Raw genomic sequence first — 67,328 nt, 5'->3', positions numbered from 1 at the left:
CCCCCCCTCACTGACTCCCTCATTCGTACTCTTGCTTCCCTTCTTCCTCTCTCCTTCTACCCTCTTCTCTCCTGGCCTGTGCCCCTGTCCAACCAAGGACACGTGAAGAAACAGAGAAAGAGGAAAAATCTGGCAAAACAAAATATTTGTAGCATTGAGTGAGCCATGAGGTCAAAACAGCAACTTTGTTTAAACTTTCCACTGTACTGTATGACAATCTATTCCTGGAAAGTTATGCAAACCCCCGGGCTCAGAGAAATTATCACAAAAAATAATATGCATATTACAACGATGAAGCAGAATTGTATGTTTTCAATTATCCATTTTTGGAAAAGCAAAAATACCCTCAATTGCATAATGACAAGTAAACTAAAGTTACAGTTATTAGTTTAAAGTTATTAAAACCAAGCATACAGTTCCCTTTCTAGTTCCCTATATATATATTTCCTTTCCGCAACAAGCACTGTTGATACGTTTTGGTATTTTTGGTAGATTTGCTATAAATTTTTAAGCATGGAGATTTCGGCTGCAGAAAGGGTGTGCCTCTGTGAGGAGAAGAACACAGGCAGAGAGAAAAAGGAGGGGGTGGAAGGAGGCGAAGGAGAGGAATCCACACCCAGACTGGTTGGTGGCTTCAGACGCGCATGGCTGTGTAACTTCTCCTTTTTAAACGTCGACATGCCTTGCAAGCCTTTGCCAATGCTGACATACAATGCAGGAAAACATCAAGTGATAAGATCAACGCATTCAATTTGACTCTTATCTTGACAGTCATTGCACTCAACTGTCATCAAGGGTGCGGAATACTCCAGTGCAACTTGAAAACCACAAATCCACGTGTTGAATTTGAACAGTTTTGAAATGTATCAAAGTTTTTGGTCAAACAAATCCCAATGCAATTACAACACAGTAACTATCACAGCGAGTTCAGCATTAATCCATGAAAAGTCTTTGACTCGCAAGCTGTTGCGCAGTTAAAGGAAAAGTGAAGTGCGCAATTCCACTCCGTTCCTGCTGGTACACACCCACTTTCGGAACCTGCTTCATTTTAACTTAAAAAGGGAATTATCATAAAAGTTTAACATCAACCCCACCTTTTAGAAAAGAAAAAAAACACTAAGAAACTTTCACTACTGATACACTCAACACTACTGCCATCTGAACTGTGACAGAAATGCTGGACTGCCAAGTTTTCCACTTTTTGTTAATTATTACAATGTTTTCCCCTATGATAATTACTTGAGACAAAGCTCAGATGACAGCAAGAATATGAAGTATGTATAGTACAAAACTGGATCCATACCTGTGCGCACACGTTGCGCCCGAGAAGCCTCACACAAGCTTGAGCATCCTTGAAAACGTTGTCGTCTTTCCCTTCTCCTCAGTCCAAGAAGAGCGCTTCTCAACTTTGTCTGATGAAATTCTATGACTTCTCCAACTTTTCGATCAAGCAAAGTTTCCAGGGCGTTTTCTTTCCCCCCACCCGCTCTTTTTTCCTCCCTCCTCTCTGCTGAGTTGATTTTAACTTCTTTTTTTCCCTGTGTAGCTGCTCCTCTGGGCTAAGGCAGAGTGCTCGGATAGGGTGCTGGGTTGGGTTGCTGGTTTCCAGAGGGGAGGGAACCAGTGCGAGGGAGTGGTTCTTCGCAGCCATGGGACAACCTACGAGGGAGCGGTCCTTCGTAGCCATGGGACAACTGACTTCTCCACATGGGGGACCTTAAAACTAAAAAAGAAAGCAAATGTCAACTGTAAGGTTATGACAAAAGAACTTTTCCTTTGGGAACATGTTACACTACCAGTACAGTAGTATAAAAATATACTATACACAACAAAAGTATAAAAGTACATAGCTACTATCACATATTGGACAGCATGTCTGACTCAGAGTTCAAGGTTCACATCTCGGCTCTGGCCATAGTGGGGTTTGCCTATGCTCAGGCTTGTTCCCACAATCTAAGAGACGCTAGAGTCATTGAAGACTTTGATTCAGGGGTCTCAAACTCAATTTATGTGAGGGGCCGCTGGAGAAAGAGTCTGGATGTGTCCGGACTGTATCCACCATACCATATCATAGCTCGGCTCATCGACCTGAATTATGATACGTAGTGAGTGATTAAAAAAAAAGCAATTAATCGTTGACTCATACGCACCAAACCCTTGTTATCAGTTATTTCTCGCGACACATTTACAAATGGGGCAATAAAACAATCAAGACTGCTCCAGCACATGGGCACAAGCACCCTGCATTAACAGACAAGCCTAAGGAGTTTTGGATAAGAAAAAATGTTTACCCCAAGATGGGGCCGCCTAATATCACACACTAATTCCAAAGCTACATTCAGCGAATATCTAATCATTAGTTTTTATTCATTTCTACGTCAATCAGTCAAAACATTTCCTTAATGTGCAGCTGGCCAGTGGCATAGAAAGGTTTGGAACAGCTGCAATAAAGGACCTACACTACAGAAAATGGCTGGATGAATCACATCTTACTTAAGTCATGTAATTTAGCCTGCAATGACTGATGTCAAACACGTGACATACACTTCTTCTTTTTTGATAAAGCAGCTTTGGTTCTAACAAATTTATGTCGGTGGCCTTATTATAGTAGCTACGATGAGGTGAATTCTAGAGGAATTTCTTGTGTCGTAAGTCCAGAGGAAATTGTTTTAAAATATTTTTGTTCACAGTTCCATAAGATGATAAAAGAAAATGGGGACCACACAGTGATATAAACATGTTAAAAAGGCATTTAAAAGACTTTAAATGACTCGAGTGCTTTGGTTGAAAATTGCATAAGTTAGTTTTTACTTTAGGTTCAAATGTTTTTGAAAGGCTAACTGACTCCTCTTTTACTCCAATCGTTTTTTTCACTCATACATGTTCTATTTCTGCTTTCATAAAAACAGCAATATCAGAAACTATAAGAAGGAAACATTACTGTACTTTCTTCCCTTCCAGCTTTTTTTTAGTAAAAGACAGTTACATATATTTAAACAGGTGCAAATTTGATGTGGCTCTTAAAAACCTGCTCATTGTAGAATGTTTCTCATTTTCTCTCACTATCAATGGACATCAATCCAAGACGCTGACTTTTTGGATGAGGCCCTGTGTCACACCCAGTCCACGCAAATGCAGCATGCTCAAACTCATCTTTAAACTAAAATGTTTTTTACTTTGCAGCTTGTGTGGAAACAAACAAAACCTATCTTGGGATATAAAAGCATATGCGGTTGACATGACAAACAAGTAGCAATGAAAAGAGAGTGGATTGTTTTAAATTCATGTTGGAATCATGGCCAGTAGTGTCATGCCAAATGAAGGCTTTTAAAAAAAAACCTGGATGAAACGAACACTTAAGTGTTTATGACTACAAAGTTTACAAGCATGCTTGTACAGAGTCCTTGAAACACCTCTGGTCCATTTGGCACACCCCTGATTTTCTTTTTTGTTGGGGGGGGCTGGAAGTGACTGCGTCTCTGCTGCAGCACAACAGGGAGTGGCACAATGACACGCACATTCATGTGCACTTGCCTTAATATTTGGTTGCACCACCAGCAATCACAAGAACGTAGATGTTGTTCTAGATCCAGTGTGAAGGACAGAAGCTACTGTGTGTGAATGCTGAGATAAAAGCTGCGGAGTGAGTTTAGATAAGCCACACTTCTAGTTTCTCTACTCCTTGAACTGCAGCTGTGTTGTAAATAAACATTGCAAATCTGCAGGACTTTGACCAACAGGAGGTTCTGTGAGTGAGCGAGTCAGTGAGAACATTGAATTAAGTGGGGAATCATACACCAACACAACTGGCAACTCTACAAAGTTACTAACACCAAAACAACTTTTTCACAGCATGTTCAGAAAACAACATATGGTATGAAGGACATGCTTTGCTCTATTTTGACGTACAAATACTTTCCCATGATTTCTAAGTGGTTACTGTTTCTGGTGTTAATATTTGAATGTATGAAGTGTATCAGAAAAGTTCCATAGTATGTCTCAGCAAATATTCAAACTACAAACAAGTTTTCCCCTTTGAAGTAGGCCCCCTGGAGTCACACTTTCTCAGAATTCTCTGCCTCTCTGCATTCCTGGAGGGATCCCTTCGCAGCTCCATCATCGTCATCAGACTCAACTATTTCACATTACATCGAGTTAATTTTTTCTGTATGTAGATTCCATGTTGCATTTGTGTTGCAGCACACAAGAAGCATGGTTTGTTGTCATGTGCCTCTCTCGTGTGTTCTACTAATGCACTTGTTTGCTCAGCTCCGCGCATGTTTTTCACTGATGAGGCGTGGCCTTTTGAAGAATTATTTCAGCTCAGAGCTATTGTGGCTTCCAGATGGACAACTTTTGTGAAACATGTTTTCTTTTGTGCAACATATCTGCAACCTTTAAGATTTCCATGCTCACAGAACTCATTGTGAGTAACCACTGTCTTACATCTTTGCTGCAAAGGGTGACGGGGTGTTTACTGTTTCAAAAGAATGTGTTTAAAATGATGAGTCAAATCTTTATTGATCCCCACCCATTGAAATCATTCAACAGTGGGACTTAGATGATCCTATCAGCAGATAAACACAGTCAAATAAATCCAAACTATTATGCAATCAGGGATTTTGTGTATTACAATTGAAGATGATTCCTTCACATTTTTCACACTGGCGACACATTTTAATCAACCTAATCCCGGCCTACCATTATTTCAAGGCAGGTCACTTGAGCTGAATACTAGGATATGTGCAAATGAGTGTTTTTCCGGCATGGTTGTAGGTGTGCCGGCCATCCTGATGGAGAGCAAATTAACTTGGCTCAGATGTGCTGTGAGTCACTCATGCTCATGGCTACAATGAAAACAGGATAGCTCAGAGAGCAAAGGAGAGAACATCAAGATCTCAGATCGGGGCGCGACTGTGTGCGCACACACCGGCTTGAGCATTTATCTGACAGAACCATAAAGATGAAGAGAAGTCCAAGCATTCCATTACAGAATGTGGACAGCGCACATCGAGCTGATAATTCAGTTGATAGCTGTTGTTAAACTGTTCAATCGAGCATGAAAGCCAGCAGTCATGTAGATTGCCAAGTTTGGACTCATATTGAACTCCAAATTGTGAATTTGAGCACAATCTTCCCTTTGTGCACTCAACTATTAAAGCATAATATCCGATGAATAATTTGTCATTGGTTTTGTTCTCGCCTCAAAGATTCAGCCGAATTCTGAAAGTATCAGTGATAAAGTGTTTCTTATCTTTCAAGGCTTGAGGTAAGCGTTTTTTTGCATGCAGTTTGCGAGTCAAAATTTGCTTTTTGTGCCTCATCAAAACACAAGCGACAAGCTTCAGCATGCTAACTAGTGCGATTCATCTTTGCAGTTTTGCTCCTAAGGCAATAATCACGGCCTCCATGGTGCCTGGCATAAACCTGCCAAAAAATGCTCCTCAGAATTGCGAAGATGCTACTTAAATGAAGTAATCGATTAACAAAACTACTCCTCAAAGAAAAAAAACCAAACTGAATTGAATTGAAATGTACCGGGAGCATAAAACAAACATCAGATTGTCAACATTACAACTATACTAAAACGATATAAAAGATTGTGAACTAGTAAAGAAGATGAAAAAATAAGATTCAGTGTTGTAAACATCTGACTGGGATGAACCACAGGATAACCCTTTAATGAAGAACAATGAGTCATGTGAACACTTAGGGTAAGTTACCAATGCTGTCAAATCACAGCGGACAGCTGAGGTGCACGAGGCAAAAAGCCTGGAGCATGAGCTTCAAGAGAGGGAGAAAAAGTAAACGCTTAACAATTTAATGGCCCACCCAATGTTTATGGGATATGGCCGAAATGAAAGAAGTTGGTAATTAATAAAACAATATTTTGTGTTTCTGCAATCATCAACATAGCAGTATGTGGTAGATTTTGAAAGGACAATCTTTTTTTGGAAATATAATCATCAAAGTTAGCTGTGAATTTTCAAATTTTCTATTTTCCCCAAAAAATGGATCACATTTTGTTCCTGAGATGCTAAATTGTAGTAATTTACATGCATTCCTGAACAGGTTTTCTGTAATGCTTGAATGTATTATAGAATCCAGTTTAAACTTAATTTACATTCCTGAATATTTTTTTCAAGTGTTTGAATGTACTGTATAAAAAAAAATGATATATTCCATAACTCCTATTCAAAGTAATAAAAGATCAAGAGCTTAATGAAACCGGGACGTTAAAGCCCTTATGCTGGACAAATAAGGGTGGGTGGTCCAACATACAATCAATTTGCTATCGTATTTGTCCTAATTTGCCCCCTGGATGAATGAGAATATTCACAAGCATTTGTCTTCATGAATTTTGCGGGGGAGCTGGTTAGTTGCCAGCCAAACACAGGGCTGGTCTAAAAACAATAATGATAGTATGAATTGTACATGACTTGTAATTTTGACTGGTTACATATAGTCGGCATTTGTCACAACACAAATGTTTACCTGATCAAATCATTGCAAAGTGAAAGCAGAATGCTCCCTGGCACTTCAACAAGGCAAGCTTGTGATTAACACAAACAACATTTCCATTGCAAACTCTCCTTATCTGCGTTGAAATGCAATTAAGTCTTGAAAGAATCGCTTTTGCACCCTAGAATACTTCGCAAAAGTGGTCATTCACTCTGCAAATTTAATCGAGTGCAACAACAACAGCGCAATGCACAATACAACATTGTCGGTGTGATGACAAAAGGACACCAACATAACCAGTGGTACGACTGTGGCCTGAATGAATCAACATCATGTATGTGCAATAAATGAAACAACACGTGAGATGTCGCAAAATGATTTTTCTTACAGTACTATACTACTATTACACCATGGCTTTTTTACAATGAAAACTTTTCAGCCTTATATGCATTATCTTCTCAAAAGTCCCGTAACAGTCCGGCTCACATAAATTGACCATAATGTACACTACCGTTCAAATGTTTGGGATCACTTAGAAATGTCCTTATTTTTAAAATAGAATAGCTATTTTTGTCAATGAGGATAACATTAAACTAATCATGAATACACTCTATACATTATTAATGTGGTAAATGACTATTCTAGTTGCAAACCTCTGGTTTTTAATGCAATACCTACATAGGTATATAATGGCCCATTTCTAGCAACCGGTGTTCTAATGGTCCAGTGTATTTGCTAATTGTTAGAAGGTTAATGGATGATTAGAAAAGCCTTGTGCAATTATGTTAGTTTTCATGGAAAACACTAAATTGTCTAGGTGATCTCAAACTTTTGAACAGTAGTGTACTTAATAATTGTAGCCCAAGTATGAAAACAGACCCACATTGTGTGTGTTTTTCACATTAATTGACCTAATTCAATCAGCACCAATAATTAGTTTCTCCTGATCTTTGCTAAATAGTAAAATAAAAGTGAAACAAAGGCATTGTATTCTCATGGCCATTCACCAAGACAGAAAACATGACTTCAATTTGTCTGAAAACAATCTTTGTTTTGTGGTATGTATTGTAAGATGTTTACACACTTGTGATTTTGTGCTACTTTGCCCCAAAGCGCAATGACTCAGCAGACGGAACAAACACATTGGCTCCCCTGAAAACCTCCAAAAAGCTAAGATCACAACCTACATGATTACAACTCGGCCCAAATTAGTTGTAGTTGATGGCAACAACGTGCAAAACTTGAATTGTAAATTGTTATAACTCCTTTTTTGGACTGGGACCGGTTATGTCAGGTACATCTCCATAGTAACGTATCACTGTTGTGTATCTGTCATGTATCTTCCTGGAAATCCCCGCACACAAACACACACGCACAGAGATGATTCACAAAGTTGGTCATTGGGCATTGAAAAGAATGCGAGGAAAAGGAGAAATACCGAATTGTGGTTTCAACATCCAGTTATGACTCACAAACACGAGGGAAGAACAGGGAGGGGTTGAAAAGAGTATTCTGGGATGGCTGCTATAGCAACAAAATAAGCAAGGGGGCAGGTACTAGCTGGGCCGTTTCCATAGCAATGGCCTTTGTGTGTATGGATAAATATCACATGCTACAAAACAGTTTGTAATAAGGAACTTTGGTTCCGCCTTGTACTTTTTTTTTCTTTGAAATGACACACTGACACACTCCTCCCTTTGCAAGTTGAGCCTTGCTTCTGCCACCACACCTTGACTATTCAGCGTTGAAACAGTCATGTATCTTCACAGATATGAAACGTTCACAACTGATTAACCCACACTGTGAGCCACTTCTACTACAATGCCTGAGCACTCACAACTTTGAAGTCCTGATTCCTGGCCGAGCGATTGGGAGAGTTTGCTTCACCGTGAGGAACACCTCCCATCTGTTGCAGACTCCTTCCCGGGCTGTGCATTCCACTCATAACTGTAAATGTTTCAACACCCCAATTATTTTTCCTCTGGGTGGGATGAAACCACCAGCAAGTCCAAACATGTGAAGTGAAGCGTTTATAGGACATGTGAGGATCGAAGTATGTACTGTACTATTTCCTCAAAAGCATACGTCTAGGCGTCAACGTGCCACTACAAAAGAACGCAGACACACTGCTGCCCATTCAATTTATTGTAGGTGGTATGCTTTATACTTCTGTTGAATGAGAATTGACAACCATACCTCGCTCTATTTGTCCTCATGAGGGTACCGGGTAAATAGAGCCTATACTGGCTGACTTTAGGAGAAAAGGCGGGGTCTGTACACAGGACTGATCATGAGTCAATCTCATGGCAGAGCTTATAACCAGCGGCCAAGTTGAAGACTGAACTTTCAGTACACGCCCAAGCCACAAAGTGTCTGGGAAGCTATTGTTTGCAGAGGCATATGTTCTCAGTGTTGTTCTACTACACCCTTAGTAGCAACACTTCATGATCATTGCCTAAATCAATACTTGGCAAAATTGTGGTCATCATAGAGTGCCTTCATTTTACTTTTCTGTGACAGTGGAAGTCATCATGCTCCACCTTCAGATTCGAGTAATATGAGCTGGAGGCGACTCTGGGGTTTCACATCCACGAAAGCAGGGGCGTCACATCCAGAATAGCAGGGGCTGCCTGTTTTCCCTCCACCGTACCTCTGCCTTTCTTCCCTCCCATCATGCACTCTCACACCGCAAGGCAACACAAACTGCTCAAGAAATAAACGCCTCGTTTTGTTACGTAACGGTGTCTGCTTTGGTAACGATACTGTGTCGTTTTGTATTTTGCTGCTCTCGCGGGGCTTTGTTTTTTTCACCCCTTGGCAGAATTCTCTCTGACCTCCCTCATTGCATTCCGGTACTGAATGGCAACACTGCGTTTAAGTGCCACGAAGAAATGTGTAACTGTGAGCACACAAAGGAGGAGAAAGGCCCCGCTAAACAATCTGGCGCTCACTTTTCTGCCTTGGATACTGTTACACATCCCCAGATATGCATTCCTATACAGTTTTTTTTTTCTAGTTGCCTTTGCTTTACCATTAAAATATCCGCGGGTCCACGTCAAGGAGTAAAGCCCTCAAATGCTGAGTAAGGATCCATTTTCCTGCCTTAATTGCCCCTGAAGTTGAGTGTGTTTGTGTGCTTAGCGGGATCTTTAAGCCCAACCCCAAACTCGAGTGTGAGGAAGCCTCTATAAAAACTCAGAGGGTGGCTCTGTGCATGTGTGGCAGTCAAGAGCTGTTTTTGTCCACTTGGAGACATTCCTACGCCAACTGACTTCTATGGGCCATAAAGGCTACAGCAGAGCCCTTAAACAAGTCAGAAGGGGAAGGCCTTGTCTATTTAAGGCCAGCAGCCATAGCTTCGTTTTTTTTTTTAAAGAAGTTGCGCATTCCTTGTCTAATTATATGTCTCTCATCTCTGAACAAAATAGAATGAAGCAAAAAAACAAAACAAAAAACCAGCTTCAATGCAGACAGCATCTGCAATGTAATGACATTCTGAAGCTGGTTTAGATTGTATCCACAGTAGGAGAAGAGATTCGAGTACTAAACCATAGAATTGTGAAGAAGTAGGCCATCTTACTGCCACTGTTTTTGTTGTTGTTTCTTTTTCATCTTTTATTTTTTTGTACTTTCAAGGTGTTAATCAAAACAGATTGGAAATGATGTGGCAACGAGCCAGCAAATGACCATTAGAGACAGAGTACAGGCGTCAAACTCAAGGCCCATAGACCAAGTCTGGACCCTCCACTGCAAGTGGTCCGTGACTATGAAAGCCTGCCACAATTTTTTGTTGCCTTCCATTCAAAACTAGTTATATACCATAAAAATCATAATAAGAATCAGGGGCAATCATCGCAATAATTAGAGTACTCTCGAAAAACTCATTAGGAGAACAAGCGGTATAATACCCTTGCACTCTTGCCACGTGTAGTCTGCAGTGCAGCTCAACTTCTCACTTGCAGATGTCATGTTGGAAAAACAACACTCAAATGTACAATGCAAATTTTAGCAGCATTTAAACAGACTCTCCCTGGTCATTCAGATACATAGAGCTAAAGCAAATAAATAAAAAAATAAAAATTAAGGGGGAGGGGGGTTCATCACAGTGGTGTTACAAGTGCGGCACTGGGGTAAAAAACATGTCCTGCTAACTCCTGCAGAAGCTTTGCTTTGCAGATGTTATCATTCACATCTTGTTTTAGATGTACTAAGTAAAATGGTTTAGTGCGATGCACGAGCTAATTCAATGAATGCTAATAATTGGGAAATAGGTTTCTAATTGCTTATGCTGTTGCTTACTTGACTCATATAGAGTGTGTTTTAGTTTAAATTATGTGCACTTTTAATGCCAAGTTAATGGGTGATGATAGGCAGATCATTTACAGTAACTTCAAATTTTGCATTTAAGGTGTCATTGACAGCTAATATATTACAGTTCTTGGTTTTTAAGATTTCTAGATGGATGTGGAAATGTATGTGACGGATTTCTTCGGCTGATGCGACAAGAGTCTAGCAATCAGAACCACTAGACTAAAAAACAGCTTTTATCCACACACTATTAGACTCATGAACAAATTAGATCACACTCTAGAGCTGTGAACCACATGCTAATAGTTTTTGTAATTTATGTTGTTACATTTTCATTTCAAAAGTCAATAAATCTGTTCCTATTTACACTAAGGATAAGCCATTAGTTCTGATTTCTTGCTCTCTTACTGTACTGAATGCGAATCAAAGCGACTTTATCAACAAGGCAAGTACATGGAGATTTATGGTGTGCAGGTACACTCTTAGCAAATATACATTCGTGGTTTCACTGATTTAACTGGCGCCCCTGAAGGCACCTTGAATGTCACTGACGTGAGCTGCAATGAAATTACAAAGTTTGACATCCCTGATAGAGGACTAAGAGACGATGGATTCAACTGCTTTGATCGTTTGCTAGTGCTACTATACAGTACATGTTGTTCCTTCTTTTCCCAAAGTGTTTTATAATTTTACATCCCAACGGGCCTCAGAGGTTAGAGGTCAGAGTTGGTAAAATGGTGACGCACTGGTTACCACGTCCGCCTCACAGTGCAGTGGGTGCGGATTTGATTCCACCGCCGGCCCTCCCTGTGTAGAGTTTGCATGTTCTCCTCGTGCCTGCGTGGGCTTTCTCCGGGCACTCCGGTTTCCTCCCACATCCCAAAACATGCTTAATAGGCCGATTGAGCACTGCAAATTGTCCCTAGTTGTGATTGCGAGTGCGACTGGTTGTTCGTCTCTGTGTGCCCTGCGATTGGCTGGAAACCGGTTCAAGGTGTCCCCCGCCTACTGCCCGATGACAGCTGGGATAGGCTCCAGCACGTCCGTGACCCCCGTGGGGAAGAGCGGTATAGAAAATGGATGGATGGGCCTCAGAGATCCTCTGCTGCAGTGGCACTCTGACCTGAATTAGTCTAAAAAGTCAGAACATGCCGTAGTTTAAAATGTTACGAGCATGCAAACACAGCAATCACGTTTGACTGTCATAAAAAGAAATCACAAATCAAATGAAAATCAGTAAATACAGTGTTAAGTGTGTCTCCTTGTGCTACGTGATGTAATTTTACACCTCTATGCAAATTAGTTTACTGCGCATTGTAACCACATTCATTCATTCATTCATTTTCTGAACCGCTTCGTCCCCACTTGGGTCGCGGGCGTGCTGGAGCTTATCCCAGCTGTCATCGGGCAGCAGGCGGGGGACACCCTGAACTGGTTGCCAGCCAATCGCAGGGCACACAGACGAACAACCATTTGCAGTCACACTCACACCTTTGGACAGTTTGGAGTGGTCAATCGGCCTACCATGCATGCCTTTGGAATGTGAGAGGAAACCGGAGTAGTACGCAGAGGAAACCCACGCAGGCACGGGGAGAAGTATGCACACACCACACATGAAGGCCGGAGCCGGAATCGAACCCAACCCACACTGTGAGGCGGACATACTAATCAGTCAACCACCGCGCCCATAACGAACCCTGGACAGATCATTTCTCATTAGGTACGATCAGAGCTTTAGACCTGGTGCGTTCAGAGTACTATATCCTGTAAAAGCAGATGCGCAGCAGATGACCATGTTCCCACGGGGGAGGAGGGTGACAGCCATCTCAGAACCTGAAATTGTGAGACAACTCAGCCTGTGTTTGTGCGCCTCCTTCCCCGAGAGCCCCACACTGCAATGAATTTAGGGAGGGAAAACACAGTCACTCATACAGACAAATGGGCATAGAGGAAGGAGGAAAAAACAATGGCCATAAAAAGTAAGGGGAAAAGGCTCGCAAAGATAGAAGGGAAAATGTTTCTATTGGCCCAAGACAAGTTTGTTCGTAGCTCACTTTCATTATGTTTGAAGTGACTAAACATGGGAACCAGGATATTGTGTGGAGCTATTTTGTTCTTGTGCAGAAAATCTGCCAAAACCCATAAAGACTGTTTACTTGTGTTGATTTCATATTTCCTAGCACGACGGAAAGGCGCTTGTAACAACACCCATTTGCCACCAGTATTGTTGTAGCCACTACAATGCTGTGGGCGAAGTTATTTGCTCAAGTTACAGCGGCCCTCCTCTCGTCCAATGTGATCCACAGGATGAGTGAGTCATGTGTTCACTGCTGTGGGAACATTTCCATTTTCTCTATTTCCATGAGCGTGCAGAGCAAACTAAAATGGCCTCCCTGGTGCATCACTGGAGTGGATTTGCACTTCGCTGCTTGGAAAGAATTACACATCTGAGTTATGTGTATCTCTTAAGATGTGTGTGCATGCGTGTGTTTAGGTTGGGGACCCAATCGGACGGATTTCATTAGTTGAATATAAAAAAAAAAAATCCTAAATTTGCTTTAATCATGATTTAGTCGTTTGTTTAGGCAAAGTATTTTAGTGCTGTTTCCAAGTTGTATGCAGTCTACTGATGTTGGGTGTGGTTCAAATTTGAGCTCAGCTTTGTTCCCGTCAATAGATCAAGTTACTGTCTAACCATGAGTTCTTATAATTAGTGGTAAAACCTCACAGAGACGTTGTTAGTTTAAATAAATCCTTCTAAACCCCTTATCCTGTTCAGGGTTGCAGGGAGCTTCGGTTCAAACCAGCTCTGTAAGTAAGGCTGCAAAGTATACCTTGGACAGATGACATTTATTATTTATTTATACACTATATAAATATAATTATATATATATATATATTTGTTATTTATTCATCGCTCTTATTTATTCATTGTTGGTGCCTTCTTGTTTTTACTTTTTGTGCTGTTTACTTGTATGTATAATGTGTAATGTTTTGTCACCGTGGGATAGTGGGAAACGTAATTTCCATCTCTTTGTCTTGACGTGAAGAAATTGACAATAAAGCGGACTTTGACTTTGTTCTTAGTGTTCAAGTGTAAACAGACTACAAAACCAGAGCAAACGGCTGTAGAACATTTCTGTTGTTTTATGCAAATTACAAAACTTGTTTTCGTCTTGATCACTAAGAGCCAGTCACGAGTTTTTATAAGTGAGTATTCGTTGCCCCCTACAGGAGGTGCAGTAAACAGCAAGCAAATACCAGGGATCCAAACTTAGGAACACAACAGCCTTTTTCTGTAATGTAAATTCTAGAAAGTAGCATATGAAAAAATATGTATTTTTAAGGACCTTAGCATTAATTGCAACAGGGTTGTTCTGGTTACTGTTTTGGTTGTCTGTGAAGATGCTTCACCTCTCATCCAACCAGGCTTCATAACTTCAATCAAATGAGCTAAGGACAAATAAATGCACTAGCTCAGGATGTCTAGTTTACAGTAAGACTGCAAATCAAAGTACAATAGCATTGTGGAAAACTTTATTTTGAAGATGACAACAAAACAAGGTTGGGACCACAGACAAATTCAAAACGCCATCAGTTTCAGTTGTGTTAGAACCTGGCAGCTCAAAGTCTGTATGGTGGGAAGCTTCGCAAGCACAAGCCCAAAGTGCTTTTGTTCAAACTGTGCCGCTGTTTACTCATTTAAAGATTTTGCCCTGGTTGAAGGTTTTGCCCACATGCTTGAATTCTCCCTCCCAGGAGAAGTATTCCTTCACCATGGTCTTGCACTCCTCACTGTTAGGATCCAGCTTGCGCCAGTCATATGATTCATAGTCGATTTGCCAGTCTGGAGATAGCTGGGGGGGGGGGAAAACAAAGCGATCTTTTGAATATCAGTGATCTAGTATAACAGCATAACTTTGCACTTTCCATTGCAAATAAGCCACTGGTTTAAACTTGAAAATTTGGTTCCATTTTCATCTTTTTGTGATCACAGCATGAACCAGCCTTTTTAACTCACTGAACCAGAGATGACTGGGATGAATATGATCAACTTACTTTACCCTTGACTGATTAAGACAACATGCCATGGCTGGGCACTGCCTTTACCCAATGACAAGGGATGACATTTGTAAAGTGCCAACAAAACTCACGCACCGAGTCGTCTTTTCCCCTCAGGGGTCGCCACAGCAAACCATCCGTTTCCATCTCACCCTATCCTGTGCATCCTTTTCTCTCACCCCAACTACATCTCCTCTTTGGTCTTCCTCTTGACCTCCTGCCTGGTGGTTGCATCCTCAGCATCCTTCTACCAATATATTCACTATCCCACCTCTGTACATGTCCGAACCATCCCAGTCTGGCCTCTCTGGCTTTATCTTCGAAACACCTAACATACCTTGTCCCTGATGCACTCGTTCGTTCCTGATCCTATCCAACCGCGTCACTTCGAGTCATAGGGAGTTAATCAATGAGGCAATTAAATGGGATTGAGGATTGAATGTACTGAAGGCCCTTTGATAAGTTGATTTCCCTATAGTTAATTCACTTTTGAATGTAATTCTGCAGTTCTAGAAGGCACTTACAGTGAAAGCTAGGTTTTGGCCTCTGAAGAGCCAGATTCCAGAGATGGAGCTGTTGTTGTTGGTACCAAACAAAAGAACACTAGCAAAAGCATTCTTTCTGAGTTTGTCAAGACGCTGGAACATCCCTGCGGAGGACAAAGGGAATATTTGATTATGTGGTAGGAACAAGTAAAATCTGCAAATACATGAAAACAATTTACACAAGAGTGATTCAGGTTGTCTGGTGGAAATCTGTTTTACACCATAACCACAGCGTAAGGTATACTCAGTCACTCAGAGATGGGATGATCATGGATAAAACTGTGTCTTCCCCTTTCAGATTAGGGCATTGTGTCATGAAAGAAGACAACCTGCCAAATGTTAGTAGACAACCCAAACGAAGGGGCAAATCACAAGGCATACATTTTGGATTACGATAAAAGTACATTTTAAATTACTTATATCAAATATGCATTATGTCATAGACAGAAACAATACTGATTGATGACATGAACTAATTTTAATTGTTTCTAAGTTAACAATATTATTTTGTTGATATAGTAAAGTGCAACAAAGCCAAAATAATTTTCTAGCTCACCCTCCTCCCCCAAAGAAGAACCTGAACTGTTCGTTGAGAAAATGTACAAATCGAGCAGAAAAAGAATACCTTTAAATATATTTCACTTAAGCTCACCTGAGATAAGGTTGCAGCTTTTGAAGGCCTCTGCAAGCTCTTCTGAATATTTGTACTCTGCATACCAGATTGAGTACCCCTCGGGATCAAAGTTTTCCCAGAAATGGGGAATGGCTACTGTTAAGGTGTCCTCATTGGAGTACTTTCTTTTGAACTCATCCATGACAAACGTGCTGGAACAAACAAATGATAGCTGTTTAGTTATGTTTAAATATATAGATTATTAAAAACATTTTCCCGTTGAAGTTGTGATTTCAAATATGACCACAGCATGAACCAGCCTTTAACTCACTGATCCAGAGATGACTGGGATGAATATGGACTAATGTTTTTTTTCCCCCCATCAGATTAAGATGATGTGTCACAACCAGACACCACCTTGCCCAATGACAGGGGACAACAACCTTTCCAACTATTAACACAGTTTACTACCATTTCAATGTTTGCTAAAGATCAAAGTTGTACTTTAATCTACCTCTTGGGTAGCTCTGCAAAGGGATCCTTGGTTTTGGGCTCTGCAGCCAAAGCAGCTTCACAGTCATCCATCTCTTCTGGTTCAGGCTTCTTCTCCTCCTTTTTCTTCTCCTTCTTCTCCTGAGGCTTGGCTGCCTCTTTTCCAGCCTTCTCTTTCTTGGGAGGTGCATCTTTTTTGGGCTGCATCTCAGCAAACCTTTTAGCTACAGGGGGGGAAAAAAAACAAGCGCTAACACTTCCTGTTTCTAAGACAAAACCATTGGAAAGTGCCAATGCAACTTCTTGGCTTAATTGGGAAGCCATGATGAAATTAAACTAAAACCTTAGAAAGGAAGTGTACAATCCTGCCACATAGGTGTTATCTGACCTGCCTGTCTGAGTGAATATCAGTCATACTTACATTTAACAACTAGAATAATTTGAACTTTGCACTTCCATGTAGGGGCCTTCATGGGTGAAGAAAACTGCAAAATTTAATGTGTATGTGTTTAATCGTGTTATGAGAATTCGAAGCATAGTAATTAAAATTATTCCTGACAGGCGTTAAATTCACAGTGTCAATCAATCACCTCTTAATGTCTGCATTTTAAAAAATGACATCTGGTCACATTTCATAATTTAGTGGTAAGCATCTTAGCATAATTGTTATCCATAAAGAATAATTACCACTAAATTAGTCTAAGGTAGAAAAATCATATATTTCTTTGCTAGTTTGACAAAATTTAGACACTTAAATGATTTAAATGACCGTGCATTTCTCCAGCTTTCAATTGAAATTAACATGTAGCTAAGCTACCAGAAAGTGACGCACCATCAAACTGAGCCATCTTTTCACACAGCTTGACCTCTCCGAGGACAGTCTTGAATTGGGGCTGGTTAACACATGTGACAAACCAACGAGTCACGTTGGGATAAGGCTGACGGAAAGATGGTTCAAGAACCTACACAGGGAGAAAAGGGAGCCTTAAATGAAAACTTGTACTTTCTGGGGAACATTCCATTGATGTAGATATTTGTCATACAAAATGTGATTTGCCAAATAATTCAACTATTTTCTCGTGAGGATAAGCAGTTCAGATAATGAATGGATTGAATACTCAAGCGGCTAACCTGTTTGTACAGCCACAGCATGGAGCAGGCCACAGTGATGTCAGCAAGGGTGACCCTCTCCCCAACCAGGAAGGTACGAGTATTCAGGTGTTGGTTGAGCACTCCAAGCAGCTTCTTCACATCCTCTTTTGCCTGCTCGGTGGCCTGGTTATAGCCAGAGGGAAGAAAAAGTATACATATAATATATCCATTTGCAATGATTACTAGAAACAGATGAATCAATTCAAATGATTGAGCAGAGATGAAGGTTGCCTTTAAGGACAGCGAGAACCATCAAATCAGTTGTGACCATAGCATGAACCAGCCTTTGTCTCACTGAATCAAGAGATGACTGGGATGAATATGGATCAATTATCTTACCCTATCAGATTAAGACTTTGTGCCATAGAAAGGACACAGCCTTGCCCATTGATAGGGGACTGCCTAAAATGGGGAGGCCAAGAGAGACTCAATTTACATTATTCTAAGTTTAAAATAGAATTTCACCACCCACCATAGGAAACACATGCTGACATTGATTTATCTGGGTCTCTAATTTTGGCAACTGGGAAGAATGCAGGAAAAACATTCTAATAACCCACACACAAAACACTACAAAAAGTCCAAACATGGTTATGTGGGCAGATTATGTAATAGTACTATTTGAATATGCTACACACCTGTTTGTTGAACTGCATAATTCCCAAGGTAGGGAACACCCATGTGCTGGCTGGAGGGACAATCTCGGAGTCAGCAAAGGTCACCCACTGGAGGACCTGAGCTGAAGTTTGGTGTGTGGCACCACGCAGGACATCATTGCCCACTGTATTTGAAGGGAACAATGTTACAGGGGGATGTTGAATATGGCTACATCACATCAGTCACAACCACTTATTTTTCTATTCTTTGTCCAATCTTAGTGTTCAAATGTGATCACAGCATGAACCAGCCTTTTTAACTCACTGAACCAGAGATGACTGGGATGAATATGATCAACTTACTTTACCCTTGACTGATTAAGACAACATGCCATGGCTGGGCACTGCCTTTACCCAATGACAAGGGATGACATTTGTAAAAAATATGTGTCAAATGGTAGATAACCCACGGTACAGTCCCTACCTTGGTAATTGCAGTGTGGTTTTTGGTAGACTTTTGTGCGAACAAAAAACACTTCTTTTTTTCCATCATAATAACATAGCTTTATTTTGCTTTTCAGCAATTTTTCCCCCCTCAAATCTGGGATTAATTTAATCAATGATAAACACTAAAAGGAAAATGCAACATTTGCAACCATACTGTAGCTAGTTAACTTGTAATGAGTATCTTTAAACCGTGTTAAAGCACAATTCAGTTTGTTATGATTCTCTTTACTACACAAGGTTTGAACTGAATTGAACACGCAAATGGAAAAGATAAACGATGAAAACGGAATCTTATTTAACAGGCGTGCCTTTTGTAGTCTGTTCAATTGGGAGCCTCCGCAGCATGAAGTCATCGCACGTCTTCCACTCTGCTCAAATTTTGAATATAGTATGTTTTGCATTTTTATTTCATAAAATCATAACTGTGACTGGTCTCAGAAACAATGACTTCTCCAAAAACAACAAACTTACTCAAGCCTACTATTAAAAAGTGATCGATAGGAATGACAGCTGTGTCAGGTTGTCAGCTTCACAATATGCAGTCTATTCCTCTATCTATAACTCTATTGCTATAGCGCTCCAATGCTGTATGCCAGTGCTGGAGCAGCCGCATAACATGACACCGTACAATGTGCTAATGGGATTTAGTTTTTAGTGTGTAATTGGTGCAGGTTTGGTGACATCCTCAAAAGACAGGAAAAACAATGATGGCGCACCTATAAAGAGCTCATACAAAGTTGTTCTAGGAGTATGAATATGGCAATGTTAATAGGAATACTGACAGAATGGCATTTTAAGGTCTTACTTTAGTAATTGCAGCCAATTTAAAATGTTAATGTGGACGAGTAGTTTTGCAGTTTTGAAGATAAAACTCTGCAGAAACATTTCATAGTAACTAAGCATGTGCAAATTGTGACAACATATAGGCTTCGGCTGTTAAGAGTGAAAGACAGGTCTATATCTCATGTCAAACCTTAAAATCACAAATTATTGAGGGCTTGTATCAACTAAAAGACTCCCGTGAGAACAATTGCTTTAATTGAAAGCTAAGAACACATCAAGATACTCACAGTAATGAGCAATGGCATTACTCTCAAACAGACAGAAACCATCATCTCCCTGGAAGGCAGGTACCTACAAGCAATTGGTTAAAAGCAAGTTTTTAGACAATATGACTAATTAAGTTACATGTGAATGGCCCAAACGAGTCATCAAACCAATTTTTGACCTACACCAATATCAGAGATTCCGAGGATGACAACCAACCTTGCCGTGGGGGAAGTTTTTGAGGAAGGCAGGAGTGCGGTTTGTCTGGCCGAAGGTAAAGGCAGGGGCACTGCTGGCCACTTTGAGGGCAGCGCCGCTGTACTGGGCAGCAATCTGAGCCTTGAAGGCCCTCCAGTTCTCTGGGTAAGTGTACAGAGTCTGGGAAGATGTGGCACAAGAGAAAGGCATCTCTCATTTGACCTTTTGCAAGTATTAAATTATGATGAACTATAACTCAACTGTACCTTTATCTTTAAGTTAACCGACCAACTGTGAACTAACCAATTTGTACATTTGTGCTTTGAGTTAAAATTGAATAAAGCATAAAACGTTCAGGTTGCATACACCACTATGTGCACACAAATTCCAATTGTACCATCACTTACACTAAGGCATTATCCGATCAAGTAGGTAACCAATTGTGTTAATAGATAAAAATGTGTATGAAAACAATCGTTTAAAAAAAGAACTCTTGAATAACGCATTCATTCTCGCGCATTCGGGTCCGATCGGTACTAGCTAGCAATCGCGTAAGAAATCGTATCACCAAACAACGCTACGCTCGAACATTGGACGGCGTATGAAATTTAATAGAGGAACCGACAAAACTATTTTCACGATAAATACAGCAAACGTGGCACAAGCCTGGGCCAGGAGATAGGCGTCATTAGCTGACTGCAACGTCATTGTAGCGCATCTGTACAGCGGTCACTAAATGAATTCTCCGTGGCAAATACAGCTTGATATCATGGCGTAAATCATCGAGAACTTAGTTGGCATCCCATAGTGAATTGTAACTACAATGATTACGAAGATTTAAGGCAGATTGTAAAGATGAAGTCAACATGAATAAAAACTGCAGACACTCCATCTTACTCACCCCTGCCGCCATCTTCAGGACGAGAGAAAGAAAGAACGACGGCGCACCCCTATGACGTATTTACGCTGCAACAAGACATACGTGTTAAAGTGACGCCTCACTTTCGAGAGCAAACGAAAAACACAATCAAATAATTAAAATAATAAAAAAACATTCATCTGGTATTTGAAATGTTTTCCCTATGCTGTACTAATTTTGGAGGGGAAAGTTTTGACTCCTTTTGCTTCATTCATGTTTCGTTTGAATAATTTCTGTTTTATGACACTTTACATGCACTGTTTTCTAAAAACAGTAGGCCCGTGTATACAGAACCTTGACTAAGTCTTTACAATATACTTAACACAATTCTTCATTTTAAAACATTTTGATTTACTATGCTGGAGAAAGGGAAGGGCCTTTTCCTCTTCTGTTATGCTGTGCCAGTCCCCAAACCATTGCCGGATTGATAATGTTGGTATGGAAGAATTTACACAGGGCAAGCCTGTCAAGAACATTTTAGCAAACCATAACAGAGATTAAGAGCCACTGAACACTCAAGTCCCATCACCCATGTCCTCTGGCCTCACAAATGCTGCTCTCGCACTACATAAATAAAAATTCTCAGACTTTTCAAATCGAGGTGGAAGCGCTCACAGCTAAAGAAAAATATAGTGCAACAACTACATCACCTTCCTTTTCTAATTTCTGTGAAATAACAAGCGAGGCAAAATATTTTTTCAAATAGAGCCATATGCTGGAAAACCTTCGGAACATGCAGTACTGCCCAGTCAAACTCGCCACAAAACTATATATAAAAAAAAAAAAAAAAAAAGTGCAACACACACACATATCATATTTACTCAACAAATATACTCAAAATAATTTTATGAAAAGAAGACTGACAGATATAACAACAAAATGTTTATTATGTTTCATGGTTCATTTTACAAACAATAAATCATATAATACACTGTTGAAAAAAAAATATACCTGAAAACAAAAAATAAAGTCACACATTGCAGTGATGACAGAAATAGTCGTTTTTGTAATTCAGTGACATGAGTAAACCTTTCCCGTTAAAATGAATACAAAGTAAGAACAAAAAATATTTTAACAAGTGGCTCACATTGCCACTTAAAATGAGACCTAAAAATCAAGTGACTACTCACAGCATTGATGGAAATAGAAGTGTATTACCAATAACACTATTAAACTATACGTATTACATTACAAAATATCTGGAAAAAAAAATAGGCTTAATCGGCCGTTACAAAGAGAGACTACACTAATAACGAATTTAATCTCCTCCGATGCAGATCAGCTCACAAGACCTACAAAAAAGAACCAAAACACTTGAAATCGTTATTTTTCAGGGATCCAGAATGAAAATTAAATAGTGCAATTTGAGAACCTGTAAGTGTAATTGTCATATGTTCCCACATTGTATTTACCGATTTATTGTTTTTAATAGATCCTATTCTTGAAAATGTTTTGCTGCTGACAAACCTAAGCTCCATATTTAAGCTCATATATCAGTAATGAAGTGAAAATGAAAGTGAATAATATTAGGGGGGTCCCAATCAAAAATTACTCAGACACCAGCCAAAAAATTAAAGCGCAACTAATTTTATCACAAAGCTCCCAATATTAGCACTTGTATACAAAATAGATTTTGTTTCATGAACCAATTATTGTATTTTTTGACTCCTCGAGATGCCATTCTCTCTTGAACATTCAGCTAAAAGTATGTATCTAGCATGCAGAGCCCGTGAAGGAGCTAACAGAGTAGAATATTCAAGTGCAGCATATTCTCGTGTGAGTATGATTTTATGTAAATAAATAATAAATGGGTCATACATATAGTTCCTGACTATTGTTCTTTATGTGAATAGAATCACTTGATCAAGTCTCTCCTAACAATTCATACAAAAGAATAAAAGCATTCCTGCTGATATCGCATTGGACAGTACCCTAGGCTACAACATTGGAATTATTGAAAGTGAAAAAGTTGTATTGGGACACCCCTAATGAGGATTTACTTCCAAAGTCAATTTACTGTGTGTGCCCCTAAATTTTGTGCACCTAAAATATCAGATTAGGGGCTATTGTGGTCAAGGGTAGTACAGACCTCTTGTGTGCACAATAGTAATTGAATTATACATAGCATACTTTATATATTTACTGCAATTCATGGTTTCTAATAAAATCAGACACTCCCCAGACAATGTGAAGTAAGACTCACCGAGATAGTCATCCATTAGCGATCCAATGGCAAACTGAAAAAAACCACACATTTTTCTCGTAAGATTTGTACAAATAAATCAAATAAGACATGGTGTACATTGCAATTTTTTGGAAAAGAATAATTACGTACGATGTCATTTTTGTCGACTCTTGTTCCTACAATCTTTAACCTGATTTCATCATCTTGCTGGATCACAATGTCCTGGAAAACGAACAAAATTGGATATAACATTGAGTAACTTGAAAACTTTTGACTGAGAGATATCAAATTGGAAATAGACATGGTATAGCTTGGCAGCACTTATACAGAAGACACAAGTGGTGGAATTTATAATTCCTTGACAAATAATAAATCCCCTGTGAAACTAGAACAAAAAATACACCTAAAAAACCTAAAAAAAATAATTCCTGTTTTTAATTGATCATTTTGATATAAACTTCATAAAGTAGCAAGCATTGTTTATATTTTTTAACCAAAGGCACAAACTGGAATTTACCTTTTAAAAAAATTGCATCATATCGTCTTACCAATCGCATAATAGTTCTGGTAAACAACCTAAACACACACCCATGCATGTGCCCCAAAAAAAAAGCTAAACAAATATTTTTCCCATATAATTTGTATTTTCACTTGATCACAAAATACACCGGATATATTTTACCTCATCAACAGTCTTATAACACGGTGGATTAGAGTTGGGATCAAACTCCATTTCTGAGGGGATGGACTGCAAAAAGATACATCTGTTAAGAGTGACAACGTTTGGGTTGAAAAAAGGCAGCAAATGAAAGTGAAAGCTGGCTCACGTGTCGAGAGATGAAACATGACATGGGTCCAATTTCTGTGAACAAACCAAGCTGCAAAAGCAGATAAAAACAGCACACATTACTAAGAGAAGCAAACTTGAGCATGTGAATGTGAACAAACACAAAACACCATTTCAACGTTTCTTTAACACTTCAGTAAACCGATTCATAAGGAAAAAAGAACATAAAACCCTAACCCTATACCCAACACATCCATTTTCTGACACGGCTCATAAAAGGATTGAACAGCACATATTAGGGGTTTCTGTTCCTCACACCCCAAAACAACCACAGTCCTTGCAGAGGAACCCGGTTATTCAACTTCTCCAAGTTCATAAAACACATGTCGATTGGTTGGACGAACTCCCATGCACCACTGAGGACCCTGCCGAGGCTGTAGGCCTGCTCCACTGTTCCACGGACAGGACGATGGAGACGGCAAATGCTACAATTGAATGGGCAATGGCATTGAACATTTGTACCCGTTGAATGTTCTCGCTTTCCCACTTCTTCTTGGCTGATGCTACAGGAGTCTAGCAATCAGAATGACTCGACTAAAAAAACAGCTTTTACAGTATTAGACTCATGAACAAATTAGATCACAATCTAGAGATGTGAACCACATGCCAATATTTTTTGTAATTTGGCTCACACTTGAATGTTTAAACTGTGCAATACCTGTAAGCCTTGAATAACTGAATTTTGGCATGTTACATGTCCCCCGCCTACTGCCTGAAGTCAACTGGGATAGGCTCCAGCACGCCCGCAACCCTCGTGAAGATGAAGCGTTTCAGAAAATGGATGGATTGCTCAGTGTTAAGGTTTCGTTTTTACTCTGAACATGACCGACCAAAAAAATAAAACCATCTTGAGTCTCACCTTGTTAACCTGTGTCACTACAGCATCCACAACTTCCCCTTTAAATGGCCGGAAGACAATTGCCTTGTATTTGACTGGATACAAAACAAACCCTCTGCCTGGCTGGATCACTCCTGCACCGATGTTGTCAATGGTAGTGACTGCGATGACAAAACCATACCTGAAAGAGAAGCATACTTTAAGTAAAGGGTCTTTTGCTAGTGTAATGAGACTTTCATGGAGGTGAGTTGATTGACACTCTATGTCCCATCTCCAACAATCCAGCGACTGACTGGGGACTAGTCAAAATAAAAAGAAAAAAAAACGTTGGGCAAGAGTTCAAATAGAAGGTGCTAAGTTATGTGTTTATGCTAACAAAATGCACATGCTGTTGGTAGATTGTCATGTGTGACTTTGTTTGAGGCACAGAAGTGGGCGTTACAAAACCCTAAATGTTGGAGTCGGTCAGTGGAAGAGAAAGTGAAAGTAAAAAGCAGTGACTGAAAGCCATGGAGGAGCCTGGAGAAAGAAGAGTTTACACAATTCCACACAGAGCGGACTGGAAATACAGACTGCTGTGCATCCCTGTATCTATATATGTATCTACATATTTGCTCTAGCAGCCTCAAGTCGGTAGAGAAATTAAATGGGCAGAAGAGAGAAATTAATGGGCAGCCATACACAATCTTGAGCTGCATTTTCAATACATGAACATTTTACAAATGTGTCATATGCACAGTAAAAACAATTGTACAGTAGCCAGTTAAAGCTGTGGCTTCTTTGACATCACAATTCTGGAAATACCCAAAGGTGAGAGGGCAGACGATACATTTTGAATTGTATTTAGGGATTAATACATTTTTAATAACATTTTTCCATTGTGAAAGGGTTCGAGAGGTCTCAAGAAAAACTTTTCAATCTTTGCTCCACAGCACATTCAGTACATCCAATAGCTGTTACACATTGGAGAGGCGTTACAGCTAACAAAATATGGCTTAAGCACAGTTTCTGGCACCCCCAAACTTACAATAGTGATTAATTGAACTACAAGGGAAATTTATAAAATCCCCGTTCTTAGTTAAAACCTATCGTTATCTGACTGCTTTGAGTTCAGCTACTAGACTTATTGAACTGCAGCCAAAACACCCTCTCAGAGACAATAACAATAGGTTTATTTGTGTTGCCGTAGTATTCCATAAAGTAGAACTATACTACTAGAAACTGAGACACCTTCTTATTTAGACGACCTAATACTGACTTACATGCGGGTTGAAGTTTGAGGGTGGCAAAGATTATTGTACCGTACACGCGCGTGACCCATATTAGACCCCAGCGGGTCAACGCGGGCCGTTCCTTTTTACATGTTTCTCTACAGAATGCAGGATAAATACTTACTTTCCAGTGCAAGTGCCCTCTACTTCTGTAAAAAGCTTCTGCTTCACGGTATTTAAAAGATTGGGACCAAAATACCTGGGGTGGAGTAAGATTTCATGCTCCAAAGATATCTGTGAACATAAAAGAGCATCACTAAATGAGGCAAGTGTGACTTTGGCTTGCTAGCAGAACATTTGGTTCCAAAGTTTGAAAATAATGCGGGTAAATATGGCGTTTAGTATTCAGAGCTATGAAGTACAAAAGGCACACGAGCCATTCAAAACTACCGATATAGTATGAAGAGAACAAGACCCACACTTACATGGTAAAACATCTCTTTTTTTGTGTTCAATCTGTTGTCGATGAAAATATGTTACATAGGTAACCTACATTGGATTTTGAATACCAGTTGGAAAATTGCACACTACTGCTCCCAGTCTTAACTACCACGTTGAAACGGTTTAGACGATTTCATCGCTGCCTCCTTTCCCCTGCATTTTGCCTTTCAGGTTTGTTTGGCATGAAACGTTTCAGAATAAACTGGTTTCATGTAACAACGGGTGAAATAGGCGGGGGACACCGATGATTTAGTAAGATCAACCGAAACAAAAAAAAAAGTATTTTTTTTTTCAGGCGATAATGTTTATTTGCAAGTGTAATGTGATAATTTGACGCTACCCCTTAAAAGATTGAAGTCAGATTGTACCCAGCAGTGAGAGTTTGAGTTGTGGCTGTACAGGCTAAGTGAGGAGTCAATTTTATACTACCTGTAACTGTTTATGAAAGTTATTAAAGCTTCAACCTAAAATATATGAACTGAGAGGGCATTCAGTTTCTACAGGAAGAAAATAAGAATTAATACGTCTAATGTCGACCACTACCGGTCGGAGGAGAATGCGACAACTGCATAAACCGGAAGAGCCTTCGGAAATGCTAACGTAATTTGGAATTATCTGTCGCAAAAGATCCAGGACGCGCTATCGGGTACCGTAAAGCCAAGGAGAACGTAAAGCAAAGGAGGAAGACGTAAATCAGACGCACGACAGAAGTTATTTTTTTATTTAATTTAAATCACAAATATACAAACGTGATCAAAATCAACAAGAGAACACAATATGTAAGGCACATAGAAACTATATATCACACAACACTAACAGGTAATAAAAAAAAGAAAAAATAAATAACAATAATGAAAAAGAAAAGCAATTTACAAGAGAAAAATCAAATAAAATTAAATACAAACAATAAATACAAAATAAAATAACCCTAAATTTGATAGGTTAGAGGACACCAAAAATATCAAACTCAGTGAATGCATTGAGTAAAGCTACTGCAAAAAAAATATACTCGATCAGTCTTATATAAATAAAGTAAATGAAATAATTATTATATTAGAATTACTAATATTATTCACAGGTATCCAACCAAACATTAGATTCTAAAGTTTAGGAAAGATATGCCAATGACTGTAGACCAACACGTTTTGGAAAGATGTATCCCGATTTATTATTGATTACGTGACTCTGAGTTCACTATTTACTTGAAAATGTCTGTTTGGTGTCTTCAATAACGATGATTAAAAAACTTGACAAGTTTTCATTATGAATGTAATAATTATTCTTGCAAAATTCCATATCCACAAATCCAAATTCAGTCACTCAAAACCACTTTTTTTTTTTTTTTAAACAGAAAGCAAACACTACATAAAAGCTTTTTTAGATTCTAAAAACAAGAAAGCGGCTAAGACTGTTGCTTTATGGTCTTTATTTGGTATTTTAGTTTTGAATCCCCCTGTCTCTTCTTTTCTTTATTTCATGTGTATTAAAAACTTTGGTGCTTATATTTGGAAATGTAACTAGACTTGTTCAACAAAGATTGTTTAAAAAAAAAAAGCGTACCATCAACACAGTAGTAGAGCAATTGGATTGGTTGAAATGTTAGGGACTGAAAGGGCTAATGCATCGATCGGCTCTTTCTATACACATTTTCAGCTAGCGACAGAGTGTAAGTTGCTCTTAAAACGTAGCTGCCTTTTGTATAAATCCAGGATCTAATGGCGAGTATCTTCGTCCAGAGGTTTTTTCTGGTGTCCACTAAACTTGTAAGTTATAGGTCAAACACTTATTCAACGGTTACTTTCCCTATGTCTCTTGTCACCTTGCTTTATTGCGTCTAGAAATCTCCGCTGTCGAGTTGTTTGCGTCTGCCCAAGCCAGTGAAGGAGACCGCCGCCGGGGCTAGACTTTTCTCCAGTGATCCTCCAGAGAGAATCGGCCGCTATCCAGTTCCTAATAAGAAAGAATTGCCTTATGATATCGTGGAACTTATGGAGGAAGTGGAGTTCAAGGTAGGAAAATCAGAGCGCCAAGATAGAGAACAAGATACTGGAAAACTGCTATGGGGAAACTTAGCCGTGTGATCGATTTGCGGGTGCTGCCTGCTGATGTGGACCGTGCCCGAAGTGCCTTCGAGATTGTGACTCCAAATCTCGAAATTGACTATTAAAACTAATCAACTTCATGGCTGTATTCAAAACAAATTGGTACAACTGTTAGTCAATGGTCTCTTTGCTATTACTGCTGTTTACAAATCAAATGTTATCCTGGTCAAACCTCTAGTTTATATAGGTATTACTGTATTCAAATCATATGTTATACTCTGTTTCGATTTGTTTTCAACTTTCTATTCAAACTTCCAGTTTATTTGTTACTGCTGTATTCAAATCATGTTGTACTGGTCAAATTAAAGTTTTTCTTTTGTTTCTCACTTTTCTCTTCATGGTATATGGTGGTAAATAGTTTGCACTATACTAATTTAGACTGTGTGTCTGGCAGTGAAACCTCGATTGTAATCAGGACGGGACTAGATAAGCGAAATTGCTTCCTCCCGCTTCACATTTCGACAAGTCATATCAAACAAATGTGAAATTAATCTGTTATAACCGTGTTGTTTATGTGCTTGCCAAAATAAACAAATCAAATCAAGGGTGACTGTAACAAACATGTTTGTTTACAGGGAGGATTCTTACCAAATGTCTTCAAAGTCCTCTCTCACAGACCTGCAGAATTTCGAGCCTTCTTCTCTTACTACAATGAACTCATGAGCAAGGAGACAGGTGTGTCTACCGCTCTTTCTTAAACAACATAGCATGTATTGTTAAAAGTGGACATAAGAAAATGTACTAATGTATACATATAGTATAACAAATTGTTACAAACGGTCGCGTTGAACCAAAAATTCACGCTGTCCGGAGAGAACTTCCATTTGCTCTTGATTGGGCTGCTTTAGGTTGCACAAGCCATATTCTATGTGATATTCTTTTGGCTTCCAGGTGGGCTTACCAAAGCAGATCGTGAGTTAATCGTGGTGGCCACCAGCATCCATAATAAGTGCCTTTACTGCGTGGTTTCCCACAGTGCACTTCATCGCATCTACTCAAAGAACCCTACCCTCGCAGACCAGGTAGCACTTGTGACAACCCGACTAATTGCTTTTTAAGTATTTAACTATTTTGCTATTTGACGTAAGTTGTTATGTCAGATTCATTTGTATATTAGAGTACACAAATCAACCTGGACAGATGGATATTGTACTGTACTTTATTATGTACAATAAGCAGCAGAGTCAAAGGCAGTTCTATACATAGTACATACAGTACTTCTCTTTACATCTACGTCCAAATTGTTTCTCTTCGGGTTTGTTTGATAAAATGGCTGTTTCATTGTTGAACCTATTTACCTGAAACTCCAATTTAAAGTGATGTTGTTTTACATTTTTCACTGTAAAATAACTTTTCAGCTAATATGTGGTGTCAAGAATATCCTCATGAGCTTCCTCTGACTCCTACTTAGGTGGTGGTCAACTATGAAAATGCAGAGCTGCAACCACGCGAACGCGCCATGTTGGACTTTGCGATGGCCGTGTGCCGCGCAGACACCATCACTGATGAGCACTTCAAGTCCTTAGAGGAAGTGGGCTTTGATAGAGAAGACGCTTGGGACATCGCTGCCATTGCGGCCTTCTTCGCCATGTCTAACCGGCTCGCCCACCTCACTGACATGCAGCCAAATAAGGAATTTTACAACATGGGCCGCATACCTCGAGACAAGAGTAAAGACAAGGAGGGCAAAGATTGCAAGTGACTTGCCTGACAAGTTTAATTTAGGTGAAAATATATAAATAATATTAATTTATAAATTATTATAATTAGGTAAATTAATTAAGTGTGCACTCTATACTTGGCATACAGTGGTGAAATGATCATTTTGGGCTGTCACTCTTTGGGATGAAAAGAAACATTAAACCTTAGATGGTCTATTTTCTTAGTTTTTTGTTCTTTTTTGGTATTTTGAGGCACATTAAATCAAAGTTCTGGATTCAGCCTTAAAAAAAGCATTCGAAATGAATATGTGGATTGTCGTTGTTAGACAGAAAACCCCAATGAACTAAATGCTCAAAATACAGACGCTTCCTTTTTGATTAACTTTTAGATTGGTGGTCAACACTAGATGGCACTAGAGCATCACATTGTTGGAGATAGAATCCCCACCTTTGTCAAAAACAAAATTTTCCTGCACTTTATGGAAAATAAATGCTTTCAAATAGGAGAAGTTGTTTATTTGTATAATGTAATTGGCCAATGTACAGTATACCAAGAAAAATATTACTTTGCTCTTTGCTAATGTATAAAATAATCTGGGAAAATGTGAAGACATGAAGTCGAAAGTCATTTCCTCAACACTGCTTACATCTGATGGAGAATGATCACATGAATACAAGATGAACGGCTTTCAGATGGAAGGATTCATCCGTTTCTTTCTGTAGCCTTGTACGTTGACGGATGAATCAATACAATTTTATCTTTGCTTTAAACTACAAGGGGATATTGCACATGCTTCTCCCGTGGCTCATTAGATCTAATATCAAAACAAGTTAAATTTGGGACTTGATTAGTTCAGGCTGTGGGTAAAAGGTGTGTGAACAAGTACACGTTCTTCTCTCTACACCAACGATTGCTCCTCAGGCGACTCTTCTGTGAACTCTCATCGGACTGATACCCGGGACGGTGACGAGACTGGGTAAAGACAGAAGGTGTCCACTGGTGCAGCCAAAACCACCTGAAGCTGAATCCGCTCAAGACCGTGGAGATGACAGTGAACTTCAGGAGAGACCCTTCTCCACTTCCACCCCTCACCATCCTCAGTAATGCTATTCCCACCACAGACACCTTCAAGTTCCTGGGATCCACAATCTCCCAGGACCTGAAATGGACTGGTCACATAGACTCTGTCCAGACGAAGGCCCAGCAGAGGTTTTACTTTCTGAGAAAGCTCAGGAAGTTCAATCTGCCACAGCCAACCAAAAGACGCAGCTTCTTCCCCCAGGCTGTCGCTCTGATGAACTCACATAACTCATAGAGTCTAAGAGACATCACTGGGCAATAACATCCTGCTCTTGCCACTTAAATGTTGTCACCTGAATGTTGTTAGTCACTTAAATGTTGTACAGAGGTTGAGATCAACCGGAGTCAAATTCCTTGTTTGGCATGGGCAAACTTGGCCAATAAAGCTGATTCTGATTTAGTCCTTAATATCGTGTTGGTGTTTAGTCACAAGTCCATTCTTAAATTTCACTAAAAATACCATCACAAATATTTTTATTTACAAGCTATGTAACTGTCAACAAATATATTCTATATATCGTACTGATAATAAGGGCACAATTACTTTAACAGTTTTTCTCAAGATGTTTTCCAGAAAGAGCAAATGATGACTTTGAGTCATGTTGGGTTACATTCCAATCAATATCTCGGATTCAAATATTGGGAATACTACACTCTCTGTACTCATGATGTCTATGGATTACTGCTGGATCTCTCCACAGAAATGCAGCAGCTCTTCCACAAACTCCTGTTTCAGATTAAAGGGTCCCAGATTGATAATCCAAATGCACATTCACTCAGATTACTACATCTCTGTGGATTACAGGTCATGTGCCTTCTCATATTTGCTCATAGAGAACGATTTAAGCCTTACTATTTTTGCTTTTGCATCCATGGATGTGTTCTATTTGTGTCTTGTTTTGCATGTTTGTTTTTTCCCTCTATGGTAGACTCTGGCCTGATTTTCAGTGTCCCTAAACACACTGGGGCGGATGGCATTGAATCTGTTGATTTTAGACAAGCAAGGTTGTGTTCACACCCTGATATTGTTTAGGATTTGGCATCATTGCACACAATCTTGACACATTCACAGCACATTAGTTTGATGTGAAGATTGAGTGGATGACTCAAAACAATGTCAGAAGTTTCCTCGCCCTTGAAGACTGGCAAGAACACTTTTTGGCAGACTCAGATGTTTTGCTCATTACGCTTGAGCATGCCATGAATATAAAAATCATTTCACTCTCTTGTGCTATACTTATTGTCTCTCTGAAATATACTTGTTCAGGTCCAGCATACATCTGAGGCTGCAAACCGATGACACATATTTGCACTACCTGGTACTTTCTTGTTACTTTTTTTCATTCCTCAGTCCCTGGATAAAGTTAGACTCCCTGTAAGTAAAACCTGATTCTTGTTGTCTTGGTTTGACTGAATCATTCACTGTTTGCTTTTAGCAGTGTGCCACTGTACTATTTACATTTGTGCAAAACGGATGCGCGCCGAGCTAAGCTGAGCTGAGCTGAGCTGAGCCAAAACAACAGTGTGCAGAGAAAAAGCGGCACAAGTCCAGCCACCTTCACTAGTGTCACATTAGCATTCAAGATGTCCGGCTATACTGGAAGACGAACCGTATTTTATGACAGCAATAAATATGCCATGATGGAATTAATCAATTAACAGCTCAATTTCGACACGGCGAAATATTTCAATGAACTGTGCTTGCTAAAGCTGATTTGTAAGTTTCTTCTTAAACAGTGGTCAATGGCAGTGTCGCAGAGTGAAGGGTCGCACCACTGATGGTGATTTAAGTGACCCGGGACTGACAGTGACCTAAATGTAATATGTAAATGTAATAAATGTAATTAAAATTAGTTTCAATTCAAAGTATTGGGGGCACAAAAACAAGTGTTTGTTAATACGCTCTCAATCAGCCGGTGAAACACCTAACTATGGTTAAGTCATGCAACCTGTGTTCAAAAAACAGTGATCTTGTTTTGATACGGTAACATCGTAAATTTAAGTGCCAACAGGAAAACGCAATCAGTAGAGTACAATCATAAATATAATATGGACTGAATTGGCCTCTAAAAGGGCATCAACAAAATGTGTCAAAAAGTATACGTAGCATAAAGGGAATGAGTGGCACAAGTGCAAAAATGCGAGGACTCCTAATTCCAAGGCTATTATGTACTTATCTATAATTCAAGTTAATGGCTCTTCAAAGCACATACTGTTCTTTAGGAGGGGTGCATGATATATGATAGTGCTAAATTTAATGACTTTCCATTTGTGTATCCCAGTCAAGCATAGCTGTGAAAGCCAACCTCATTGCAACAAAGTCTGGAAATCTTTAGAAAAAAATATTAATGATGACAACAAATGCAACCAACTGCATTCAAAGTTTAGCACGTAAATCATCCTATTAAAAAAAAAAAAAAAAAGTAGGGATAAATCAACACAAGATACGTGCAAGAGTAGTAGTAAGAACTATTTGACCTTGCTGACCTGACAGGTGTCTTAGGGTGCAGGGCAAGGAGAGGAGATCTGACAGTGCAGTTGGAGCTTGCAGCAGGATTGCTTTTTAACTATCCTCTTGAAGCGAGAGGAATGAGTGGAAGAATGGGAGGGTGGTGGAAAGTTGGAACAGTGGGAAACTTGCGATTTTATTTTTTATTTTTGCCATAGTCTAAAAGATTGAAGTGCTCATCAAGGGGCGCTGAGAAAATAAACCAGAGCAATAAAAGCATTGTGAGCTCTTGGTGGTAAGGAACTATGTTGAAGTGAGTTGAGGAGCTTCATTCAAAGCACTGCTTTGCCACCATCTCATGGCATGTGTTGGCAATTAAAACCTCTTACTTTTGTGATTTCACTATTTGTATATGGACATCAGAGTGGGTTTGTATGGGGAGGTAGTTTTTTTTAAATTTCTTTGCCCATTAGATTAAAGATTTCGCCATTGCTCTGTGGTCACTTGCAGGAGGTTTAACTGCAGTATTTTCTTGCATTTTCTTTGGCCAATTCATCAAAAGTATATCAAAGTATTTTTATACCAAGCACGTTTTTGCTGTTTATCATTCTTTCATAGAGCCTCCTAAGCTCCAGGAGAAAGGAAATCATGGTGTCGTACTGGTTTTAAAAAAATCTGAGTAAAATAGAAACACTTCTACTGTATGTTTCAAGAACTTAATAGTATTTGAACTGATAACACACAAATCACATGAGCAGTCAAGTGATTTAGATTTTTCCCCATTCAAACCACCGCTGGGTTTCCAATGCAAACAAACCAAAAAATTTATTCTCTCTTTTGTAGCCACTACATTAGGTACACAAAAGTGGTGACATGTGGTGACTCTAGAATTATAATGGAGTTTTGTTGTTCAACAATTATGATTGAAGCTCAATTGCTTCTGAAGTGTCTGCATTGTTTTGTTTTTACCCCACGAAGTTGACATCAGCTTCACACTGAGCTCAGCAGTCTGACCATTTGACACAATGTGAACGCACAATCTGTTATCACGCACATCCCCACTGCGCGCAGTCTGCACGAGGGAGTCTGCAGCCTCCCTTACTGCCCTTCCACCCTACTTTGTCGTCGTCCCACACAACGGCCTGTTTCACGACTGACACTCAAAACAAACAAGGACAAAAGTCAACAACATATGTTGTCGGCATATACGTCAGTCGATCGAAGGTGTAAGATCGACAGAGAAAACACATCCTCACCGGGTGTTTGCAATGTTGAGAAAGACCCATCTGTTACGATCCTTCCCTTATGACCATCATCTTACTGTCAAATAATGAAAGCCTGCAGGAGGGAAAAGTTCATCCCAAAACTTCTAATAGATGTTTCCGAGCTGCATCAATGATTACTGTGGTCCTCCCCAATTTTCTCAGGGCTGATTTCTAATCATGTCACATATACTGGGTCAGGAGGCTTCTATTTAATTCTCAGTTTTTGAGTAATTACAAGGTGATGAGATCACATTTCTTATGACTAATGTGTTCAGCTTCACAGAAATAACTGATTAAACTGCAGATCATAAGAAAGTATTCACGTACATACGTGTCTGAGTGTGTGTGATGGTTTGGCTTTAATTTCAGGTTCATTTTTTCATTTGCATATTTTTACAATTTTTGTTGTGATTTATCTTTCTAAAGAATACTATTGCACTTTCTAGCATTTGTTTTGTTAAAACGGCACAAAGCTAATGGTGTATGATGCCAATATCTAATGGCCCGACGACCGTTCAAATTGTTGGAAAAGGGAAATCAGCAGTTTACATTAAAAGGAGAGATAATGATGCATTTGCACCAGTTCAAAAGCATTACACACTAAATCTAATGAATATTTGATATGCTGCATAATGTGAACTGTACCAAGGTGATCCACAAATATATTCTTCAGTCAATGGGACACAGCAATTGTTGGAACAATCAGAACAAAACTTTAATACAAAGACTTTGAAATGTTCATCCTAAAGTCAAACTGCCCATGCAACTGTAAAATGGTCTAAAACTATTCTTAATATATTATTATTTCATTTAGGTCATAACTGTGACTGATCAGTCTGACTGTGTTTGAAGTAAGACATATACACTCCGCTTCTTTAAATAGAGAGCCATACGGTACTGAAGATGGCATATGAATGCATAATGCTGATACAGCGCCGGGCCAAATTATTAAAAGCTTTATCTAAAACAATAATTATTCTGGGAGAATGTCTGTTTTACCGACCCAAAATGAACCCAGATTGCTCTTAAAGAGAGGGCAGTCCGCCCCCAAGCCCAGTAGGCCAGAATTAAAGAAATGTTCATTCCCAGAAAATTAAAAATATTCCAGAATTACAGTCTAGCCCCTGCAGTGTATCAGCAGCTGTTGAAAAAGTAATTAAAATGGGTAGGGCCTAAACTTTGTAAATTGGGAGCCTGGCTTCTACTCTTCTGAGAAGACTTTCTGAAAGACTTTGTTGTGTGCCTATGAGGTTTGCTCATTTATACAGAAGAACATGAGTGAGGTCAAAGGTCACTGGTGTGAATGCCTCAATCTCTTTTCTAGCTAATCCCAGCATTTTCCATACCAAAACTTTCCAATTCATTTTTTCCCACACAGGACAAAAACATAAAATGCTCCGAAATGTCATGAAAAGATGATGACTTATGGTTGAAAGTGTAAAAACCCGGTGGGTTACTTTTGTCAATATAGGCTACAGACCTGAACTCACAGAACACAGTGTTCCAGAGCAGGACTGCGCAATGAGTACATTTATTCCCACTCTTATATTCCACATCTGTGTAGAAAACACACAGGGACATTAAATCAGGTGGAAACTCCCTCCAGTCGGCATTTGCTTCCGAGCTATCAGTGGAAATGTACGCCCCAGTTCCAGTGTTGTATCTATGTTGGGGGAGGGAGTTGACATGTTTATGGTCAATTAGGTGACCTCAGTCAAAAACATCTTATGGTGAGGTCGATGACAAAGTGCATTACGAAACATTGTAAACATTTACGCTGTGTTTATTTGTGATGTGATTAGTTGGATCCACTCACATCCGCAACCATTTACTATGAGTAAAAGTGACACCCCAACCAAAACTACTGTCTCCATGATGATTATTACTCTTAGACTCTAGCAAAACCTAAAGGGAGTCTAATATTCCTGGCCTCATGGTTGATCCTTGAATTTGATTGCATTCTTGTTTATACGAGAATTTAACATAGCAGGTATGCCATGTTGCAACTAATTAGGTGTATATTATCATTGTTTATGATTACTAATCTGTCATTTAACTGTGTTCTTTATTCATAGTTATTCATAGCTGCATTTATTGCAGTTTTTGTCAAATACCATCCCTATGTTCAATTAAGATGAATTTTTTATGGTAGTGACACTTTAGAGAAGAAGAAAAATCTGTCATAAATAATCATTTGAATTTAAGACACAGTGCCAGTATCCTTGTCTTAATAAGAATACAAAAGATGAGATATATTTTGGCTGGCCATCAGAAAACTGATTTTAATTCCAAAATTGGGATTAAAAACAAAAAAACCTGCTCCATATTTATTGTCTATTCTTTATGGCCTTTTTTGTTTAATCTGCTATTTATATTTTGGTCTCACATAATATGACACAATTTCAGATTAAAGGTTGTTTTAATACCACCTAAAACAAGCTAACTGTGTGGAAATTACCAGACACATCACTTTTTTTTCATGTGTCATGTTAAATTTGTTGTGAGGTTCTTTTTCCAAACATTCTAAAATGGCCAGTATTGCATGCATTGAAATATGCATATTTGTTTTCTGAATCTAGGAAGAATGGGGTGCCATTGTTGTTTTAGGATAGTGAGCTTGGTATTTGGGTAACCGCTAGACATTATCATATTTTGCTTTCAGGTCACTTGCAGAAATAAAGATGGGTTGAAGCAAAATGATACAATAGGCCTATTGATATATACTCGGTTCCACTTTCATTGATTCTCACCTCAAGGATTTAAAAAGAGACAGTTAGACATATAATTTGAACATTTAATTTGGCTAAGGGTGAAATTTTACACTTCAAAGAACACGTAAACGACAATCAGCACAACAAAGATGAAAACTAAATTCACCTGTTATGTACAGCAGGAGCCACTCGACTCTCTTCTATGAATATACATAGAACCTATATTGACACAGAGCGTCGATAAAGGTTCACTATTTTGCAGTGATGTAAAGTGATTTAGATATTTTTCTTAAATTCTCACACCTCTACTAATACTAATCTTTATTTGAGGGAGACACGTCATGAGACTTAGGGCCTTTAGTAATTATCTTTGAGGGAGACACATCATGAGACTTACGTTAGAATATTGTATGGAAGCCCAAGTACTTTATTCAATTAGAACTTGACTAATTTGCGGAAAAACAAGTATTGCAACTGCCTCTGTGAACTCTGTATTATCCATGTATATTACAAAGCAACACAGCCACAATCTTGCATGGCCAACATCCTATTGTTGTCCCTAATTTTTAAGCAGTTAGTGTTGTGAGGATAGGCTTAAGATTTATTAAATCCCGCCAAATATTCTATATTCTAGTGCATTACATTTCTTACAAACCCCACAAAATTATTGCGAGATACAGTAACAGACCGTTCAAGGTCACTATAGCAACTTTGAACTTTCTTTATAGTAGCTTACTGCTGGAGATTCCAAGCAAATAGCTAAGGACATAAACAAACTACAATAAAATACATTTGAATGACAACATTGAATCTGTATTATTGGTCCACTCCAACCAGTTGATATAAAGTATTTTTTTTTGCACTAAACACTAAAGTAACCCTAAGAGAGTTTAATACAGTACAGATGTAATCACTCAAAATAGAGAATCAGATTTCAAATGTGATTCTCACGGTGAGCATCTCTACATACTTACAAAAGCAAAGAGTGTCTGCTCACTTATACCAGCACATCATTTCAGTTGTTTGAAAAAGCACTGCCCCTACTTGTGCCCCCCCTCCCACTCAAATTGAGTTGTGCAAAATTATAGGTAACGTTAATGGTGGAAAAAGTTTTAAGATGATAATTCATCAAGATCGTAATTTGGCAAGTGAGCTCAAATGGACAACATGTATGTGTGTTTGCACATAGAGGTTAGCGGTAACTGAGACTTAAAACATCTATATTTACAATAAATACAATAACAATTATGGCCCACAAAGAGTGATAAATACATTTTTTTTCTGCATCCAGCTATGTGAAGTCCTTGGAGACAGCCTCTATGAAATTGGGTGCTGACATGAGGATGGTGAAGGTACAAATGATGGAGAAGAGCGAGAAGGCCACCAGGCACAGACGGTCCACCACTGCTGCTGCAAACTTCCACTCACCGCTAATGGCCTCAGCCTCATCCTGATTGCGGAAGCGCTGGGCTATGTAGGTCACCTCCTCCAAGATGCGCTGAATCTCTGGTGGCGGGATCCTGACTCCCATCCCCGCACCCATTCCCAGAACACTGGGGGGCTCAGCCTCTTCACCAGGGGAGCAGTGAGCGCGACCCCCCAGTGTTACACCAGAGTCGCTGGACGGTGGGCAGTGTGGAGTCTCCATTGGGTGGTAGCTGCCAAAGTAGAGGCTCATTGAACCGTTGGAGGTGCCTGAGGTGCACGGTGGGCAGGACGTTTGGGAGAGAGGAATGGAGAGACTTGGAACGGCGCCCATTTCGATAGAGTTGCTGCTGGAATGGTGCTGGGTAGTATGGCGGTGCTTGTAGCCAGGACGCCTGCGCTCATCGCCAGGTTGCTTCATCCGCAGAAACCAAGCACACCAGTTCAACAGGACCACCCGAACCTAAACATGTACAGGGCACTCGTGGAAAATTGTGTTTTTGAATTCATTCTATTTGGTTAAACAACAAAAATCAATTGCTCTCATCTCATCTTTAATGATCAAAGAATAGTCACAATTTGCAAACCTATCAATAAAAGTAATTTTTCACCAAGCAGGCTCCAATTGATGTGTGTAAAATTCATGCAGCTCAATAAAACTTAAATCTATTTGCCAAACTATTATTGAGACAGATTTTTATGTAAACTATCAATAGAACACTTTGCTGATGTCAGATTTATTTGGAAAACAAGCCTAGCGTAACAAGCTGAGCAAGAATAAAGCTTAATACAAGTCCACTTGAACATTCATCAAAAGATGATCTGAATTAATGGTCCTCTATATAATCGCGTTCTCTCTCTCTCTCTTACTTTCTCACTTCGGTCCATACTAAGTCTTAAGTCTGCTTGAGGTTTCTTCTCATGATTGAGTACATGTTGGTTTATCTGAGTTCCCCTACCCCTAATGCCTGGGATGGCAAATCCAAGACCAAAAAGTAAAATCCTTCCCACAGTTTGGCTTTAGCCATAGTAGGTTCTGGAGTTCGCCAGGTAAACAAGATCCCGAAGCTCGTATACCTGCAGCAGAAGCATCTGTGGCTAAAGCCAAACCGTGGCAGGGTTTTAACTTTTAGACCTGGACTTTCCATATCTGCCGAATGAGGTGAGCTCACAGGGAAAAAAAAAATCCATCACTTACCCACTTGGGCATCTTGCCTCCCTGAGGGTCATGGTGATGAAATTGCAGGACGATCACAGTCACCACCACCGACATTCCAACTATCATCATGGTGCTGGCAAAGTACTGAGCTAGAAGACACACAACAAACGTGAGCATACTTTCTGGGGATTCAAATCTCATGGTAAAAGACATATCTTACATTTCCGGCAGTGCTGTTAAGAATAGTTAATCGCCACATTCAATCATTTTAATTAGGAGGGCAGTTAGACTTCTCCTTCAGCCATTTAAAGCAAATATTATCTTTGGTTGGGTAGCTACTACTAAATGTCCAACACACCTAGTTGCTTCAACGGATATTCTGATGCAAATAGATTCAAGATTCAAGAAGAAGAATTTAAGATAGTCAAATGCATTTACCTTTCGTGTTATGGACTAACTTGCAATCAAGCATTACCATTAAGTCCAGTCATTCCCAGTGGAAGGCTTCCAACTTCTAAAGCAAACATTCTGCTAAGACTCATGTATTGACTTTTATTTGATTGTGCAGGTCTTCCTAAAACTGAGGTTGACGGGTGCCCCTGAATTACTCAATCTGGGTAGGAATCACAGAGATCACTTCGTCAGCTCAAGGTCTATTTTAATATGTCTGAGTTGTGTGTATGGATTTAAAATCAATTCATTTGATGTACTACTGCATTGCACTGTATAGGATGTGCTATAATTCGTTTAATGCACACATCAACATCAAAATGATTGTCTCCTCCCTCTTCTTTTTCATCTTCCATTTAGCCTTTATTTGTTCTTCTACCCTCTTGTTTTAAGTTTCTTGTCTTGGTGGTGCTGACAGTATATTCACTTGGGCCCCACAATTTTACCAAAGAACTTCTCTGGAGAGCCGTGGGAATGATGTTTGGACAGCCTCAGAGTCTGCCAACTGAACAATTCTTCTCCAGGTGACCATATCTAGAGGTCACTCAGCATTGAATAACACATTTATCACAGCGCATGTGTTAATGCTGCTGGCAGAAACGCTCCAAGGCTTGTGGTCAATAATGTGGAAGCGATGACTGAAATAATCAATAGTCACTTTGCTTTGATGGGCGGAGCCATATTGCAACAGCGTGTACGTGCATATAAATAGCTCAACAACATGATTCCACTGTGTCAGTTTTTTTTCCTATGGGTGATTCTGTGTATATGACATAAATAGAACCTACCGATGAGGGGAACTGAGTCAGAGGTGGCCGGCATGATCTCAGCTACCAGAAGCATGAAAACAGTTAGCGAAAGCAGCACGGTGATTCCTTGCAAAAAAAAAAAAAAAAAAAAAGGCATAAGGAACATACCATAAGGAAAATGATTAGTGTGTGGTAAACAACTGATGCGTGAAATTATTCTTGAAATTACCTATGGTCATAGTCAGTTATCTTCTCAAAACCACAGTAATATGTCAGGTGGAATGCTCAAGGAAGCTTAGGCCTCCAGAAATCTGTCAAATTCATGTTAACTGGTGACTGCTCATCCACATGTTGCAATCCATCAAAAACCGCGGATGGAAGTCCCTTCAGAAATTCAATTATTCCAAGCGGTTTCACATGCATGTATTCATGACACGATACATGATTTATGAAAATGTTTGCATACACATATGCACACATAGTATTGCATGCACACTTTGTACTTAAATGTAGGTTGGAAATATTCAATGCTGTCAAAATTTCTTCTTAAAAAAGGGCATTTTGACCCAACTTGTTCAGTTAAACGAATAACCAATATTTGGGTTGTCCCCCATATTATATTATTATTTTTACTCAACTATTTTTAGGTGAGGTCCTGATTGAGCATCCCCAAAAGACTTGTTCAAGGATGGAACGAGGTTCCTTCACAAGAAACTGACAAGCTTTCACATTCACCCTGTCACTGAGTAGGAAGGACTCCAGTCCTTGAGGGCTGGTGTACTGCCTACCCATGCACTACTCCATCAGGAACCCTGAATTATTTGACATTTTTTTGCATTATCAAATACAATTATTAAATCTAGGTTTGACTAGAAATATTTTCGAGACAACCCACACGATGGAACATCAATGTCACTCTCACTTGACAAAATGTGAACAGAAATTCCAAAAAGGCACAGTTCTAAATCTAGTCTTCCCCAAAACGACAAGGTTACATCTACAAAGCCATGGCCAACTCCCAAAATCTTAATTGTTCACATCAGTGCATCATCTCACCTAGAGAGATCTTTTCTCCTGAGTCAGCAGGCAGCAGGAAGACCAAAAGAGCCAAGCCAGAAATGAGCACGCAGGGAATGAGCAAATTGAGGCCGTAATAAAGCGTTCTGCGGCGCATGGTGACTGTGAAGGTCACATCAGGGTAGGGCTCCTTGCAACAGTCGTAGTATAGCTCATTGCGCTTGACTGGGACACCTGAGGGACACAGGGAGAACCAAGTGCAAAAAACATTAACACAATCATCCCATCTGTCCATCTGAACAGCCATATGGGTGAAAGAAGGATGAATGGAGAGATGGGTCATACAATTAAAGAAATGTATCACATTGCATGCAACAGCCTTGGTTTTGTAGATTATTAGCCACGGCACAAATAGTGAAATATTGGAATGCAGTGAAGCAAATTCCCATCATGGTAACATATTCATTGCTAAGGGATTTCTATTTCCTCTCACATACTACATGTCTGTCAAGTTCGCAAAATATAAAGCAACTTACCCACAAGATCCCACTCGCCATTGGGTATGTAGGTGGATGTGTCCACATCCAGCATCTGAAGATCCAGCAGCCAGCCATTGTGTGTCCAGGAGCCAAACTTCAAGTCACACTTCTGGACATCAAAGGGGAACCAGCGCACGTCAATGTAGCAAGTGCTCTTCAAGATGCCGGGTGGGATGTACTGGCAGTAACCCGAAGCGTTCACCAGAACATTGGTGTGGAAAGTGGCATCGAAGCGGTCATCCGCACTGGGAGGAGAGTAACAAGTGAGAATGGAGACTCCATGAATACATCAAAATAGGTGCTTTGTTTAATATATTGAGGTAAACCAGTGGTCCTCTAGTTGTTTTTACATCAAATACAGCCTAAAAACATTCTTAGTTCTCCAAGTATTAACAGTGAAATAAAATAGCATAGAAAGCTCAAGTGTTCATCAAATACGAGGCAAATTATAGGCCTATCTTTTGTGTACAAGTTATTGTGAGTAGACAGGATTCTGGGAGCCGATCAGCAAGTTTAAATAAATGGATCATCCATCAACGTTCCGATCACAAGATGTTTATGTTAGAATACAGGAGAACTTTATTTCTGGTAACATGGTAGTTGCTTTCAATAATGCATGACAAAAAATGACAACTACATATTTAACTTTATGATATGGGTAAGACATTTTTGTATTGGGTCCATACTGTATCTCAGTGAAAGAATTATGACCCACATAAATTGACATCACATGAAGTGACAATTGCATTTGCTGTATAATAAGTACCTTTATTAGATCCACAAAGATAATCTATACAATAAAACTGTATAATTGTGGGAAGATGGGTTAACAGAGTTAGTGTAAAATATGCATGGGGGAAAAAAATCTATTGCCATCCCAGTGGTCGATTTGCTTCCCGTAATGATTGTTTTACAGCGTAATGCCAAACTCAAGATTATCCTTGCGACTGTACACAGGCTTTGCCCAATATGAAGTAGTATTTCCAAGAAAAAAATAGACACAAATACCAATAACATGCGCCAACAAAGAAGATGAATCTTTGAATAACTTTAGCCTTGTCATCAAGTTGTCAATCACCACAATTAACAAGAGGACAGCAATAGAGCTATATTAAAATTTGAAAACGTTATTCAACAAATAAATTCAATCAAACAATTCCAAGGATTACAAAGTCTTCCAAATTTTTTCTAAATAACTAATTTTTTTAGGCCTATAAAATATGTGGTGGCCAAATAAAATCAGCAACAAGGAACTCTGGAGGAAAGGGAAGCAGGAGCCGGTGGAGAAACAAATATACCAAGAAGAAAGTGAGGTTGGATAGGGAACACCCTTAGGAAACCAGCAACTAGCATCACACGGCAAGCCTTGACCTGGAACCTACAGAGGAAGAGAAAGAGAGGACAGCCTGAAAACACCTGGAGGCGGGACTCTGAAGAAGCTAGGAACCAGCTGGGAAGAAGCAGAAAGGACAGCCCAAAACCGTGTTGGATGAAGAGTCATTGATGGCCTATGCTCCATTGGGAGCGATGGGCGTAAATGAGTAAGTGAGTAAAATAATAATATAGTAGCATAGGCAAGTTACCTGTGCAATAAATGCCTGAGTGATGCGTTTGTGCTTTCTTAGACATTTAACATTTCATACATTTTACAGCAATAGTAATATTTTTTGGAATGAGCCAGCTGTTTGGTGAATTGGGTCGTACTCATGTAAAGAGTTTTTAAATCATGTTTGATGTGAAGCAAACAAACAAACAAACAAACAAACAAACAAACAAACACACAAACAAACAAACAAACAAACGTGTTTTCTCAACATTTCCCCAGGTAACAATAGCTATACCTACTCACCAAAAACTAATCTTAAATAAATAAAACTGTTACGGGAAGAGATAGAGCAACCATGGGCAGCGCAGATCTTCATTGAGTTGGGGGGGTGGAGTGGAAAGCTGGATAATAGGGAGCAACACAGACAGGAAAACAGACTGGTCGGGGAACTAACGGGTAGCATACAGGTATCGAACAGCCAGCTTGCGAGACAGGTGAACCGACCCAAAGTGATGTGTTTGCAAGGTTTAAGTAAGAGGGTGAACAAGCTGGTAGCAGGTGTGGAAATGAGCAGCAGGAGCGGGCAATCAATGCTGATCACTGCATAACAGGATGGGAGGGGTAGCAGCAGAGAAAGAGAACTGTCCGAGGTTCTGATCAGTGCCAGAAGTGGCTGAGAACAATTGACGGAAGGAAAATCTCTGGTTGGATGGCAGATGGCAGGTGGCACAGGCACGGGCACGGTACAAAATCTGCCTTGTCTTGCCTTTGAATTGTATACATACACAGCAGACTCACTGTCAGCTCTAAATGTGAATTAAAAGCGCACGCCATGCATGCACACTCTAATCCCAAATTTGAGAGATAATTTGCTGGATTCGACTTGAGCTTCATTCACAAGCCCAGACAAAGGAAAGCACGAACTGCATCTCAGCGCAATACCTGTAAGGACCTCCTTTTATTTGATCCCGCCTCTGGTCAAAATGAGTCATATAATTGTGTTGTGATTTATTCTTCTTCCATGTGTTCCACTATCAGCTGGAGGTAGTAAAATGGGGCGAGAGAGGCAAAACCACGTCATGAATTATTCAAGCTTTTATTAATGAAAGATTTATTTAAACCGAAGGTGTTCACATCCTTGTAATCCAGGGAACGTGGCGTGTGTAGGAGAGCGCGTATACTTGTGGTGCGGACAACTTTAAAGATGTATGTTGTCTTCAGCCTAAAAATAGCAGCTATGAATTCTTTTGGATCGTACACATGAAAAAGGTGGGCGAATAAACCATCTGCTTTAACAATCAACTGTGGATTTGCTGTGAACACAGAAGAGACATTTTAAAGTCAGACATGCTCTTTTGTAAGTAACAAGCCTTGCCTTCCTGCACAGTCAGACAGAACACCGTAGACCCTACTTTTGTGTCCATTGCAAGAAGTTGGAGTGTTCTTTCTTTTGGGATTTTTGCAGACATGCAGTTAGAAAGGAGCGTCTGTGTCATTGTGGGAGCTAACAGAGTCAACTCATTTCCCAGCCAATAGAAGTGATCCCTCTCATTCCCTTTAAAATCAGCATGCCCGAGGCATTGACACAATATTGAAACAATATTGCAATGAAACATTATTACAATGTTTGCCTACTTCCTTCGATTAAGTACTGAGGCTGATATCAGAAAAAGCTGTCCGCCTGAAAATAATGGGCATCATAAATTGTGCTGAAAGTAATCCTAAAAAAACAATCAAAAACTGAGGTTTTCAGTGAGAAGATTTTTAGCGTTGACATAAAAAAAAAAGCATTTAAAAATAATAATCAAATTAACAAAAACTGCCATATGATTGGTTTTAATGTACGAGTGGTAGTAATGTACAATTGGTAGTAATCAATTTGCACAGTGAACTGACCCGCTACATATTTTTGATTTGGCATTTGCAAATTTGCCGCTGTTATTTGCTTAAAAAAAGCCACTGTCAACTATTCATTTTTCTTGTGCACTGGCCAATATAACCCTATTTTTTATTTGATGCAATCCGGTGCCATCTTTGTGTCAAGGATGCTGAGGTGAAGTGAAAAGTTTGAGTTGGCCATAAGTAGTGCTTTCCCACCATCTTGTGAGATCCATAGGCAATTACAAAGCTTTTGTCATTTTGTTGCCAAAGAATATTGTGTGAGCTTGTTGATCTACTTCTACATACAAAGAAAAATATTGATCGTATCCCCCTTTGACAACTAGCACATCTGTCTTACAGCAAAACCTCGACAACATGTAATTAAACTAAAGACCTTGAATTGCTGTTAGGCATGAAGGTGAGAGTGAGTTTAGTTAGTGCCTGGATACCACGTTGTATTAGTACCTTTGTTGATACCAATGTTTACTCCACTTTAGTGCTTGGCACTACTTTTTCTGAAATGACTGAACTGAGGGGAGTTTGCCCAAGTTCATGATTTCACAGTTGAGAAATAAAATCCTGACATCTGGGCTCAGCGGTTAATGAGATGCCAAGAAGCCCACAGGCAAATAGTAGGCGACAGTACAGTGATTCCCTACTTTCAAGTGTGACATATTTATTGTAAGAAGAGAGCATATACGGCAAATGAAGCGGGCTAAATAGATTAGATCACATCATCATCCTCAAATCATCCACTGTAAGAAATGTGGAAACATACAGCATGGGATCATTTTGCTGAGATAATGTTGCATTACACAACTGTTGCAGCATGTTGTTTATTGTGTATTAATATGCCAACCGATGTAATTTCACATGAGCTTTCATGTACTTTTTCATTTCTCCTAAGGAGGAAAGCAAATCAAAGGCTAAAGCAAAACAAAAAATTTCTCTCCACAGTCATGATGGTTATTGTCCTTGACAGAGTTAATAAGTTCATTTGCAAATAAAATTGGCTCATTGAGCAAACCTACTGTAAGATGATTACAACTATCTTAACTAAGGATAATAACTACCCAAAAAAATCATAAATTTACAAGCAGAAGAGTCAAAAAGTTGATAAATCTGCAAGAAAACAAAATGGGAGAAGCTTGTGAATATAGTAACTGCTTGACAAAATCAAAATCTGTGGAGGGTATGATATATAAACAATAGCTAGAAGAGCTCAGATGATAAAATAAAGAAGAAAATTGAATAGAGTGAATACTGGTAATGACAAAAAGATGAGTCATGAAAGAAAAATGGCAAATGCGAGGCGCGGTGCTGAAGAAAGATGGATGAATGAGAGAACGAGGCAGGAAAGGGAGGTTCCGGGTAAAGGGTTGAGATGGGGAAAGAGAACAATAGGATTGGGATGGGTAATCCGGCAGGTCTAAAAGCTGAGCTTTAAATATTTGGGTTAATACACCCAAACCTTTGTTCTGTCCTTGTGCTCCCTTTGACATATGTGAAATAGACCTGATACTTAAATACACAGTAACAATTTTCTTTAACTAAAATGAAATGATCTCATCCTGAAAGTACATGTGTGTTATTTAATCAGCATTTGAGGGTCATTAATGTTGAAGCACCACTTGTTCGAATGTTTGATATACACTCCCAGACATTTGAGTTGCTAATCATTTATTTTCTCTGCTGCGTAAGTAGTTTTTCTCACATGATCTCACACTCTCATCCGAGACAATTGGATTTTTAAAATATCAACCCTTTACTCTGCTTTTTCTCCAAAGAGAAAAAAAATCGGCACATTATTTTTTATTACTACCCTTATCCAGAGTGAGACCAATAATAATCATGCTGTTAATAAGAGATTATTTGGAAGCTATTTCTATTTCTATGTCGGGATTAAGAAGAGCAGATAGTAAAATAGTGCCGGATGAGAAGGATTAGACTGTAATTGAAAAAAAGTATTTTTAAAAACCCATTTTTATGACAGAGAAACCACAAGATACTCACATTCGCATTAATGTGTGTGTGTGTGTGTGTGTGTGTGTGTGGGGACTTAGAAAACACTTGGTAACGATAATAATTTGCATCAGCTATTTGTTTTGCTTCAATCCCCTTGATTTAAAACAAAATAAAGCTGGAGTGTGCGAGAACAAGGAAGAGCAATTGAAGACAATTTGAACAAGACATTAAGATAATTACAAAGTCAGCCTATTAGCGCGGAAAAAAATCTATTTAGGATTAGAGGTCTGAATGAATGTCTCAGAGGGATTTGGACAAACATGTCCTTACATTAATCTTCAGTACTGTGGTTGTGTCTAAGCAAAGATTCACGTCAGTTCCAGTCATCATTGCGCCCCCTCTCCTCCAAAAAAGCCCGTTTTATCACTTAGTTTTGTCAATATTTATCTTCTTCATGCTGCTGCTCATATTTCATTTGACATTTCTATGCAGGGGGTGGCTATCTACAATTATGCTTCTGCACGACTTATTTTCTCTATTTATTGCCATATCTTATAATGCTTTATAATCAATGGCGTTTGCAATATGATTATGTAATGTCCATGAAAAAAATCAGCAATGATGTACAGTTCCAATAAACCTTCGTTTGCCTTCCTGCACATGAACAAGTGCATACATGATGCAAGTGCATGTAAATGAGCCTGCTGGAAGAAGGAAGAAGTCTGACCTGTTGTAAAGAAGGATGTCAGGAGTCCAGATCTGGTCTGAAGGGAATCGAAGGTTCTGGACACCAGGGTAGTTTTCTGGGTTCCAGCTCAGGTAGATATCAGTCCAGTACTGAGAGACAGAGAGATATTCTACTTCTATATGACATTTATTTGCACGGTTGTAGTAATGCTTATATAAGCGAATGAGAAGGGTCATATCTTTCTAGGGGTATGTTTCCATGATCTTTCATTCTGGGAAAGATGCTGATGGTGCACAATCTTGTAAGGGCCAGTAAAAATTCAAAATACAATTTTCATGCGCGCATGCTTTTCTTTCAGAGGTGATTTTATGCTTGGCAGCTTTAATTTTATAGCCTGAAACTGTAACTTTCGGTATTGCAGGTTTTGACCAGCCAGACGGCGTATATTAGGGTTGAGCACTGTATAACTCACAAGGACTCATTTGTATTGGAAACAAGTGTTCACCATAGACAGCCAAGACCCTTGCAAATGTATGATGCTACACCATATGGACACAAATGGAAGTATCAGTGATGTTATTCTGGATGAATGGACATAATAAATCCCATAGACATTTTGTAGAAAATCTTTGCAATGACTCACCAGCTGCAGCCAGGCGTTCGTCATCAACACTTGGTTCTTTTCATCCTGACACCAGAGAGAGAACATCAAGAAAATACATTTTTTTTACACAAATACGATGCAACATCTTGAGGAATGTAATTCTTTCAAATTGTGTTTATTGTGCATTGTTTTATTGATGCTAAAAATACCAAATTTGAGCAGTTTGCTTAACTTGTAAGTTTTAATTGAATGCATTATTCTTAACATCCTTTTCATTTGGATCAGTTATCCACAGAGAAATATAACAGAATAATAATTCAATGTTTTAGTACCATTTTTTTTTTTACAGTTTACAGTTTTATTTGTCTTGCTTTATAGATGCTTTTATATTACACCAATGGGACAAAACCTTGGGATTTTTACTACATCCTAAGTGAGACTGTTTTCATTTGTAAATATATTAATTATACATTTGTGAACACTTTAAAGGCTTCAGTTAGTCTACAATGTAGATTTTTAGGACGGTGGAAGGTAGCGGTCGGAATTAAAAGAAATAGAACAAACATAGGAGAACATGTAAACTACGCTATGGAGAGCTTGAGCCGAGATAACTACTATATTACCGTTCTGCCCAAGAAGCAATGCGGTTTTGTATATTTTATGTACTGCAGGGAGTGAAATTGTCAATGTTTCGAACAATGCAAGGAGACATTTTCATGTTGCAACATTGAGAATCTGATCTGCATGCTCCGTAAGGAAAACACAAACGTTCGCTATGGATTTGAAGACAGAATTTCAGGAAATGAAATATTGTCTTGCTTTTTAATTTTTTTAAATATTTTGACCTTTTCCTTTCAGCTTGAAATGTGGCACACATGGCACACTCTCCATCATGTCAGACAGCAGACGATGCAGATGTTGGTGCAATGCTTAATGTCAGTCTCTTCAGAGATTTATAACTTGTCTGCTAAAGGATCTGCAATCCGTCTTGGAATTCAGCTTTTTAGAATGTGGATGTTGCAACTTCAAATAATGATGTCATTTATATCATCCTTCCTGAGATGAGCACACAGACCTTTGAAGCCCTAAATGACTGCCCCTCAGACATCTTCCTCATCCAATTAAGCCCTCTTGAAGACCCTGCACCATCTTGGTTCTCTGGGTCTTGCTTAGCTTGCCACTGTGTCCTGCATTTTGGTCTAATTTTCCACGTCTCTCGTTCTAATTGACTCTTTTCAGTCTAATAGCACATGGGTGACATGAACTACTTCTGCTCATTGGTCGAACGTATATGACATTTCTGTGACTAGAATTTTTGAAGATACAGTTTATGGATAGAAACCACAAAAATAAACGTGTTTATCCTAAACTATGCTGTTGCTATGCCTTAGTTTTGAACACTGCAGCATTGTCTTGCTGCCCTAAATCTTGTCTGAAAGCCACAGTTATTTCTCTATCTCCTTATTCTTGGCCATTGTTGTTGTTTCTTAGTGTGTCATGAATTGAATAATGTCTGCCTTTCACAATTCTTCTAGGTACTTTTTGTATTAAAAGCTGAACACTCCAAGCAAAGGGAAATAGAGCAGACTCATTCACATATGTGGTAGAAAAGCGGTATAGCTGTCAATTTAGCTTTTTTTGAGGAACAAATGCAAAAAAAAACCCAATAGTTTATCCACTTTGTTGAAGATAATACCGAGCCACGCAACCACTGTAATTTCCTTAGAGTGAAAGAAAAGAGGCCCTGCAGGAGGAAAAACACCACATTAGCACAAGGACTGCAGTTTTTGTCCATTTTGACAAAGAAGAAGAAACAGAACCACTTTTCTTCTTCTGTAAGAAAATCTGAATTGCAAATCAAAATTTAACCTCGCACAGTATATCAATGCACTGTTGGTCAAGGTCACTGTTGTGGCTACCCCAGATTGTTTCTGTGCTGTCCCATTGAGACGAGCAACTAATGGAGGTTAAGAGATTATTGCTATATGAACATATTTGTGTGTGTGGGGAGAGGGATTTCGAAAAAATGTCTTTCCCTGAGTCAAATCGCTCATATAACACGAGTTCATGATTATGTACATCGATGGCGTCGGACGGAATTCTTGTATCTCCAGAATCAACACTTTTCCGAAGACCCCAAAAATGGCAGTTTTACCCAAGCGTTAACACTGCATCGTGTACAAGAGCAAGCCATTTTCAACAATTTAGATTAGCCAATAATTTTTCAAGGTGTATATGGTGTTGATGCTTTATGGTCCACTCCATTTCAATTTGTTTTCCACATCATACAAGAGAGCAAAGCTTGATGTTGACAAAATGCAATACTGCATTTGATTTGATTGTTACAGACTTTCACTGTAAATAAGTAATTTAGAGGGAATTTACGAAGAGAATTTTATCATTCAATGCCACATCTTTCATGGCATATACCTGGCAAATAGGTTCTAACATGTACTGTTCATGCTCCTCACCACATCTATTATCTGCAGAAGAGTGAAGCCCAGCTCCACCAGGATGGCAGCTGAATCATTGACCACTGGTCTTTCCAGTCGGTTGTAGTTAGCAAGCAATTCTTTGTAAAGTCTCCTCTGGTACTCTCCTTGCAGAGATCCTGGGGACCAACAGGAGCAAAGTTACACAAGGTAGCTAATTTCCGTAATACAGCAAAGCTTTTTTTTATTTGTTTATTTTCATTTTAACAGCGCCACTTAGACAGCTGCACAAAACAGTTCAGCTCGGCTTTCCATGGAGGAATTCCTCCATTTGGCAACCATCCCAATTGCAATTATAGTCAGCTGGATGACAGAAAGAGCAAGTCAATCCTAGCTTTGAGAAGAGTAAAAGGGGCGTGCATGTCTTCAGCATGGCAGGGTGCTGATCGGGCCATTAATGCCCAAATGGGAAGCGTTAGGGCAAGTTAGCGTTTGAGGTCAGACAAAATAGAGCAAGCTACCAGAGTCTAGTCTGCACATAGTACAAATCAGCATTTCGAAAAATATCTTAAATTACATATCAAGGAAAAATATAGATTGAATGGGATTTTTTTTTTTTGTGCGGCACAAATGATTAGAAATTATATTTAAACTAGGGGTTATTAAATTGATGCAGAAAGACTTAAGAAATGATCAGTGCAAGAAAAGCCATAATTTTGTGTATTTTTGCACAATGTACTCAGAGACCAAATAATGAGCTTGTGTGTTTTGTCACAGTGTGAACTGAGGTTCATAGAAATATATTAAAAAAAAATTATTAAAGCAGTCATTAGTACGGGGTATTAGTGATCCTGCTGCTGCCTGACTCATGAAATCATGCTGGTGAGGAAGAAAACAATCTATAATATTCAATGCCCGAACAAACCATGTGTGGCTCACGCCAGACACAAAGAAAGGCACCCCAATGTATTTATTTTTATTAAATATCTCAGTAATGAAGCTACTTTTATAAAAAGCTGAGTCTCCTGGTCTCATCGTAGATATTCCCGTAGCAGAGGGTAAGCATACTGATTTAGTGTTATTTCAGCCCTCGTTCTGTTCAGCACTCAATTCCTGGAGTAGCGAACTTTTCTTTTGTCACGGTGCACTTTGATTCACCACAGACCATCTCTACCAGTGCATCTTTAATGAATGATGTTTTTTTTCCGTGGAGGGGGGGGCAGAAAACCTAAATTCAATAATGTTAGGAGATGTGTAAAATGCAACTTTGATTTGCAAATTGTTTCCAACCTATATTCAATTGAATACACAACAAAGATACAATAATTAATGCCTGAAACATGTTCAAAAAAGACTGGGACAATTAAGGAATGCTTAAAAACATTCCAGAGGTTAACAGGTTGATTGGAAACAAATGAGTGTCATGAATGGGTCTAAAAGGAGCATCCATGAATAGGTTCACAGATGCACCAACAGTGGGTAGAAGGCAGACTCCAACTGCCTCATCCTCATTGGCAGACTTCACATCATTTGCAAGTGGAGATATTTGCGTTCCTTGAAAATGTACTTTGCGCACACCAATCTCTTGCATCTTCATGCCATGCCGGCCTCACTCTGCACTGATTTTAAAGGGAATTAGTTGAGTCGCTTTATTGGATGCCAAACAAGTCAGCTATGTTCCTTCCTACATTGTACAACAGCACAAGCACCTTTTTACCTAGCCTTCTAGGAGAAAAAATACAACTCCACTGATTCAAAAAGTTTGACTGCACTCGTTATGCACTGGGCATGAATATAGGGCACTAAATGTCCATGACCTCTGATCCCTCAGGCAGCGCTGCATCAAAAAACCTGTAACATTGAGTAAAGGATTTTGCCACATAGGCTCAGGAACACTGAAAAAAGACAATTCCAGTGTGATGTAAATGACCCAGAATTGGACCCAGAAGCAGACAGGGTACAGAAGTGGCAAAGTAGAATGATTTATGTACAAACTCAAAATCAGGCAACAGGCAGTTAAAGGCACAAAGTAACAACAAAAAACAAGGCTGGACGTGTTACTGGCAGAGCGCACGACGAGTGGTTTGGGAGTAGACTTGTTCTGGCAACGTCTGACGGAGCAAGGCCCAACCTATCAAAAAATAAATGACCGAAACACAGTCATAGCAGCCGGTTAACACAGTTTGTCACTTAATGCAAGTTAATACTCAACCATTCTAAGCAAAAGTCATATATGAACCTTCTCAGATGGACAAAGTGGAGAAGTAGGCTGTACTTTTGTCTAGCAAGTCTACATCTCGAATTTGCTTTTTGAAATAAAAGATTTCATAACCTCCATGTAGAAGAGGAAAAAAGGACTATCCGGAATGTTTTCAAATTAAAAAGCCTCTTTGCATCTTAATGGGATATACGTATTTGTGCCCATGACACGTGTACTTTGCACCATTCATGCTGAAAGCTACATAAAGGTTTTTGGAACAATGTATGCTGAGATCCAAGCAGTGTCTTTTTAAGGGACATTTTCATCTTTCAGCAAGACAATGCCAAGTCACATTCTGCACGTGCTACAACAGCGTGGTTTCAAAGTAAAAGTACTGAACTGGCCTATTTGTAGTCCAGACCTGAAATGTGAAATGAAATGAAAATGTGTGGTGCATTATGAATTGCAAAATATGACCTTAGAGACCAAGGACTGTTGAGAAACAAAGAAGTCAACCTCTAGATCTTCAACAATTACTGTCCTCTGTTCTCAAGTCCTTAAAACGAAAAGTGATAAATGAACCCTTGTCCCAGCTTATTTGGAACATATTGCAGACATCTAATTTCAAAACCAATGAATATTTGCCCCCCCCCCCCAAAAGTCACATTTTTCATTACAACATTAAATAACATATCCTTGTCATGTATTCAGGCTGAAAAGGATTTTCAAATCATTGTATCGTTTTAATTTAAGTTTTACACAAGGTCATAATCTTGATTGAATTTGGATTTTTTTTTTCAAGTCAATCAGCAAAAAGGCTTCACTCATCCATAATGCATGATAGCGATGGGCTGTGGTGAAGATGGAATTTTATTGTATAATATCTAAAAATACCAATTTTGTGACAAACATACACTCACCGGCAGCCCCAACTTAAAGCAACCCAGCAAAGCTACACAATGTTTCATTAGAAATTAACACCTGAGGTTGTACAATTTTAATGTTCTAAAAAATATTTGTACCCAGTAAAGTCACTCAAAGCTTCAAATGATCTCTCAGCTTTTTGGTCAAAAATTGTTTTAAATCTACACAAAGCATCCTTTCAAAATTAGGATTTGTCGAGTAAGATGTGTACCACTGCCATTTTAGATCAGCTTCCCTAAATGATCGACTCAAAACAACTCTTGCTTAGTTTCAACAGAATGAGTGTCCATTTAAACAAATGGCCATCTTGTGAAATTAGAAAGGAAACAACAAAGTCTAAGTTGGAGATGCACCTTAATGGCAATGACACCGCACTCATTCATACGTTGCAATATGGGCCAAGTGTTTAGACATAGAATCCTAAAATAGTCTTTAATGTTCCATGCAGGTTGAGGAGTGTGTACTGGAATTGGATCAGAACACTGCGTGTAAAATTAGTTCTGATTTAATAAGCAGCGCTAGAGCACCTCTGGGCACTAAAGGAAGCCCCAGGGTATCAGCACCACAGCAGGGGCTGTGAGGCAGAGGCGCTTTTAGCTTTGTAGCGTCGTACAAAAATGCACATTTCTCATGCTCCTTCAGTACTTCTTCCTTCACTGACCTTGTTTCCTTGACATCAAAAACAATATTTGACTTCATGATGCAACCGATGACAAAGGCAATATGGAACAAATGAAATTGTGAGAATTTTAGTGAAACCTCGCTGGAACATCAGTTTTACATACAGACCTATTACATAAGTGCCAAACGTTCACAGTTGTTTTTATTTTTTAGATCGGTGCAGAAATTTACAGTGGCCTATAATGTACAATAATATAATTTTTTAATTCCTTCTGTTTTGCTAAACATTCATGGGGACAGCATGGCTCAATGTTTGGTTGGTCATCTCCCAGCCCAGAGGTTGAGGGTTCGACCACAAAGTGTCCTTAAGCAAGAAACTGAACACTCAGGTCGCTCCTGATGCCCTTAGGTGCTATCAGTAGGTACTGTAAATGCAAAGTTCATGTAAAGTGCTTCGAGTGCCTTACTATACAAGTCAAAGACTGATTATTGTTCTGTATTTTAACATTTGTCATTATGGTGGCATGTAGATTTTTTTTTTTTGCTACTTGCCGTAAAAAGTTTGAGAAGCTCTCGGCTGAATGACATGATTCCACATTTATTCAGAAAGAGTCCATATACACAGCGCTACGAGTAAATAGAATAATTCAAAACATTCAACATTCAAATCCAGTCTTCAAGTGCACTATGACTTTAAATTGTGTTTTATTTTGCTGCCTTGTTGTTTTAATGCAGCAGCATAGTGCACATTGTTGGAATCATAAGCGTTTTAAATGTCACATGAAAATTTAAAAAGGAAAAATCAGACGCTTGTTCTTATCTTCTCTAATCTCTACATCTGCTTTTGTCCCAACCCGATGCTTTATACATCCCCAGTGTTGCTCATGAAGCTCTAATTTATGCAACCTAATTTTTAGTATATTTTGTTTGAGCATCCTCTCGTTTGATCTCATTCTCTCCTCTCACAGTCTTTCTGGCTGCCCTGAATCCACTTGCTTTTTTTTTTGTGTAATAAATTAACACATTCCGTAGCCAATTGGGTTTTGGATTGAAATGAACAACGAGCCAAGAAAAACATGATTGGCACCATTTCCAATTGGTACGCATCACCTAAAAATGAATGCAAGAAATTTAGTAGGATCTCTTTTTATGCAGGCTGTGTTTCTCCTGCATGTTTGTTTGGGGGTTAATCAGGCCATAATTTTCTACTGCTGTCAAACAGCTCGGCGATAACGTCTGACTTTGAGACATGCTCATCCGAGCTGGTCTACCCAAAAACAGACCGCCACAGGGACCCATTGTCCCTTTCACAGGCTCACACACATATCTCATGAACACACACTCAAAGACAGAGACACAGGAATGTCTGATGTTTTTGTGTCTGCGCTTAGTGGCGCTAAACCTTCTCAGGCTTTAGCGTCTCACACACATTTATTTGCTGACTGTAAATTAGTGTATGTAAATTCCAAGCGTATTTTACAATAATTCAATGCAATACTGTGTGGAAAAAATATACTTGGAAATATGTTTTAAAAGTAACATTAATGGTCCAACACTGTTCTTGAAGTGCATTGTCTTTTTAGTAAAGACATAAGGGTCAAATTGAAATCTTTGCCTCTCTACCACTTACTTAGTCATTATCACACGTCTATTTCGTCCATTCAGACTTTGCTGCATCTGAATTTGCCTAGATCTGCATAAGTAAACCAAAGCTTGGAATTCATACGGGTCACATGAATCATGATGAGTAAACACAGTGGTAAACAATCGGCACAAAAAAGAGAAAAAGTCATCCAATTACGTTAAATCAACTTTGATTAAAGACACTGACACTTGGTTGCATAGGAGACATCCAAATACTAAACGGATTTGATCGGATCAACACAAAACATGAGACCGGATTTGAAAAACATAAAAGAGCATCGATCCTTTAGTGTTTTGGGCCAGCTTTCAAGACCTGCAGGGGGGACGGGTTCTGCACAAAGAAAGCGCTGTCAGCCCACCCCTCCGTCGGGGGCTGCTGGTGAGTCAACCAAATGACAACTCTGCACATCTCCAGCTACTTTGGTGCAAATATGTGTTGGCTTGTGTGCAAGTGTGTATAAAAAGTAATGCAAATATTTCAATCCTGTGCTAAAAGGGGCTGAAAAATAAATTCCCAAAGCAGCCTTTGTTGTTTAATTCAAATGGTGACACACTTTTGTTTGAGAAAGAAAAGAAACTGCACTTGAATACCTCGGCCAAATAATATAGAATACACTCACTGAGCCCTTTATTAAGAACACTGATGCAAAAATAAGGTCAAGATCGGAGGAGTTCTGCAATGAAGCTCTGAAGGTGTTCAGAATCTGCCATCTAAAACTCAGGTCATCTTGTTTGTTATCCAAGAGAAGAGGTGATAGTTGGGCACCAGTTGAATTAAAAACCATTTCAAAAGAAAATAGAGTTGAAGTGGGGTGAACATTTTTTGGCAGGTTATAGCACCTGAAAACAGCATCCTAAGAAGCTTCTGCCAGATTAAAACCTTCCAGAGTTGAAGTTGCCTACATTTAAATTTACAACTGCAACAGTGTATACAACAATTTCAAATGTAATGATTAAATGAGTCCTACTTAAAAAAAACAAAAACAATCATTCAAGGACTTCAGAGAGAACTTTGTGCATTAAAACGTGAAAAGAGCAGAATGTGACAAACAGAACATATGGACAAGTGTCTTAATAGCGCTCTCCAGATAGATCGCATCATATAGGGGAGTTTTATAATCTATGGCAAGGGATCACAGCCCTAAAACCACTTGATGTTTAATCCTAATCCGGAAGCAAAGACCTCCAATGTGTCTTCAACTTTCATGCTATAACGCGCTCTGTTAAAACTGATGCTAGTGCTAACCCAACATGATACTGTAGGTGTCCAGCTTCGTCCAGCAGTATTTCAGATCATTTATTAGGTGATTTAGAGACTCAATAAAAGCAGTGGAGCATTAACTTCACTAGTAAAATGTTTGACATTTCAGACTCTGGAAGATGAAGGTCACAAGAGGTTTCCATTGCTTTGAGGTTCAAGAACAAGATAATGTGTCAATTTAAGTGTCATCATTGACTGAAGAGTGTCACATAAACCACCATATGCCATGGGTATCAAACTGAACAAGGCATTAAATATGCTAAGCTATATGTAGGCCATTATTAAATACCAAAGAGGCTCGGGAAGAGTCACTTATTGCTGACTTGGGGAACATATTAGTCTGCAGTACAGAATAAAAAACAGTAAAAGAGACACCAAGAGAGAGAAGAGACGTTGAATGGAAATGATGCAGATAATTTTACAGTATCTGGGCCAGGCAGATTTGGGTTTACGAGTGTCTGCACCTTCATGAGGGTCAAGAATAAAAGATCAATCTAAAAAGTTGTTGGATGTGCCAGATACACAGCACAGGGCTGGTGGTCGTTTGAATCCTATTCCCAAACTGAATACGAATTTTGTTTTGATGAGTCTGACTTTGAAAGTTACTTCAACTTTTATGTACAACTTGTGTTCAAAGAGTAGCAAAACCTCAGCGGTGAATAAGGATAAGAATTGAAAAATCTCTCTCTGAGGGTTGCTTTGCTTGCCTGATGATTCCTCTTGTCAATTGAGTGATGGTGTCATAAGAAAGAAAAGGATTCTGCTTTGGAACTTTTCCAACATGGTGTGGAGGCAGAAGCACTCCAAAGCTTGCCTATATTTCATGTATAAAAGATAACACTTGGGCTATTTGGAACACTTGCAAAACATTAGTTTTATCAAATGTTACATGATTATAATGTACATTGTCCAGAAAAGATGAGTTTATATTGTTTGAGTCATGAGTGTGTGTGGGTCACTTTTCTATTAGCGTGCATTGATTGCTCATGCCTGGAGAGCTGGCACTGTAATGACGTGCTAAAGAGGCAACCAGTTATCTTTTCTTTGCCACTTGTGAGCTGAGTTCAATAAATGGCAGTTTGAGTATGAATGTGTGCAGTTTGCATGAATGTTTGGCATCAAATATACATTTACCAAATTGCCAGAGGAGCATAGATGTTAACAACAATGCACATTCCTTGAAAACTATAGTATTATCATTTAATATTTATATTTTACCAGTGAGTGGTGTTTTTCCTCAGAATATCTGCGTTTTATTCAATTTATATTTGTCTTGTATCAATTTAATTGCTGTTCTATACAAAATACAGTATGAGTTTTAGAAATATATTACCTAACCCTAACCCTAACACAATACCAGAGGAAATTGCTATTCATTTCATAGGATTCAAACATTAAAATTGGTACAGAATGCACAATTTCCAGACTATCCATCTATCCATCTTCTATTCCTTTTATGCTCTTTTGGGTTGAAGGTGAGCTGGAGCCTACTCTTTTTGGAGTTTGGTACACCCAGAACAGGTCACCCAAGGTCACTTGTAGAAAATATGAACAACCGTTCCAACTCACAAACACAGGGAAAACATTTAAACTCCATCCAGAAAGACAAGAGCGAATAGTCCACCATGCTTCCAGCATTCTGTCTGACTTTCAGTTTTAATTGTCATCTTAATGGAACGCCAACCACTTTCAGTCCAACAATAATCTTTCCTAAGGTAATGATGTGTCAACTACCAATTGTCATATCAGCCATGTACAAATACCTCCAAGATTTACAAAAACAGTGGTTGATCTGCACATGATATTGCTTTTAAAGCTCTATTTACTATTTACCACCTTTAGTATCAAGTGAAGATGGAGAAGAGCATTGAATACGTTCTTAAAGCCCCGTCGCCTAAAAATCATATATGAAGATAAATTGATTAGTTAATGCTGGATGGATGGATGGATGGATGGATGGATGGATGGATGGATGGATGGATGGATGGATGGATGGATGGATGGATGGATGGATGGATGGATGGATGGATGGATGGATGGATGGATGGACGGACGGACGGGCGGATGGATGGACGGATGGACGTGCAAGTGGGAAGTAGGCTATAGTATCATTGGTAGCGATAGTTGTACCGTTTAATTACAATGCACCCTGTATGTAGAGTGTATGAAAGTTAGATTTATGTATTGCACATCGAAAAACAACTGTAGATTGTAGATAAATTGTAGAATATACACCATATTATGTTAATATCCATATTGTTGATTGTACATATCTAGGTATAACATAATAGCATGTGTCCAGAATTGTTCATCAAATATTTGGTTAAACATTTGAATTTAAAAGGATCTTGCACTTCAAGTGCAGGGATCATTATTGCTCAACTTTCAAAACTTGAAGAATACTCCTGGATTCCATGAATAACCAACACAGGTGTCAAATCACGTTCAGCTTCAACCCCACACACTTGGTCCAACCTGTGCCCTTACTGGACAGACCTTGAGCGTGCACTGTAAATAATGTGTTTATGTCATACATACCTTTGAAGAGAAGGGCTGTCCACATGTAAAATCCAACCAAACACGCGGCCCAAAACTTACAGCACCGCATCCTGGCAGGTTGGCACCGGCCCTGGCTACGGGCTCTCTGCTGCTGATGCTCTTTGTCGTTTGGAGGGTGGCGGGAACAAGATGCAGGAGAGAGGCGGGGTAAAGGGAGAAGAGTGAGCGAGAGAGGAAGGGAGGGGGCACCGTGCCCGCTATTGACAATCCAGAACAAGTGAAGATTAGCGCGTTCATGAGACTTTACGATATTGCACAGTGGTGCACGCTTGTGGTGGTCAAGGAGCGATTTCAACTTATTTTGCCAGAAAACATCTGTTAGGACCCGTCCAAATAACATGATACAGCTTTTAATCATGTAGGTCAGAGATGAAGAAATAAAAAAAACTTGGATAAACTGAAATAATTATGATTTTTGTCACAAATGAGCCAACCTGCAAATTTACTTGGCGAGAAATCGGATCGTCTTTCAAAACCGAATCTAGAGATAAACAAAACTAGTATATTGCTCAACAACTGTGCACACCTCATAAATGGAATGTGGGTGTTTTCAAACTGAACCAATAACCTTTAAACTCGTGTTATTTGAAATTCAGCTAGCAATAGGGATGTGGAGAAATGGGGATATAGATGCCCTGACACATACCTCTTTTCACTTTAAAGTTTTTAAAAAGTAGTATTTTATTTTTGTTTACCATGTCCTTCTTTTGGAAAGTTTGTGACCTTGTGACTGCAGATCATATGTCCTCCGCATATTTGTTTCTTCATGTAGCTTTTTCATATAGCCAATCTCTATCAGCATTTCAAAGAATGTTTGAGACTTATAAAAATTAAATAAATAAATTATCCCCAGTGAATTTGAGTGGGTGTCAATCTTACGAAGATCTTGCTATTCGTAGGCCGAATAGTCATGGTCCCTCCATGTTGCAAAATAAAATATCCAATCTGGCCTTGCACCTAGAGACTCCAAGCATATCTCAGGACAGTGCCCCCCCCACTCTTGCTACTCCACCAGTGATAATACTGTACTATGAAAATGTTGATAGTTTTAGATAATTAGCCAATGTTACATTCTGCAGGTGTACTCATTGATATCAGTTAATTGTCACATAATATTTACTCATGTTCACACTTCCAACATTCTCTCCCAAATATTGGTTGTTTTTATCATTATTGTAGGCCAGTGTGGCTCAGAAGCAGATGAGCTCTGGAGACAATTCCCGGCAGAAATAGAATCCAAGAAGCAATGAGGTGGAAAAACTCTTTAAATGTTCTTATCGACTCTCTCTTTCACGCGGTTTTACTGTAGTTCATTCAAAAAGCAGTGCTGCCATTGCATTCATGTCTCAAGGCACTCTTTTGGAAGACTATCGTGTATTTAGATTTTATTTGCTTGAATGTGCTCGAACAGCCATAGAGGACACAGAGCTCATTACTGGACTAAAAGATAAGTTTTTACATTTTCCAAGACCAAATCTTTATCACGTGATATTAGTCCATTTTAAGCTGTTATCCTGACGGTAAAATTGATGTAGAAAGAGAGTGTACATTGAAATGTATTTTTAAAGACAAAAAACAGCTGGAAAATAAAAACGATTTGCCCACTTGCCTTATTACAGTATAAAAGTTCACTGTGATTGTATCTTTTTAATGCTAACAAATGCTTAAGTGACAGGTGATGAATGTAACGGGTGTATAATATAATTATTTGAATATCTGTAATTGGTGGAAATCGAAAGTCAATAATGTGCAATAGCTGCATGTCTATGTTTTTGCCTTGCCGAAACGCAAACTAACAACCAGTGACCGATGTATCGTTCGGGTTGCTTCTCAATCAATGACTGCAAAATTAGATGTTCTTGACTTTTTTCAGTTCAAATGACAGTTAGGTGGTAAGTAAACTAGAGGTGTAAAGGAAGTAGTGAGCTGATGATCTGATTTGCTGTTGAGAAGGAAGCAGACTTGAAAAACTGGGTCAAACTTACATAGTGACAAACTAACGGGTCTTGCTGCTTGATCTAATCTAAATTGTGCTGTTAAAAAATTGTCAGATTGATTTACTCCATGAAAGAGTTTGATTCCCAACTTCCATTGTCATCGCACAGGATTCACACTATAATTTTTTAATGAACATACATTTTGTTCACAAATTAAATACAATGCAATGGTAGCTGCATCTTCGTGACTAACAGGATTTGTATTTAAGAGAGTATTATGCTCCATATGAATTTGTCCTTCCCAAGTGTGAAAACAGTTTGCTTGCACTAAATATATTCACCCCCCCATCTTGTGCCCTGAGGGTTGCACACACACAAGCCTGCATTATGGAATAAACTCTCTCCCAAAAGCTCCCCAGTTTGAGCTCCAACAGTTGAGCCAGCAAGACCGGAAAATAAACAGCACCAATAAAGTCTTTAAAACTTCAAACATGCATGTCGATAGACAACAGAAAGATCATTGGTTCATCATGTTAATGTCAACCTGCATAATGGTGTGTTACTTTTACAATATAACAATAATCTTTCTGTGGGTGTGTGCCAGGAGAGAGACAGTAAAGAGGTAAGTGTAGAAAATAGTGCAAAGAGCGGAGGGAGATGTTAATTCTCTTATCTTTAATACATGAGCAGTGTTCCACTAATGGACTTAAATGTTGTGGCGTTGCTTTTTCACTCTTTTATCTTGGCTCTACATCTCCTTGTGTGTGTGCAATTTTCTTTTTTAGCTCTCTCTTTTGTTGGCTTCTTTTCTCATCTGTGGTCACAGCAAAGACCATGGTGGAGAATTGGAATGTTTGGACACAAATGGAATTCGGTCACAAAACTTTGCATTTTTTTTCCATGAATAGAAGTGGATCAGCTAATGATGTTTGGGTGTCTTGTAGTTTGTTGTATTTAAATTCATCCATCTGTTGTAATGCGGTCGGACCTAAACTCAATGACGAGCTGGATAAGGTACTCCAAGTATTAATCTCACGATGGTGCAGTGCAGCTCTACAGAAGTGGTTCATTAGTTAAAGGGCTGCTGGAGCCATTCATGAATGTAGTCAGAACCCCACCCAGTGGAGGAACCGTTATTGTTCTGATACACACAGACAAATGCACACACACTACAGAGAAAGTAGAAGTAGAGAATATATTCTTTAAAATAAATCTTTGTTTAACAACACAATTGAAATTGACGATATACTTACAGATCACATCCATAAATGCCAGGGTTCCTAAATAAAAATTAAGAAACATTGACAATATTGAAATGGGACCATAACTTGAAAGTTTTAACAACTTTGTTAGAAAATGGTAGTAAGAGAGTGTACACGATACAAGATAATGGGGCATGACTTACGCATCTATGAAAAAAAAGAAAGCTCAGAGATGTATTCTTGAAAGTATCACATTGTGTACTGCTTTTTCTGCATGGCTTCCTCTTAAATTTCAAATCATGCTCGGAATTATTCATGTTTCTTACATTTTAAGCGTAACCTCAAGAAAGTGAGCTCATTAAAATGTAGAATTGTTTGAAAGACTGTGTATGCATGTATTTTTTTTGTATAATGTTTTTCTTTCAAAGCAAGACTTTGCTTTTTCTTAATTGGTATTGTACATAAATTGTACATTGATGACTGCTTAATACAGTTGTTGTCTTTATTATAAATCTCAGAGCTTAACTTGTTCCCAAAGTGAAGCAGCAGTGTGTGTGTGTGATTGTGTGTGTTTTGGACAGTTACCTTCTAAGTCTTGTTTGTTTGACGTAACGCATTCCTCTCAGCTTCTTACTGAAAGAAACTCTTGTTCTCTTCCACATTCATTTGTGAGGTTCTCAGTTTGAAGCTGAGATCAGCACTCACTCTGCAGGTAAATTTGGAGCATTTTCTTCTCAGGATAAATAATGTACTGTATTTTATTTTACTCTCTAAATAGTTTTGTGTTGAAACTATGCACCTAAAATGCTATTTTCTTTTGATAGACATGAAGTTTGTAATGCTTTTTGCTCTTTTGACTGGTAAGTACAATGTTTATTATAATTATTATATCATCATCAAGTCATAGGTCACTCAAATATAAATGTGTATCTATTATATCTATTATTATTGTGCAGGTGAGCCTGATCTTGGTTTTAGTAATGTAAAAATGTGGTGAAGAAATTTACTCTGATTGGCTGTACAATATGCTTGTAGTATATTTAAACAATGAAGGGTAGTCTATTTACTATATTTTTTTCCCAACTCCATTAATTCATCATTCTTCAGCCCAGAAAGCGTTTTTTGTCGAGGGTCCTTTGCACTGTTCAAGCTATCTTCTGTCATCATTTCGTATTTAGGGGTTCTGGCGGCCCCATTTATGAGAGATGAAGAAGCAAAGCGCTTCATTCGGCTGAAAAGACAGTCAGGATACTGGGACCCCCACAATTCTCAGAACCAGTGGGGTTACACCATCCAGGAGCAGGTGACGTGGTCATCACTAGTTTTGGACATACGGCACATATTTGCTGAAAAACACACCTTTTCCCTTCATAAATTAATGTGTTGCTTTGGCACCCTTTGTGACTTCTCAGTTCTAAGGAACTTTGCTGAAGTGACTTGTAGAGCTTCAAGTAGTGTGCAATAGTCAAAAATATCTTTGATTTTGCAGGAATTTCCTTGACATCGATTTTGTCTCTCAGGCTAACGAGTACTGGACAGCCCTTCGAACAGATGCCCAGTTCTACATGGATATGGGTCACCTGATGTTTGACCGCTCTGTGGCGGAGTAAGTGTCAAAATATTCTAATGCAGAGCCCAATGCCATGGCAGAACAATGACAGTTAGGAAGAGAGCGATGACATTTACAGAACGCAAGCTTGGGATCCTGACTGAAGAGGTGCGAACGAGACTGTCAGAAAGCTGTTGTCAATCGTCACCAAAATTCACATGCACATGTCTACGCATGCCCACATGAACCTCTGACATTGTCAGAATGATTTCTGGAATATTTTGGAGTTTGTGGACATGACTGTTTCCCTCCTTAAGTCCCTACGGTGAGGAGGGCCTTAAAATGCCTATAAAATCCAAAATACAAAGACAATTGTTTGGATATTTTCTGAAGTTAAAGTGGGCATAAGTGGAGAGGTGCATGTTGAAATTTTACAATGATTGCTATTGTTTTCTGACATTTACCAACATTGAATATTTTTATGTTGTCTGGGCAAGAAAAAAGCAACTTCTAAGTATTCGCTCACGGTCACGCTTGGCATGACCATTTCCTTTCCGTGTACAATGGCTACGGTCATGATCAGGTTTCAGCTGAGGAGCGCCACGTTTACGCCAGCAGAATTGTTTTCAAACTGCAATTAGCATTGTTGTTTTTTGAATTGGACATTTTTGGACATTATTACATGGCCCATACATTCCGCCCATCAACAAGCAACTATATAAATGTGCAATGTTGATACGGACATGGTATGGTAAGGAGTACTGGCGTTAGTTCTTCTGCTTGCTTTCCTAGCTATTAAGTGGACGGTGTTGCACCGTTTTGTAACATATAAAAATACCGCTCAATGCATCATTTGTACTTTGATTTTATTGATATTTCATTTATTTACATCACCTGGGGCTGAGTTGACTTTATAATCAATAATGTCATTATAATAGTAGTCATAAACAACATGTTTCCATTGATGTTGCAGTGAGAATCACAGACTGTACATGGAGATGTTGCGCAATACGAGAGCTCACTTGGACAGCCAGACCGGAGGACGCAAATAGAGAAGACGAAGACAAATGATATCAGGGTTGACATGATAGACAATGCCAAGGGAAAGTTCCATGTTTGTTCTGTAAAACTGCTCTGTACCTATGTTTTCAATGCAAATAATAGATTAAAAAGTGGCAATTTAACGCATTTTGTTTATGGTAATAATTTGATCGCACTGTCTAC

The 67,328-nt window shown here is 39.0% G+C and overlaps 6 protein-coding genes across 6 annotated transcripts in view; 2 read left to right on the top strand and 4 right to left on the bottom strand.

Annotated features, from left to right (window-relative positions):
• Positions 1–1,577, bottom strand: part of ahnak (AHNAK nucleoprotein) — a 29,705-nt gene extending 28,128 nt beyond the window's left edge. Inside the window, exon 1 of the mRNA XM_085905665.1 lies at positions 1,304–1,577. The gene's annotated coding sequence lies outside the window, so the exon portion shown is untranslated. The remainder of the gene's footprint in view (positions 1–1,303) is intronic.
• A 12,713-nt stretch (positions 1,578–14,290) lies between these two features.
• On the bottom strand, positions 14,291–20,955 carry eef1g (eukaryotic translation elongation factor 1 gamma). Its single transcript, XM_085905501.1, has 10 exons — positions 20,884–20,955; positions 20,004–20,162; positions 19,808–19,871; positions 18,273–18,415; positions 17,614–17,757; positions 17,315–17,444; positions 16,505–16,706; positions 16,030–16,202; positions 15,357–15,481; positions 14,291–14,627 (listed from the first exon to the last, which is right to left on the bottom strand). The coding sequence occupies exons 1-10, from the start codon at positions 20,893–20,895 to the stop codon at positions 14,469–14,471; spliced, it is 1,311 nt and encodes a 436-aa protein (XP_085761627.1). The 5' UTR covers positions 20,896–20,955; the 3' UTR covers positions 14,291–14,468.
• A 1,080-nt stretch (positions 20,956–22,035) lies between these two features.
• Positions 22,036–27,059, bottom strand: polr2g (RNA polymerase II subunit G). Its single transcript, XM_085905861.1, has 8 exons — positions 26,468–27,059; positions 26,167–26,276; positions 24,793–24,952; positions 23,914–23,964; positions 23,769–23,834; positions 23,237–23,308; positions 23,105–23,138; positions 22,036–22,193 (listed from the first exon to the last, which is right to left on the bottom strand). Exons 1-8 carry the CDS (start codon positions 26,477–26,479, stop codon positions 22,180–22,182), a joined length of 519 nt encoding a protein of 172 aa, XP_085761987.1. The 5' UTR covers positions 26,480–27,059; the 3' UTR covers positions 22,036–22,179.
• An 869-nt stretch (positions 27,060–27,928) lies between these two features.
• Positions 27,929–30,787, top strand: LOC147061061 (uncharacterized). The gene is made up of 5 exons (XM_085905859.1): positions 27,929–28,246; positions 28,322–28,492; positions 29,161–29,260; positions 29,477–29,607; positions 29,997–30,787. Exons 1-5 carry the CDS (start codon positions 28,199–28,201, stop codon positions 30,285–30,287), a joined length of 741 nt encoding a protein of 246 aa, XP_085761985.1. The 5' UTR covers positions 27,929–28,198; the 3' UTR covers positions 30,288–30,787.
• Positions 30,788–38,955: 8,168 nt separating this feature from the next.
• Positions 38,956–53,375, bottom strand: LOC147061060 (neuronal acetylcholine receptor subunit alpha-7-like). The gene is made up of 9 exons (XM_085906693.1): positions 53,366–53,375; positions 52,247–52,386; positions 49,815–49,859; positions 49,211–49,320; positions 43,089–43,336; positions 42,592–42,786; positions 41,575–41,661; positions 40,376–40,485; positions 38,956–39,640 (listed from the first exon to the last, which is right to left on the bottom strand). The coding sequence occupies exons 1-9, from the start codon at positions 53,373–53,375 to the stop codon at positions 39,044–39,046; spliced, it is 1,542 nt and encodes a 513-aa protein (XP_085762819.1). The 3' UTR covers positions 38,956–39,043.
• A 9,722-nt stretch (positions 53,376–63,097) lies between these two features.
• LOC147061059 (uncharacterized protein C3orf85-like) lies at positions 63,098–67,156 on the top strand. Its single transcript, XM_085902955.1, has 5 exons — positions 63,098–63,107; positions 65,380–65,415; positions 65,734–65,858; positions 66,076–66,161; positions 67,078–67,156. The coding sequence occupies exons 2-5, from the start codon at positions 65,382–65,384 to the stop codon at positions 67,154–67,156; spliced, it is 324 nt and encodes a 107-aa protein (XP_085759081.1). The 5' UTR covers positions 63,098–63,107; positions 65,380–65,381.
• The last annotated feature ends 172 nt before the right edge of the window (positions 67,157–67,328 follow it).

This window comes from Syngnathus leptorhynchus, chromosome 2 (genome assembly GCF_054491065.1).
Source record: "Syngnathus leptorhynchus isolate UIUO chromosome 2, UIUO_Slep, whole genome shotgun sequence".
NCBI classification, from domain to species: Eukaryota; Metazoa; Chordata; class Actinopteri; order Syngnathiformes; family Syngnathidae; genus Syngnathus; species Syngnathus leptorhynchus.
Note: the sequence above shows the minus strand (reverse complement) of the source record. Positions and strands in the feature narration are given on the sequence as shown.

Bases quoted from the DNA above. Each gene is read 5' to 3' on its own strand.
- LOC147061059 (XM_085902955.1), top strand. From the start codon at position 65,382: ATGAAGTTTGTAATGCTTTTTGCTCTTTTGACTG. The intron at 65,416-65,733 runs GTAAGTACAATG...TTTCGTATTTAG, and splicing joins GCTTTTTGCTCTTTTGACTG to GGGTTCTGGCGGCCCCATTT. The intron at 66,162-67,077 runs GTAAGTGTCAAA...TTGATGTTGCAG, and splicing joins TTTGACCGCTCTGTGGCGGA to TGAGAATCACAGACTGTACA.
- LOC147061061 (XM_085905859.1), top strand. From the start codon at position 28,199: ATGGCGAGTATCTTCGTCCAGAGGTTTTTTCTGGTGTCCACTAAACTT. The intron at 28,493-29,160 runs GTAGGAAAATCA...GTTTGTTTACAG, and splicing joins TGGAGGAAGTGGAGTTCAAG to GGAGGATTCTTACCAAATGT. The intron at 29,261-29,476 runs GTGTGTCTACCG...TTTGGCTTCCAG, and splicing joins ACTCATGAGCAAGGAGACAG to GTGGGCTTACCAAAGCAGAT.
- LOC147061060 (XM_085906693.1), bottom strand. The intron at 49,321-49,814 runs GTGAGTCATTGC...TCTGTCTCTCAG, and splicing joins CGAACGCCTGGCTGCAGCTG to TACTGGACTGATATCTACCT. The intron at 43,337-49,210 runs GTCAGACTTCTT...CTCTCCTCCCAG, and splicing joins GACATCCTTCTTTACAACAG to TGCGGATGACCGCTTCGATG.
- eef1g (XM_085905501.1), bottom strand. The intron at 18,416-19,807 runs GTGAGTATCTTG...CTTCAAATACAG, and splicing joins TAATGCCATTGCTCATTACT to TGGGCAATGATGTCCTGCGT. The intron at 15,482-16,029 runs GTGAGCTTAAGT...TGTCCTCCGCAG, and splicing joins AAGCTGCAACCTTATCTCAG to GGATGTTCCAGCGTCTTGAC.
- polr2g (XM_085905861.1), bottom strand. The intron at 24,953-26,166 runs GTAAGTATTTAT...CTTCTCTTTCAG, and splicing joins GAGGGCACTTGCACTGGAAA to GTATGGTTTTGTCATCGCAG. The intron at 23,139-23,236 runs GTACGTAATTAT...GGTTTTTTTCAG, and splicing joins GAGTCGACAAAAATGACATC to TTTGCCATTGGATCGCTAAT.